At 36.8% G+C, this 53,686-nt stretch overlaps 2 protein-coding genes across 3 annotated transcripts; one reads left to right on the top strand and one right to left on the bottom strand.

Moving 5' to 3' along the window:
* The first annotated feature begins 7,495 nt into the window (after nt 1–7,495).
* Nucleotides 7,496–20,524, top strand: LOC107556679 (macrophage mannose receptor 1-like). Of its 2 annotated transcripts, XM_016239852.1 has the most exons (32): nt 7,496–7,566; nt 8,175–8,443; nt 8,615–8,998; nt 10,051–10,227; nt 10,398–10,550; nt 10,674–10,787; nt 11,068–11,205; nt 11,433–11,612; nt 11,722–11,879; nt 12,004–12,120; nt 12,226–12,341; nt 12,542–12,690; nt 12,794–12,993; nt 13,112–13,233; nt 13,629–13,701; nt 13,939–14,092; nt 14,206–14,241; nt 14,334–14,500; nt 14,650–14,711; nt 14,795–14,895; nt 15,064–15,206; nt 15,551–15,653; nt 15,866–16,005; nt 16,145–16,189; nt 16,277–16,379; nt 16,487–16,716; nt 17,085–17,250; nt 17,908–18,063; nt 18,159–18,272; nt 18,424–18,612; nt 19,144–19,176; nt 19,368–20,524. In XM_016239852.1, the coding sequence occupies exons 2-32, from the start codon at nt 8,284–8,286 to the stop codon at nt 19,580–19,582; spliced, it is 4,398 nt and encodes a 1,465-aa protein (XP_016095338.1). In that variant the 5' UTR covers nt 7,496–7,566; nt 8,175–8,283; the 3' UTR covers nt 19,583–20,524. The 2 variants fall into 2 exon arrangements, with proteins under 2 accessions (XP_016095338.1, XP_016095344.1); XM_016239858.1 differs by lacking the exon at nt 7,496–7,566 and having other exon boundaries at nt 8,019–8,443.
* Nucleotides 20,525–23,374: 2,850 nt separating this feature from the next.
* On the bottom strand, nt 23,375–43,262 carry LOC107558158 (voltage-dependent L-type calcium channel subunit beta-2-like). Its single transcript, XM_016241783.1, has 7 exons — nt 43,185–43,262; nt 33,257–33,382; nt 31,294–31,369; nt 30,186–30,337; nt 28,983–29,078; nt 26,292–26,465; nt 23,375–24,600 (listed from the first exon to the last, which is right to left on the bottom strand). The coding sequence occupies exons 1-7, from the start codon at nt 43,200–43,202 to the stop codon at nt 23,914–23,916; spliced, it is 1,329 nt and encodes a 442-aa protein (XP_016097269.1). The 5' UTR covers nt 43,203–43,262; the 3' UTR covers nt 23,375–23,913.
* Nucleotides 43,263–53,686: the final 10,424 nt, after the last annotated feature.

Here is a 53,686-nt window from a genome sequence, read left to right as displayed (position 1 = left end):
GGTATTGACAGTGACTCTCATACAGTATATCATACTGTGCTTTATGGCTCTACTTTAAAAGAGACTATTAACAGGATGGTTGTATGAGTGTATGCACAGACACTCTTCACATTTATATTGAATGTGCTATTTAAAGCAAGCAAAGAACATAATCAGAAGCTCTGCCATCTGCAATGGGCCAAAAACCTACCAGTAATATAATTTAAATCCCATGTTAGCATTTTAGAAAGGAAGAGTTCTTAAACAAGTATTACAAAATAAATATTTAAATAAAATAATAAAAAAATGTTTAAAATTATATAGGTAGCCTAAAATGTTTTTTTTTTTACATTTAAAATCACATGACCAGCCAAATAGTAGCCTACTCTTTTCATTGAAACCACTCTATAGACAATTTCACTCCTACAATAAATTAAGCATGTCTGGCTACTAGTAATGCGTTTCTACAATGGAATCAGTAACTGAAAAATGTTGTATTACATTCACGCCGCACCTTACATGGGCTGTGATGACCGTTGCTCTGCCGTGTCTCCAGTGTTCTCCTTGATCTCCACTTGCACTCCACACTGGCATTTGAGATCTGGCACCTTGCAGCTCTTGGACATAGATGTTTAGAGAACCCACGTTTCTTCCATTCATGTGGTACCAGAACATCAAACACTCGGCTGAGGTCGGTTGATTGACATCCGTCAGTATGCTGCCTCTACTGCCTTTGGGGTACTTCCACAGCTGTGCACTCAGGTAAAGGCCTATGGATATAATAATATTAACAATTTGAATTATTATCACATTGCCGCACATTACTATGCTGTAGCTAAGGTGGATATTCAGACACTTATCGGTTTCTAGAGTATGTAATACTGTACAGCAGTACTACAGTCAGTACTAATGGCATTCGAACAGCTGTTGAAAATGGGTCCTTATTGTTTCTTTTGTGTACTCACCTGGTGAGAATAATCTTTAATTAATCTTTAAGCTACTTATATGCTGAAGTTATATCTAAAATTTCAGAAAGTAAGATAAATCCTGCAAAGCAAACGTGTTTCATTTGTTAAAATGGTAATACAAACAGCCTCTCTAAGACTTGCATAACTTTGAATACTTCCGTACTCCATGACATTATGGTTTACTGCACTAGCCGCAAAATCTGAGTGAACTTTTCTCTAGCTACTTATATGCTGAAGTTATATCTAAAATTTCAGAAAGTAAGATAAATCCTGCAAAGCAAACGTGTTTCATTTGTTAAAATGGTAATACAAACAGCCTCTCTAAGACTTGCATAACTTTGAATACTTCCGTACTCCATGACATTATGGTTTACTGCACTAGCCGCAAAATCTGAGTGAACTTTTCTCTAGTGCTTTTATAATTACATCAATAGCCTTCACTGGAAAATAAATGAATGGATAATCATGTGCTAAAAGTTTAAAGGGTTTTAAGTCATGCAAGATTAAGTAGCACTAAATAAACTAGATACAAGTAAAAAAGCTCAAAACAGGTGCAAAAAGACACCCTGGTTTGGGTACTTGTAAAGCACAACCATGATTTCAACAGAAACACTACAGGGGTATTGAGCAAGCAGCACTAGATACTTGGATATCTTACTTCAATAATGTGTCTGGAGGGAAACTAGTTCCAAGAAACAATAAATTAAAGGAATTTTTGAACATAACTATTTGCAACCTTTGACCATTCTTAAGCTCCTTGGCATGTTAAAGGACACAGTTTATGCGACTCCAATAGATAGTGTTCTTCTGGTGTATACAAAGCACAAAGGGTAAAAGAGGAAACCCACGACCACTAGTGTAGACTTGAGGTTGACCGATTGATTGGCCAGCCGATTAATCGGCCGATTTTTGGCATTTTTTAATTAATCGGCATCGGCCGATTGTGCTGCATATTAGGCCAATTTATAGGCAGGCTCATCTGCGGGCAGCTTTACCGGAGAATTTCTCTCTCCCTCTGGCTGCGTGAGAGACGGAGTAACTCACACTCTGCATCCGCTTCTTGTTCACACACAACTTCAGCTAACGATGGCAGGGCAAAACAAAGTGTTTCGAAAGCGTAATTACGGTTTACCCTACTAGAATTGATGCCGGAAAGTTATCATATTGCAACAAGTCATTTGCATGTGAAACGAGAAACATGTGGCTAGGAACTATACTCTCATTCCGGCGTAATAATCAAGGAACTTGAAATAGTCCCCAGCACGCTCCCTGTGCAGGCAGGTGGTCACGTTGGTTATGTTGACAGAAGTTAGCCTATTTTCAGGCGCTGCGTAATATCAATGCGCCTGCTGCACCCATGGTACGGCAGCAAAGTTCCTTGATTATTACGCAGGAATGAGAGTATAGTTCCTAGCCATATCGGCCTAGAAAATCGCAACTTTTCATTTTCCGTCGGTCTTAGTACACGATGTAACTACAGAAGAGTCAAGTTTTAAATAGGAAAAATATAGAAACTCTTTGGTCATTTTTGAGCGAGATGCTAATGGTCTAATCAGATTAAATGATCTATGCTAAGCTACAGCTAAAAGTGCTACCACCAGACCCGGAGATCGGCTAAATGGATTCAAAAACTCAACTGTTTAAAAATCTCAAGGCTGTTTGGAGTTCTGGTACCACATGTATATGTGGGGCAGTGGTGACCATCTTCGTAGAGAGTTTTAAGTTTCATTTTCTGTCGGTCTTAGTACACGATGTAACTACAGAAGAGTCAAGTTTTAAATAGGAAAAATATAGAAACTCTTTGGTCATTTTTGAGCGAGATGCTAATGGTCTAATCAGATTAAATGATCTATGCTAAGCTACAGCTAAAAGTGCTACCACCAGACCCGGAGATCGGCTAAATGGATTCGAAAACGGTAAAACTCAACTGTTTAAAAATCTCAAGGCTGTTTGGAGTTCTGGTACCACATGTATATGTGGGGCAGTGGTGACAATCTTCGTAGAGAGTTTTAAGTGGGTTTTAGACATACAAGGGTTTTAGGACTTTAATCAACAGCTGCTGATGGAATGACAACAGTGTTCTGCAAAAAAAAAAAAAAAAAGCTACTTTATGCTACTTTAACTGCTACTAGGTGGCATTGTAACTGTCTACTATGTTTGAATAGCTAATTTAGGTAACAGATTATGAATTGGAAAATTAGCCTTTTTTTTAAATAGTTGAGTGTTCCTTTAAGCAGTTATGAGCAGCAGGCTGTGTAATATGTGTGATCTTGTATTTTTGTTAGCACTATGGCCATTTGACTTATAGCAGTGTCCAGTGTTTCCCATACAGAGAGATATTTGTTGTGGCTCGTCACAATATCAAAACTGAATGATTTTTCAAAAGGCTTATACTTTGTTGAATAAACTGAACACTGCACGTTTCAAAATTAAAATGCAGCGCGGGTGTTTTTATATGAATGTATCTTTGAAAAGAACCGACCGTCTTCAGAAAAGCTTCGATGTCATTTTAATTTTGTCTTTCCTGTAATGCCTGATAAAGTAGCGTTTGTGAGCTACTAGAGCTCAGCGCTTATTTGATTACAGTCGTTACAGGGGAAACTGGCTCCAACAGCGCCTCCTGCTGGCAGAGAATCAATGTGCATTTCCAAGTCTGTGGGAAACACTGGTGTCTTCAAACATCAACAAAAAGCATGCTTCAGAACTGTTTTGAGAAGGTGCTTAAATTTTGAGCCATGTATTATCACTATGAATTTGGCTACTACTACTATTACTATCTTGTACCCTACAATATGTGGGGCAGTGGTGACAATCTTCGTAGAGAGTTTTAAGTGGGTTTTAGACATACAAGGGTTTTAGGACTTTAATCAACAGCTGCTGATGGAATGACAACAGTGTTTTGAAAAAAAAAAAAAAAAAAGCTACTTTATGCTACTTTAACTGCTACTAGGTGGCATTGTAACTGTCTACTATGTTTGAATAGCTAATTTAGGTAACAGATTATGAATTGGAAAATTAGCCTTTTTTTTTAATAGTTGAGTGTTCCTTTAAGCAGTTATGAGCAGCAGGCTGTGTAATATGTGTGATCTTGTATTTTTGTTATCACCATGGCCATTTGACTTATAGCAGTGTCCAGTGTTTCCCATACAGAGAGATATTTGCTCAAGTGCCATAACAGATCAGATTGCTTATCTTCAGAGTGAGGTGCTGGAGCCTGAATCTCAAGGTTGTTTGGAGTTCTGGTACCACATGTATATGTGGGGCAGTGGTGACCATCTTCGTAGAGAGTTTTAAGTGGGTTTTAGACATACAAGGGTTTTAGGACTTTAATCAACAGCTGCTGATGGAATGACAACAGTGTTCTGCAAAAAAAAAAAAAAAAAGCTACTTTATGCTACTTTAACTGCTACTAGGTGGCATTGTAACTGTCTACTATGTTTGAATAGCTAATTTAGGTAACAGATTATGAATTGGAAAATTAGCCTTTTTTTTAAATAGTTGAGTGTTCCTTTAAGCAGTTATGAGCAGCAGGCTGTGTAATATGTGTGATCTTGTATTTTTGTTAGCACTATGGCCATTTGACTTATAGCAGTGTCCAGTGTTTCCCATACAGAGAGATATTTGTTGTGGCTCGTCACAATATCAAAACTGAATGATTTTCCAAAAGGCTTATACTTTGTTGAATAAACTGAACACTGCACGTTTCAAAATTAAAATGCAGCGCGGGTGTTTTTATATGAATGTATCTTTGAAAAGAACCGACCGTCTTCAGAAAAGCTTCGATGTCATTTTAATTTTGTCTTTCCTGTAATGCCTGATAAAGTAGCGTTTGTGAGCTACTAGAGCTCAGCGCTTATTTGATTACAGTCGTTACAGGGGAAACTGGCTCCAACAGCGCCTCCTGCTGGCAGAGAATCAATGTGCATTTCCAAGTCTGTGGGAAACACTGGTGTCTTCAAACATCAACAAAAAGCATGCTTCAGAACTGTTTTGAGAAGGTGCTTAAATTTTGAGCCATGTATTATCACTATGAATTTGGCTACTACTACTATTACTATCTTGTACCCTACAATAATCATTTACTCAAACTCTCTTTTATGAGATGAAGGGGGGAAAAAAAGATATATATATATTGGCCATCGGCTGCTAGCGCCTCCTGCTGGCAGAGAATCAATGTGCATTTCCAAGTCTGTGGGAAACACTGGTGTCTTCAAACATCAACAAAAAGCATGCTTCAGAACTGTTTTGAGAAGGTGCTTAAATTTTGAGCCATGTATTATCACTATGAATTTGGCTACTACTACTATTACTATCTTGTACCCTACAATAATCATTTACTCAAACTCTCTTTTATGAGATGAAGGGGGGAAAAAAGATATATATATATTGGCCATCGGCTGCTCTGATTTCTAAATATCGGCATCGGCATCGGCATCGGCCAGAGAAAAACCCATATCGGTCGACCTCTAGTGTAGACCACTAAAATTCCCAAATTGTTAGAACAGCGCCAACCTCATCACTGCTAAATTCAATGGCTGCTTTGCCAAAAATAAATAAATAAAATAAAAACCGGTTATTTTCTATAAGGGAATGTAAAGGCAGTTTATAAACTATGAAAGGTAAATATTGTATTGGGTAAGTTGATGTCCTGCTGTGGGACATTATTCTCATTAAAAAATATATTTTTTTATAATTATTATTATACATTTAATTTTATGACTATATTAATGAAGAGAAAATATGGAATATTTAAACTTTTAAAAAATTGAACACAAAATTCAATTTGAACAAAAAAGGTGATAGAAAATACGTAAAAAAAATGTACACGTAATATTCTTCCTTAATCATGCATAACTTACTCAGATTCTGGAATCCAATTAAATTGCTATTCAGAATTTTTATTTATCTTTTCAAGTGTATTTTTGAAATGTTCATAATAAATTGAGCAACCATGAGGTTACACTATCTGTACACACTATCCAGTTAACATTGTGCAATGCACTTAACCATCACACACAAGACCATCAATGCCAGTAGTCAGGCAGGTTCCCCACTTCTCTTACTCACTGTCCTCTAAGTGTCCCTCCCCACCCTGCAAACTCAGCACAGAGGACATAAAAACAGATGTGTTTGGAATCACTGTGGAAAGCGAGAGACGGAAATGAATGATTATGAAACACCAGACAAAAAAGGAAGTGAAACTTGCTTTCCTCCATCAACCTTCCATATAATTCATGAGTCAATTCCACACATCCAAACACATGGAACCACAAAGGCTGACTATTAGTTTGACCAGTGAGGTGACTAGAAAAAACTGCAAAAATGGCAAAAAAAAGTTGATGAAGAGTTGATGAAGTAGAACTCCAGCCCCCGCTCCAACACCACCTGCTCTCAAGAATGTATGTACACCACTTGCATCCAGGAACTTTTGTGTCAAGGTAGAATTATGGCAATGACCATGATGATATTCGTTATGATCTTCATTATATATTAATTCGTTATCAAAGCACATTTGAACTGCGATTATTTAGGCAATAACACTTGCGGGGCAATCCACGAGGCCCCAGATAATCACAACCATGATAATAGTATAGTCTGTACAATAACAAGATTGTAAGTGCGATTTGAGCAATTTACGTATCAGACCAAATCCGACCAGCTGTGCATTTCGAGAATCCACGTCATCATGGAGCGAGAGAGAACAACAAAAAAAAGCTTTTGAAACTCGCTCAATTGTTGCAGACAAAATGCGCTTCCGTTAGCGAAAAAGAAATCCCAAGTTTTGAATGTGAGGTTACAGTCTAATAATAAATAAATAAATACACGTAAAATACTGATAAACAAAAACACATGGCGGTAAGTGCCATCCGATCACGACCAAATGACTCTTATGAGTTGGCTCATTTAATGAATCGTTCAAAAAGATTACTTTTTTGTTACAGAAGTTACTGTTTTGAATCAGACGATACTTCATTCAGTCCGTTATAGGGTAGTCATACTTTCATCAGAAATGCCAGTAAGAGTCCAGGATGCATACTGTAAATGGTATTACTGCATATGATACTTTACTATCAGTTCTTGTTACACATTTCCTGCGGTTCTACTCTCAGAATTGACGGCAATCATATTTTGGTTTGCATTGAGACACACAGTTCTCAAGTTCACACAGGCGATACACTGATGAGCATCATGAGTAAACAGAATTATAATGTTCTCTGTCAGAGACGAAAAACCCATGTAGTCAGGAGACATGAGAAAAAAATCTAAATTTGGAAAGTGTGTTTGTGCCATATTTCTTTAAAAAATACCATGTGATTTAATATTTTGCAAAAAAATCTTAACACATTTTAAGTATAGCTTAAGTGTCCATATTTCTCACAATGTTTTCTTCTGTAAATGAATATCTTTGTGTCTGAGATCTGTCTGTGTATGTAGCAGATGTGGGCCTGTTGAGGGAACTGTTTTTTCGGCCAGTTTATAAAGCATGGGATTTGGGAGGCACCATTTCAGGAGGGCGTGTGGCTCTCTGATGGGCCAGCAGTTAATAAGTGATGTGTTCCTATAGGCTTCTGGCAACTGGTTCTCATGAGGCAGAAAGATAGTGACGTCATAACAATGGGTAAGTATAAATGTATGCCAAATTAACTAAAATACAACAGGGTGATTGAAGGCAAATCTGTGAAAAATTATTTGTAATTATTTAATTATTTATTATTTAATTATTGAATAAACGTATTTATATAATTTTATATTTCTAAATAGAATTATTATTTATAAAGTAACAGGTGCGGGTCACAGACAGTACAGTAACAGTTCTAACAGTATCTAACAGTATTAGGGCTGGCATGACCTTAACATATTTTCTTATGTGGTAAATTGCTGTCACCACAAGTTTTTACACAGGATGTCCAGGAACATGAGTACAAGGCATAACAGGAAATTGCATTCAGATCATAAATTTGAAGTGTAATTCAGTTTAGTTGTACAGCTATTGTTGTGTTTGCTGACAGGGCAGAACCATTGCTGGGAAGAGGGAATGTCTCAGTGATTTAGGAGGTGACAGTGACTATAGGACAGGTCTGGCATGAATAAACATCGTGTAGTACCAAAATGATCTGTGTTACTCGAATACCCAAACCAAAACACTTATTCACACCAAAATTCACAAAACAAGCTGACTAAGACCATATTTTCGATAATTGAGAAGACACCTCATTCTTTTCAAAGAAGCCGTGTGACGTGTGACGTTAGTGTTTCAACAGTTTTGAAGAAAAAGACATGTGACAGGATGTGCTTCTGATTGGAACAATCGAACCAGTTTAAAGTGCAGGTCTGCATGAGCAAATGTGAGACTGCAGAATCTCAGCCAAAGACAGGGGATGACACTGGAATGAACCTAGGAGCAGCGCAAAATATATTTTGGATCAAGATGAAAATAATAGTAACAGTAGTTATATTACTCGTATTACATCTATCAAACTGCTTTGCACAGTCAGGTATGTCTTTTTTTTTCTTTAATCAAACTGAAAAATGAATGACAATAATAATCATACATTTTGTTGTAGCAAATAGTATTATTTATTGTGAAAAAAAGAATTATGATATAGTACATTGTATCTGTGTGTAAATAACTGAATGCTGCATCATCTCATCACATTTTTGTGCAGGAGGAAACTTTCTAATATATAATGTGAATTATAACAAATGCATGACCAGCTCCCTGGAACGGCTTGCCAACTGTGACCCATACAGTAACTCACAACAGTTTCGCTGGACTTCAAAGAATAGCATTTTGAACACGTTCACAAAGAAATGCCTTGGAGTAGGAAGTAGAACAGTGGGCAAAAAACTGCAGTGGCTGATTTGTGAAGATGACAATGTTCTGCAGAAGTGGGAATGCCACAATGATGCATTGCTTGGCCTAAAGAACGAGTCTCTGTATCTGGCTGTTAATGATAATGGTGTGCCAGTGATCTCAAAAGACACTGGAACGAAGAGCAAATGGACAATTCAAGGAAAATTAAACAGCATTTGCTCCAAGCCTTATGAAGGTATGTGTCTATTGAACTTATTGTCAAAGTGACAATGCAGGTTTTTTTTCTCATTCTATGAAAATGTCTGTTATTCAATCAGGAAGTAAAAAACAACAGTTATTTCACTGCTTAATTGTGAAACAAAACATTGATTCTTAACCTTTTTTTGTCCTCATTAGTAAGTCTCTAGAATATGCTTACCCTAACTAATATTATGCTCATTAATTTTATTCAAATACCCATTATAATGAATTTTAAACAATTATAAATCCAAACTCTGGGTGAAGTCTCAAGTTGCTTCTCCCTTTAATGAGACGGCTAAGCTTGTTTGTCTTTCACAAGTTTTTCAACAGATCAGTGGCCATTGCATAAACAGCTTAGACTATAGTCTTACAAGTTAGTCATCTGTTTTTTTTTTTCTTCAAGACTGGTCATACATTTTTTTCCAAGTCAGTTGCATAAAAACAGATTTGAATCTGAATAGTTAGACCGATTATTCCTTGGCTTGGGAAGTCTGAATAGTGGTTATGTTTATGTGTAACTGGCCCCTGGATGCAATCACAAAAAAAAGACCTAACACTGATTTAATTGATTAAAAATCAGTTCATCAGTTCTGTTTTACAGGCTTTAAAAAACAAAATCAAATCATTCCCAAGCACCCTTGAAACCTGTGTACAGTAGCTGCAGGGGTACTGCTACACGTCTATTTATAATAGTTTATTCTGGTTAATCAATTGCTGCATCCATATTTGGATATTTCCTAATATTTGCAAATCCCTTTCTCACAGTGTCAGGTAGCCAGGAACTGGTTTGTTGGTATATACTACCCATGAAACCAACACAACTGATTTATTATATCAATTTTTGAGTAGAAAGGGATTTCCAACACCTGTACTATTTAATATTTAACTGGATGATTAAATTAATATTTTATCATTTTATTGCAAATGTAAATGTGTATTTAATTTGATTACAAATTTAATGTTTTTGTGCATAATCTGATCATTTCACAAGCACTATAAATGATGGTTCAAATAACTGATCTACAAACTCTACAACTTAATTTACAGAATTGTATACCATTGATGGAAATGCATTTGGGCGCCCATGTCAGTTTCCTTTTCTTTATGAGAAAAAATGGTATGCAGATTGTACCAAAACTGATGAACACAATCAACGTCTATGGTGTTCTGTTGAGACAGACTACAGTGTTAATCAGCTGTGGGGCTACTGCCCAACACGTGACAGTAGGTTTTTTTCTCATTCACTTTATATTTCAAATGTTGCCTGCATGATAAATATTAAATCTTTGAGACTACAATTGTTACTTGTCCATCAATGAAGGCTAAACTAATAACATATATTCCAACAATGAAACATTGGCTTGTACATATTGATGAGTAGTGATGATTTGCAGATGCATTCTGGGCCAAACATCCTCTGACAAACATCTATTACCAAGTGAATAGTAGGTCAGCCCTGACATGGTACCAGGCTAGAAAGAGCTGCCAGCAGCAAGGTGGAGAGCTGCTGAGTGTCTCTGAACCTCACGAACACACCTTTGTAGCAGGTATAGTCCCATCAAAGAGATTCTCTGAATGAAACTGTTCATCATTACATGCACTAATGTAATATTGATAGATGTCTAGAAATATCCAAAGAATAAAAACATTAAGAAAACTGTCTTATCTAGGAATTGTTCAGACGACTCAAAGTGCACTATGGACAGGACTGAATAAATTAGATGTAACCAGTGGATGGCAATGGAGCAATGGACAGCCATTACGTTATCTGAAATGGCTCAGTGGTAAGACCATCTTTCAGTCAAAGGATTCAGTCTCATTGAATTAATGTAGCTCAACTGGAAGAGCACAATACACCAACACTAGTTTGATTCCCAGGGAGCAAACAAACAGATAAAAAGAAATATGTACTTCAATAAATGTAAATGCAGCATGAATTGAGAGACCTTCATTTTGTCTTTATTCACCATATCCTAGATGCTGTGGCCTGTATTGAATAGCTAAATGAACAAACAAAATCAACATTCACTACTTGACTGAAATTATAATTTCTCTTTGCTGAAGGATACCCAACCACACAACCAGGCTACAGTTGTGGAGTCCTGAAAAATGCTTTTGGTTCTGAATGGTCAAATGAACCTTGTTCTGAAAAACATGGATATATCTGCCAAAGAGGCCATTCTGTTCCTACTCTTCCACCAGGTAGGCTTCCCAGTCACTCTTTCTTTCTTATAGCAGCTGTTCTCAAACTGTAGGACTGGAATTAGTGAGCCAAGCAGTGTCCGAAAAAAAAGAAAGAAAGACATATAGCGTTATTTGAGTCAGATCTTTTAATGATTCAGTCTTGGGTACCAGCATCAAAAAGTTTAGGAACCTCTACCACACTGTATATGGTGTTGGTAATGTGTTATCTTTGTCTTTTTGGACAGTGGTGGACACTGGCTTTTGCCATAGCCCCTGGATTCCATATTCAAGCAACTGTTATCTCCTTCATCGCACCAAGCAAACATGGCTGGAGGCGCGAGACTCCTGTCTGCGGGAAGGAGGAGACCTGCTGAGTATTCTCAGCAAAGAAGAGCAAAGCTTTGTCATCACACAGCTTGGATACTGTACGTTTTGATGATCAGAATAAATTTTTAACAGTGCTGTTGCAAGAAAAGGTATGGAATTCACCCCTATATGAGGTTGTTAGTCGATCATCTACATCTCTGTTTTCAGTGAAAACAGACGAGCTGTGGATTGGTTTCAATGACCGTAAAACGCAGATGCTGTTTGAGTGGAGTGACCAATCTAGCGTTCCCTTTGCCTCATGGGAGGTGAGTGAGCCGAGTCACAGTGCTGTCCATGCAGAGGACTGCGTGTTAATGAGAGGAGAGGTAAGAACTTTATATGTAAGAAGTAAGAAGCGTTTACTAAAAATGTTTTGCACATTATTTGAGAAGTAATCTTAAATTCTAGTTGTCTTTCTCGTAGCATTATTAATGACTGTTTCACATTTAGGAGGGAAAGTGGGCTGATGATATTTGTGAAAATAAGTATGGATTCATCTGTAAGAAGGCAGCCAGCTCTAAAGCCTCGAATAATGATACAGTTGTCACAAGCCCGGGATGCAAAACAGTACGTATTTGTGTGATTAGAAAAGGACCTAATGTCTTGTACTTATGTTCTTGGTCATCAGGTGGTAAAATGTATTTACTGACAGCTCTCTTCTTTTTTGAAAAGGGTTGGACCAGGTATGGGTACTACTGCTACAGGGCAGGATCTGAGACTAAGACCTTTGAAGAAGCAAAACAGATGTGTGAAAAAGCTGATTCTCAACTGGTAGATATTTCATCCAGGTCAGATCACTTCTTCAGTTACATGCTTTCTGTCCTTTCTAGCCAACATCTGACACTGAACTCCTACTAAACTTAAAGCAATTGAAAAATTAATAAAAAAAATGTATATGTAAAATATTTTATATTTAAAAGCTATGAACAGCTTTCAGTGTTATTTTCTGCCTTTCAAAAGGCTTAATCTGTTTGTTTTCCCCCATTAGAGTAGAAAATGCATTCCTTGTTAGTGTAGTTGGAGCGCGACCAGAGAAGTACTTCTGGATTGGGTTGTCTAATCAGAAGGATCGGCACACTTTTGAATGGACCAACACTAAGAAAGTCTCATTTACTCATTTCAACGCTGGGATGCCAGGTACTGTACTCAATGTCAATTAAATTATTATGTTTCTGACTTTTCATAATTACAGTACTACATTTTAGAGTGTCTTTTTCTTTAAAAAAAAACAAAAAATCAGGAAGAAAACAAGGCTGTGTTGCCATGACGACTGGAATTGTTGCTGGGCTTTGGGATGTGATCAGCTGCTCAAATAAGGAAAAATACATCTGCAAGCAGAAAGCTGATGGACTAGTTACAACTTCAGCCCCACCAACCACACCTGCTTTAAGCTGTCCCGAAGACTGGATGCAACTTGTGTCTAAAGAGTTTTGTGTCAAGGTAAAATGGGCTTTTAAAGCTATTTTCATGTTGAGTTTTGGGTAAATTTGTTATTTAAAACAAAATAAAAGAGATTGTAGAACGTTTCCTAACACATTACACTGTCTCGTTCTGGCAGTATTTTAATGTACCTCTGAGCCAAATGAAGACTTGGGATGCAGCTCTTGACTTCTGCCGAGAGCTTGGCGGTGATCTCCTGAGCATCCATCATGAAGCTGATATTCCTTGGAAACAAGGAGGGTAATATCTATCATTCCTTTTGCATAATGACAGCTGATGAATGTCCAGCTAATGGACAAACATGTTTCACTGGTATGACAATACCACATGATCAATAACAGACTCTATTCATGTGTTTCAGTCACATTACTCTTCAGCCATCTGACCATCATAATCCACAATAATTACCCACAATTAAGCCACAATCCATATCCATACATTTGCGTATACATGTCAATGAATGCTATATCTGGCTGAGTCTCAGTGTTCTTGTGTTTTTGTATTCCTTGATAAACTGTGATAAATATGGTGGATGAGCAAAAAAGTCACATGACTGAAAAAAGATGAATGCATAAATTAATTATTAAAAAAGAAAGAAAGAAAGATAGAAATAAACTATGTGGTTTTGCTTGTAGAATGTATCCAGCATGGATTGGTTACAGAATGTATGATCCCTCTGTGGGTTTTGTTTGGAGTGATGGTTCTTCGGTGAGTTCACAAAGAATTTGTTAAAAGAAAATAAATACTAAATAGAATTCACATTGGATGTAGCTTGTAGAATGTATCCAGCATGGATTGGTTACAGAATGTATGATCCCTCTGTGGGTTTTGCTTGGAGTGATGGTTCTTCGGTGAGTTCACAAAGAATTTGTTAAAAGAAAATAAATACTAAATAGAATTCACATTGGATGTCATTTAGGTTTTTCAAAATCTACTCTATTTTAGTCATCCTATCAAAGCTGGGCTAGTGATGAACCAAACAATTTGAACAACATTGAAAATTGCGTTGAAATGAGAATTTCATTTTGGGACGATGATGGAGGGTGGAATGACGTAAACTGTCAAGACAGAAAGGACTGGTACTGTCAAATCCAAAAAGGTACATTTCAATCTGGCAAAAGTCTAATTCTACCTTCACTGGATCAAAAGGAAAGTACTATTTTTCATTTATAATTGAATACATGACAGCTAACTGCTTTGCTTTGTCTTTAGGAAAGATACCAAAGGAATTAAATATTACAGATCCAGGTAAGTCTTATAATTGCACAAACACATTTTTTTTGTCACTAATGGGGTAAAAGAGGAACTCGAATTAAAACATTTATTTCTTTTTATTTAAGTTTATAATGAAACAGAGGATGGCTGGATTCAATTCCAAGGTAGCCAGTACTATGTGTCTCAGTACTCATCACTTTCTATGCACGACGCTCGGACATTCTGTAAGAAATCACATGGCGATCTTGTGGTTATCAGTGATGAGGATGAGCGGGTGTTCATTTGGCATCAGGTACGAGGGCTGAGTTACATTTTCTAGCAGCATATTTGTGGTCCATATATCACACAAAATGCATCTTTGCATCATTTGTTATTTTTTATTTGCTTTATATTGCATTTAATTTGCTGACTCAGTGTAGTGCTTTTTTCTGTGTGTTGCAGGCTAAACATTCGCACAATGATTTTATCATTGGTTTGACAGTTGATCTGGATGGGACTTACCAGTAAGTTTAAAGAATGCAAGCAGTATTCTATGTTCCCTTACAAAAGGACAAATAAACAAATAAATTTTTTTTAATCTATAAAGGTGGATGGATGGGTCCCCTGTAGTATTTCAAGCTTGGGAAGCAAATCAGCCTGCTTTTAAAAACAGTGAGGAAAGATGTGTGAAGATAACCACATCTCAAGGTACATCATATCTTCTGATCTGTGAATATGGTGGATACTGTATAATTAGTGGAATGTGTTATTGACCACTGATAAATTTGGTGCAGAAAATGTTTCTAATGTGTGATCAAATCACTGTTGATACATTTGATTAATTACATTAAACAAAAAGCATTTTGATTGTTACAGGACTCTGGGAAACTATTAACTGTGGTGATGAATATAATTTTGTTTGTAAGCGAAGTCAGTCACCTCCAGTGAACACCACAGTGGCCCCTACACAACAGCCAAAAGGAGGCTGTGCTCCTGAGTGGAAAAGCTTCAAAGGAAAAGTAATCATATTCTAAAATTATTTAAAAAATAATAATAATATAATAAATATTATAATTATAATAATGTGTTATAATTATACCTTCAATTTTTAGTGTTTATATAGTTTTTGTCATTGTGATTAAACAGTTCTGCATCAGATTGTTCTATAGCTCAATGAAATTAACATGTTTCACAGCAAAATCAGATCTCACTGAATAAAGCTGCGCTTATTACAAAAAATGTTTTTGCATTGCTGTAATAGATTTTCCAATGCAACATTTGTGAAATTGTGTCATGATCTATATTTATGACAATTCGTTTTTAGAAGAAAATAGATAATGGTCATTTATATAACACATTATAGTGCTACAACATGAAGGAAGACATGAAAACATGGACAGAAGCGAGAGGATACTGCAGAGAGCTTGGTGGAGATCTGGCATCTATTATAAGTAGACAACAACAAGGTAAAAGCGTTGTGGTAGTTCAATTAATGAATTAGACAAGCGATTTCAGCACCGCTCAAAATTAAAATAGATTAAAATGTGACATTATTCTAGAACTGCTGTATCTTGATTAGAAAGATTTTTAATGTATTATTATTATTTTTAGCTATGCACTTTGACTTGATCATTATCAGACACTGTATGTTTTATTTATTACATCACATTTGCTGCAGCCTTTTTAAGCACAATGATTAGAGAGAAAACCACAGACTTATGGATTGGATTCAGCAATTTGGCAAGCATGAGATTCAAGTGGACAGATGGGAGTAAAGTTACATTCACCGAGTGGGCCAAAGGAGAACCTCAAACCTATGTATGGGCATTTATAAGTGTTTAAAACATTTAAAAACGTTTGCAGCTTAATAAATTCCACATTTAACCTGAAGATGTTTTGGTATGACTATGGATTGTTTATATATTATATAAATTTCTTTAAATTTTTTTCCACTCAGTGGCATTCATACTATTGGACAAAATATCACTATTCGGATGAACAGGTATACCCTAATAAGTTGAGATTATAACGGAATAGTATTGTTTTTAGTGATAAAAGTAGTGGCTTTAATAGATGTTTTTTTTTCAAGCAGGAATGTGTTTTTATGGGCAAGGGTTCAAGCTCTGACTTTGGCAAGTGGGTGGCAACTGACTGTAATTCTACTCACGGTTTTATCTGCAGTCGCGATGTTGGTGAGTTTAGCTGAACACAGTAGACTTGCAGAGAAATTGTTGATATTTTGCAGGCTTTTACCATTCTTCATATTTCGCTTCCATTGTGTCACTTTTCACATGTTCAGATCCCGGTATTGCCCCAGTGCTAACTGAAGTTCCTAAAACCTTTGTCAAGCTTGGAAATTCATCTTTCAAAGTGATTCAAGAGAACCTAATGTGGAGTGACGCAAACCGTCGCTGTGAGGCAGAGGGGGCTCATCTGGCCAGCATTCGGGATTTGATAACACAAGCTTACCTTGAGTTGCAGGTCTATAGGGCCAAACAGCCCATGTGGATTGGTCTCAGCAGTACACAGGTACTGCACCGGAGTGAGAAACGGAAAGTCATGGCATTGCAATTAATGGGAATATTCAGTCATCCTTTTGAGTTTCTTTGTTCTGTGGAACACAAAAGGAGATGTTTGGGAGAATGTACAGGCTGCTCATTGCCATAAAATGAAAGTGAATGATTACTAGGGCAGTCAAATTCCAAAAAAGGACAAATCTTAAAAGTGCCATAGACATGCTCAAGAAAGTCATTTTATGTTGAGCATTATGTGGAAACAAATGTAATGGCATGTTTTTCTAAATTAGTCTTTTGAAAACGAACTCTATAAATCCTACTTTTCTGTGTGTTTGATGATGACTCCACATAATCTACAAATTGTATATTTGCATTCAACAGACAAAAGGATATTTTCTATGGGCAAATAACTGGCCCATGAATATGGAGAAATGGGCACCTTCTGAACCACGGCCCAACCGTCCTTGTGCATACATGGACATAGATGGAGAATGGAAAACAACTCTCTGCAATCAAACCTACTACAGTGTCTGTGAGCAAACAACAGGTGAGATACAAGTGTGTGTGTGTGTGTGTGTATATATCTCAAAATACAGCAAATAATTATGGATACCTTATCGAATTGTTCAGATTTTTAGAATGCATTAGAAAGGTTATTTTCCATCAACTCCTGTATACAAAGCTTTCCGTATGCATGACACCCACCAGGAAGTCAAAACAGTATTTAAGTATTTTCAAATAGCAATATTTAAATATTTTCAAATATTCAATTTGTTTTAATGTTGCCAGTAAGTTTTTTTTCCTCCACCAAATAAAATAGTTCCAAACAAAGCCATAGTCTTACCGTCGGTCATGCGTCTCAGTGTTATGAACAAATTGTTTGAGTGAATGATTCTGTTACTCACCCTTGAAGCCGGTCACTTGTATTGTTTCTAAATGAATAAGTGTTTTTGATTGAACTGGTGTTTTTGATCCAAATCTTAATTATAAAGACTTTTTGCCACCTACTGGCATATAAATGTAATCTACAGAAAGAGTCAGTAAAAAATGCAGTCTATCTTTTACATGCAAACAGTGTTGTGATACAAACAGGTAAAAGCCTCAGTTCTTGATGCAACACACATCCAATCATATTCCACACTGAATGGATAATACTTCTTGTATCAGCTTGGTAAACACTATTTCCATGCGACGTTCTCCACAGACATTCCCCCGCCCATTCCAGCACAGCATCCTGGGCACTGCCCACAAGAAAATGATGACAGTCCAGTGAGGTGGATACCTTTCAAAGACAGCTGCTATGCTTTTGTGATGGACCTGAAATCATGGAGCAGAGCAGCTAGACTCTGTATGACATGGGGTAAGGATCTAAAATTGATTTAAAAAGCTTTTTACTTAATTACACGACAGGTGCAAAGAACAAAAGAGTAACAACGTTTGCATTTTGGTTTTCAGGAGCATCTCTTGCCAGCATTAGGGATAAAGAGGAACAGAAGTTTATAGAGAACAACCTCATGCTCATTGAAAGTTACAAAGACTTTTGGATTGGACTTTTCCACACCCAGAAAGGTAATGCGCCAAATATACGTTCACATACAGGAACCTCTTCTGTTCAACACTTTTCCAGTGTCCCAGAGTTTTCACATTATTAGTGGTTGAACTCATGGGCCTTAAGGGGTTGGGTACATATGATCTCACCCTGGGTTATCTAACTACACAGGACACTGGTTATGGTCAGACGATACCGTGGTGGATTACACTAACTGGGCAACTGTGAATGATTATGAAGATGACGATCAAGAGCATTCTTGGAATCCTGACTGTGCATTAATCTCTTCCAAAACTAAAAAATGGAAAAAACAACATTGTGATTACTCTGCCTTATCATTTATCTGCAAAACCGCCAAAGGTACGTATTGTTGTCAGAGAAACACAGGATTATGTCTTATTAACTAATATGCTGGTTCCAAACACCTAATTCAAACCTGTCTTGTGAATTCAGTCCTGTTAGGTGTAAAACCAGTTTGTTTCAGTATTTTACGGTTTAAATCTTTCTGAAAATTAATTTTATATCCTATGCATTTTTAAATACAAGTATGTTGTGGAAGATGTCATTTTTCCTTTTACTTTAGACATTTATATTTCATAAAAATATTTTCTTCTCAAAAGACGGTAGGTCCACATATTGTGAGAATTTACCCTATATTTAGAAATGGATTTTGGGAAGGGAAAAAAATTTAAAAATTATATATATATAGAGAGAGAGCGAGAGAGAGATTTGTGACATGATCGATAAGATATGCTTAATATGAATGTTTAAAGAAAAGGGGAAATAAAACACCAACATTTAACATTTATCAATCTATTTATCTATAACATTTTATAGACAGACGTTACATTCTTTGTTTTAAAAAATACCTGATTTTCTTTTTTCGTGCAGTAATAAGTCCAACCACTAAGGCCCCACAAGAAGGTAATATTATGTCTTATCCTTAATGCCTTTAGTTTTTTTTTGTCAAGAAATATTCAAAAATATAATTTTATGTAAAGAAAACAGCAACCGCTGTACTTTCAAATGGACTTATACAGTTTGATTTAATGTGTATATCACAGTTTGACACTAAATAGTTTCTCTTATTATTTGTACCTCTTATTTCTTCACAGGTCCCGAGCCTCACAAGGTCAATACGGGTTTGGCTGTGTTCTTGAGTATTGCAGTGATCAGCATATTGGGAGCTCTAGCTTTCATGTACTACAGAAGTTCAAAAAGACAGTTATTGCCTACATTTGAAAATCCCATGTATAATAACAGAGATGCTGCTTATTCAGATAGTAAAGATAACAAAACATTGATTGGCAACATTGAGATCGCTGAATAGAACTGTGTTTTATAATGTCCCATTACTTCTATGTAAGAGACGGTCAGTCGATTATTATCATGAAATAAAAAACAATGACAGGGCTCATCAGGTTTATTTTGCGATAATGGCTGTACGTTATTCTGTTTACTACATGGCTACTCACCAAATAACTATTAATTTGGGTAGAAAATATTTTATGTTAGAAGAAATGCAGCTATGTTGAAACCAGTTGTCAATACACAGTTCAGCACTCATTATGCCAAAAATGTGCGCCAGCTTCAGAATGCTGCAAATGACCAGTCAGAATCAAATATTCCAAAGAGTCATCTGGAATCAGTGGGTTTAATATGGCATTGCCACTTTTTTTGGAAGGGTTTTTCAGACTGTCTTCGAGTTTTTAAAAAGTTTTTGAATAAGCCGAATAAGAATTGTAAACTGTAAGGTTGCTGTTTAGAACTCTAAATAAATAGTTACACTTTGATATAACTTTTTGAGCAAACCACCAATTACACGCCAACTGTGCAGTGCAGTTTAAGCATGGAAAAATGGTCATCTTTTGGAGTGCAGTGCCAAAAAACAGGATAAGATGACGTGTAAAGGTTAGCTGACATAGCAGCATTTGGAGTATTAGGACAGTGTTGGAACGCAATTTAGCTTTTCCATTTTTAGTTTCAGAAAATGTTATGCTCTCTTTGAATTCAGTGGCAATTTCAACCATTAGGAAATTGTAATTTTTCCTGAAACACATTCAAATATAGAAGTGTTAAATTCACTTTTTTTTCACTTATTTTATATTTATACTGAATCTGTGCTCAAAAAAGTCCTTCATAATATTGGTAACACTTTACAGTATGGTTCGTATTAGTCAACATTAATGCAGTAACTAACAGTAAGCAATACATTTCTTTCAGTATTTATTATTAATATTCATTCATTTTAGGTAATAAAAATACAATTGTTAATTGTTAGTTCATGTGAGCTCAGCCATTAAATAATATTAACTGATACAACTTTTACATTAATAAAATTAAAAGTTGAAATGAACATGCTTTAGAATAATTTTTCATTGTTAATGTTAACTAATGTTAACAAATTGAACCTTACTGTAAAGTGTTACTATAATACACAATGAGGTGAATGAACAACGAGAGCCACATCTGGGAAAACAATGCATGAAAACATCAAAAGGTCAATCTGACGTGTGCATTATTTGTTTAGGAGAACATTTAAAAGACAATATACAGTCAGACCAATTGATTACAGAAGGACATCTCTATTACAGTGCAGCAGTATCTGTACTCAGTTTTATCAATCCAGTATCTACAAAGGCATTTATGAGGTATATACAAATGCATAGAAACAATTTTCAAGCTATAGTGTTGTCACAAACTAATGCATAGAGTACTCATGAAACATCAAGTGTAAATAAACGTCGTGGTTCCAGATGCATTAAGAATATGAACAGATTTGAGTGCTTTTAATTTCAATGCCATCTTCCTCTTTTCATTTGAAACAAAACTGGAAACAAATCTTTTACCATGCTGTTGTAATAAAATAGGTATTTTCTGAATCATTGTACTTATTTCTCTCAGGACATTTCTGTGTGCCTTTTTACTTTATGAAGATGAAAGTAACGATTAAGGAAAAAAATGATCCCTTCGATATACATACTGTATATATTTTAAACAAACCTTTTAAAAATCATAATTACATGCAGCTGGTTGGCTACAAATGATCACATTGTATATATTATAAATATGGAACAGAATGAAACTGTTCATAAACATTAAAAATTGTTCATTTTAAATAATTTTGCAAGCAAACAACACATAGTATGGCAGTTGATTTTACATGACTATGTTATCAAGCTAAGCTCTTTGTATTGAATCAAATGATCCTTGTATGAAATTCACTGAATAAAATTTGAAATGATTTTTGTGACTACAAAACCAGGCCAAACTAAATACTGAACGATGTATACATTAAAGCTAACATGAAATTGATGTAAATAAAAATTCTGTTTTTCATCTCACTGAATATTCTGTCCCTCTGAAATGTGTCAAATTATAGAAAATAGGTTGCAAACATTAATTCACGCTGACTTAAAACCGAAGTTTGTAATTGCTCTTAGTAGTGTGGAATTATAAAACAATGACTTTTCAGACAGGTGTCTTAAACACTCCCCCCATCTGCCATTGGCCAGACAAATATATAGTCATGCCTCCAAACCTATGTCATTGGTTGAGCCACGGTTGCTGTCAGGCTGGTTGAGATGGTCAAACAAATCTTTTTGTGTGTGTGTGTGTGTGTTGTGCCACAGAGCTACAATGTTTATACTTTTCAGTTAAATCAACCAACACACTTCTTGTCCCTGTGTTTTAAACTAGCATAAGAGAAAATATTTTACATCCAAAATATGCACCTTATTTTTTAACATTTTCCTGTGAATGTGCGAGACTTTCGATTCATCAGGCAAGATAGGTAAGTAACTAAAACTAAAAAAGTGTAGCAAAATTATTTAAAACTAAAATTTCCTTGTGCTACAAATCAGTGCATTTATGATTATGATAATTAAAATAATATAACAAATACTAATTTGCAATATCAAGCAGCATAACAAATTGTTTTTGTACAGCTAAAATAACGGGAAGCAAATGACAACGGGAAGCCTTGCACATTTCAATTGCAAATAGAAGCAACATTCCTGTGTTAAAAATAAAGTGGACAAATTTTGTATTAAAAAGTGACTAGACTAGACTGTCATTGTTTGGATGTTTGTAAAAAAAGACCTTCCAATCCTTTAGGTGAAAAGCCCAAGACAACCACCAAAGGGTTCTTTAGTGTGCCTAAATTTCATGCAGTCAATAGCAGCACAGTGTGAATGCACAATTAAAGGTGACATTTCATGAAAATCTGACTTTTTCCGGTTTTAAGTGCATCACCGGTGCATCTACCAATCCAGGAAACGTGAAAAAGATTAACCCAGTAACTTTGTGTTGGTAAGCCTTTTTCTGCAAGCGTCTGAAAAAACGAGCACGTCAGATTTCTCTCCCTTTGTGATGTGACAAAGGGATCTTATTATAATATCACCGCCCCTTTATCTGCACGTTTCCACTCACGGGCCGCCATTCTTGTTTTTCGCAAGCGACAACGGTGTACCAGTTCTAGCACCATGGCAAAAGTTAGAGCAAAGCATGTTAACTGTTCTATCGTTAGCTGCACAGACGAGCACAGAACACTATTTAGAGTTCCAGCCTCAGAGGAGACAAGAGAGCAGTGGATTTATTTATTTACTCTATATTATGCTGCTGCCACACAGATCTAATATAAACATGCAATTTCTTTCCCAGCTGTTTACCTTCACAGACATAACAGACTGATTTTGTAACTCGTGTGTTTTAACATAAGCTTTTGTGTATTTGACCGTTAAAGCGCAATAAGACATGAAAGAGAACTTAGTTTAGTACTTACGTGCCGTGTGACAGACGCTTTCTGTGCACGTGCTTCGGATGTGTGTGCTCAGAAAACACTATAACAGAGATTTAAACTAATAAGGCTTTAAAACGCATGATTTCAGCGATCGACATGATAATCATAACCAAACTGATGTTTTTTATCAGAGTATCTGACCTACCAGCTGTAAAGGCACAGCCCTACTCTGGAAAAGGGGGCGGGGAGTAGCAGCTCACTTGCATTTAAAGACACATGCACGAAAACAGCGTGTTTCTGCTTCCTCTCAGAATAGGCATTTTCAAAATGATATAATAAATGATCCTGTGGGGTATTTTGAGCTGAAACTTCACAGACACATTCTGGGGACACCTGAGACTTATATTACATATTGTAGAAAGGGGCATAATATGTCTCCTTTAATATATCTGAAGTGGCTAGTCCCTTATTATATTCTTAATATTTTCATATCTAACACTAGTGTAGCAGCATGTTCCACAGAAGACCAATGAAAAAAAAAAAAGTTGTTATCTTTGTCAAGGGTTACAAATAAAGATGGGTAAGACTAAGTGCATAGCAGTACAAGACTTAACCAGTTTGCATATGTACATATCATGAAACAGGGACAGTAACAAGCAGAGATGTAACCACATACTCAGGATTGGAAGGACCAATGTGCTGAAATCATTTAAAAATGCAGTAGTCATGGCCCTGATAGCAAGACGAATATAAAGCCCGAGGAACACAGAATTATATGAATGAAAACTCAAAATCAAGGAAATTAGATGTCGACCAGAGAAAGCAATGACGCAGCAGAATGGATAAAGAAAGAGAAACCATGTTGTCCTGAGTACACGGTATCCAGCATTTCACATAGCGGCATTAAAACAATGTCCATCTCAGCGATGAATGTACATGTCTTCAGTCCACTCCTCTGTCTCTACACACCTGTCCCTCTCCCTGTCCCGCTCCCGTCCCTGGTAGTGATAGTGATTGTGGTGCGGTTGTTTGTGCGAGCGCAGCTGGCTCGACTGTCTCTGTTGCCTGTTGTGTTCATTGTGCTCCAGTTCGTAGTCCTGCTGCCCGAGATGGGAATAATCCGGTTGAACGTCCGTGGTCCCGCGGCGGTGGTGGTGATGTCGGTGGTGATGGTGGTGGTTATGGTCCTTTTGAGTGGTAGTCCTATTGTGGTAGACCTCGGTTTGGTCCGCGTCGCCCTCGACCAGGAGCGTGCGCCTGCTCCGGGACTCTGTATATGAAGTGTCTTTAGCAGGAAGCAGCTCCATGTCGGCGGGCTGCTGGTGGCGCACGTGGTGCTGGTGTTTGTTGTAGGGCTCTGTTGGTCGGCTGGTGCTGGAGCGGTGGTGGTGATGATGATGGTGGTGATGATGATGGCTGTGTCTCTTTGGCTCACTACGAAGGAGCCTCTCCTCCTCCTCGACCTCCTCCTGCACTTCCTCTTCTTCCTCCTCCTCCTCCTCCTCCTCCTCCTCTCTCGTCTCCTGAGCCTGGGACAGATGTTCCTGCTGGTGCTCTTGAGATCCTTTTCTCTTGGTTGCGGTCGATTTCTTGCTTTTCTGTTCATCCTGTATACGAGATATATGACATGAAAATTAGAGTTTTGTGGCTTCTTGTCCATGTCTGTTAGCTTTGGAGTCATTTGAAATAGAAACAAACCAAAAATAGTGTGCAGCATCTGGGCTCCAGAAGTAAAAATCCCATTCATTTTCTCCATGGGGGGAACTGTTCTATGATAACTTTTAAACCTTTAAAGGCAGACCTACTGTGAACTTTGAGTTTGTTCATTAATGGAATATGCTTTTCTTGAAGTCATCATAAGCCCTCATTATTTATTTTAATTTTTTTAAATAATCATGATTAACTGCAAAAATCCTGATGAAAAACCACATTACCCATGATTCTGCAGAGATATCTCCACCAATCAGAGAACGAAACAAGCAACCCACACTATAATTATTCAGATATCACCACTGACTAGTTGATTATTGAAATATGTAGTTTAGCAAATCCCTAAGTAAGAGCTCATGTAGAACCTAATAATAATTTTAAAAAAATACAAGAAAGCAATTGCTTGTTTAGCCTTGGGCTAAATTACAAAAGTGGCACTTCTGCCCTATTATAAAGTTTACTTACAACACCTAAAATAGGCTATTACTAATACTATGGATACTAGGAAGTACAAACTAGTAGGTGTTGGCACTATAGGCATTTTACCTGAGAGACCACCGTCTCACTCAGCAAAGGTCCTTAAAGCTCAAGTCTTCTTTAAATGTCCAAGAAAGTTTAGTAAGAGGTGGGGAGGAAATTGAAAATGTCACAGAATGACACAGCACTAAGCAAAATGTCTGACTTTATGGAGCCTGCAGATGTTTCAAAGCAGTCATAATTTAAGACTTTTACAAAAGTACGCATGAGTAAACAAAAACTAATTAGAATGTGGATTAAACTGAAGGTATAAGAGACAATGAGAAGATAATACTGAAAATGTAGTGTACTTGGTTACTAATAAAACAAAAGTGTCAGTGAAGCATACTTGAGATGAAATATGTTATGTGAATAATGTGAGATGTGGTGAAAATAACACTGTTTATGAACTTTTTATGATTTTATGAATATATGTATATCACCGATCAAAGATTTGAGGTCAGTAATACTTAAAAAAAATTAAATAAATAAAAAATAAAAAAAAATCACTACTTTTATTTTATTACATTTACAGTATATAAAGTGACATTAAATACATTAACAAAAGATTTCTATTTCAAATAAATTCTGTTCTTTTGATCTTTCATTTCTTTAAAGAATTTTGAGGGAAAAAATTTATCAAGAATTACGTCAGTGACTGACGAAGCATCGCTTCCTGGACTCCCCGATCTCCCAGGCCGGCCTATTCGGCGAAGCGGTGGAGGGCTTTGCCCAACAGTTCTCCGCCTTGCAGAAGCAGACGGAGGCGTTTCGACACATCTGCACGCCAACTGTCATTGGCTTGTTTAGTTAACACTCGAAGGTGATTGGGCTCTCGGGCGAGATCCCAATTCGTCAGTCACTGACGTAACGTCTCCGTTCCCTCCTTCAGGGAACGAGGGTTACACAAGTAACCTAGACGTTATGCATCCAACTAGAAAACACATGACTAAAGAGCATTTCTTTAGTCATGTGAGTTGTTGTTTTTTTCACTCCAAGAAATCCACAGGCCGTCTGCACATGTTCAGTCTTAGTAATTCATCTCCTGTTTTTCTCAGAGTGTGTCCAGTACCTTAGCAGGTGTGGGGCTGGTGGGGAGTGTGTTTTCTGCCAGTTTCTCCAGCATGGGGTTGGGAGGCTCCATTTCAGGAGGGTGTGTGGCTCTCCAGTAGGCGTCCAGGTAATCAGCGATGTGTTCACAGGCATCTGACAGCTGGTTCTCATCTAAGATGACATCGAACAGCTCCTGTGAGAGAGACCAATAGTGACGTCACAACAAAGGGTAAGTATAAGTGACAGTGAAATTAAGCACATAACACAGGATAATGCTGGGAGACTAATCTATGTCAACTACTGCCTTGGGTGTCTTGCAACATGATGCACCATAAAAATAACAGTCCAGCTAGGCTTGGATTAGAAATAAGGGTAGTGTTAAAGGGGTCATATGATGTTGCTAAAACTAACATTATTTGGTGTATTTGGTGTAATGAAATGTGTTTATGCGGTTTAAGGTAAAAAAAACACATTATTTTCCACATACTGTACATTGTTTCTCCGCTATGCCCCGCCTTTCTGAAACGCGTTGATTTTTACAAAGCTCATCGGTCTGAAAAGCAAGTTGTGCTGTGATTGGCCAGCTATCCAGTGCGTTATGATTGACCGAATACCTCAAGCGTGTGACGGAAATGTTACGCCCCTACCATACTGTGATGATGCCCTGTCAGGCCGGAGCGATGATTCAAAAATATAAAAACCCATTATAAACGAGGCATTCGTTGCATCCAGTGGGGACATAATTATGGATTATAATGACTTATACTTATGCGTTGCATCGCGCTGCGTAAACATAAAACCATGTCTGCATTTGTGATCGGAGAAATGACAAACAACAAGCCCTACTCTACACTGCCCAAAAAACTCGCTTTAAATATAAAAAATATAAAATATAAAAACTCTTTAAATATAAAAAACGTACTTACAGTCTTTGAGTCCAAACAGCCGGCATTGTAGTCTACTCTACCAAGATCAGGAAACGGTCCTCCATTAAATGTGCTGCACACATCTGAATATTTGGGTTGAAGTGTTCTGGAACAGTGTCGTAAATACAACTTAACCACTGATTTCTAGTCGTGTCCATTTTTGGAAGGCCAAACAAAGTAGTTTCGCTTTCACAACGAAACACAGCGTCACACACGGTGGCCTAGAGTGAGCGGCGGCGGCGGCCTAGAGTGAGCAGAGGCCAGGGGCTAGAGTGAGCAAAGGCGGCGAGCTTGAGAACGGTGCGGCCGGCGGATTCGACGAAGGAGCGTCCGGAGGGCTTGCGGCAACCACATGTGACGACCCCGGGCTGGACTCTGCTTCGTCCACGGTGAAAGCCGATCCGGTGATCCACAATGCAAAGTTGTTGTATTTCCTCAGCAACCAGCACGGAGAAGCTCCAGGAAGCGGATATCATCCTCTTTTGGAAGGCCAAACAAAGTAGTTTCGCTTTCCCAAACGAAACACACAGCGCCTTCACGACATAGTGGAGGCGGCAACAATACTACAGCGAGAATAAAAGTTACGCCTTCTTTCTTTGCGTGAACATTTGTGTGGCGTTATGCAAATCTTCCCACATAGTGACGTAGATATGTGGGGGCGTGTTAGAATGAGCCATTTTATGTAGGCGTGGCTGAATCTTAACTTTTATAAAGAATATCTCTTTGGATTTTAGACTTTAGTCTTTGCAACTTTACAGATCTTCTTTATGCACCAAGAGCTTGTAACACTCCAAAGAGAAAGGAAAAATTGAAATCACATCATATGACCCCTTTAAAAGGAGGCCAAGAGGTTCAAAATGTGGGTGTTCATATTGATTTTCTAAAGAAACAGACTTTGTTTTTTTTCTTAGTTTATCAGAGGTAATGTATCAAGTGCATAACAAGGTAAATTTTTTTTATCATGATTAATTGACCATTACGCCTTAAAACTTTATTAACCAATCCACATGAAAATAGAGCTTATCATGAAAATTCCCAATTCATTCCAATGGGACAGTCTGGAAAGTTATAGGAATAGTTCAACAGTTTGTTTCTTCATCAGAATAGATTTTGTGAAATTTAGCATTACATCGCCAGTGAATCGATACGTGACCTCTATCTATAATATCACTTTCTCGAGTGAAAAAATCCATCCCTTGTTTTCCTCTCACATCAAAATCCACTGACATATGTGTTTAGAACTGTTTTAGACTGTTTTTGCATGTAAACTCTGCTTGATCTGTGCATATTTATCTTCTTATTCAGGCAAGATGACTTTTTTGTGTACTGGAAAAAAAGCAATATTATAGATTATAGGGGGCCCATATTTTAGCCAGAAGCAGCGGTTTGAAGTTAAAAACGTCTTGATGTATTTATTTATTACAAATAGGCAGCTTTTCGCTTCATAAGATGTTAATTGAAGGACTGAAGTTGGGTGGCTTACTTGTGGATTTTTGTGATGCTTTTATCAGCTGTTTGGACTCTCATTCTGATGGCACCCATTCACTGCAGAGGATCCATTGGTGAGTGATATAGGCTAAGGCTAAATTTCTCCAAATCTGTTCCGATGAATGAACAAACTCATCTATATCGTGGATGGTCTGAGTAAATTTTCTGTACATTTTTGGGTGAACTATTTCTTTAAAAGAGGTGGATTTTTAGCAAAGGGTCATCTGCAATCATACAGAAAACATTTTAATATCTTTAGTATTTAGTATTTAAGTACATACAGAGGGCACACTTACATTAGGACACTGGGCCAGTTTGTCTGCGGCCACCATCTGAACATTCAAATGTTTAGTCTGAGATTTGCCCCGGGTCTTTATCAATCTTGTTAGAACCTGAACAGCAGATGAAAAGAGGAAGGAAAAAGGGACAGGAAGGATGTGTGGGAGGCATAGGTGGTGAAAGAACAGTGGATGTTAGGTCACGCTGGGTCACAAGAGAAAGGTTAGTGTTTTTGTGCAACCAGTCTTCTCTCAAACTAGCGTTTCCTATGTAAATGTAATGGCTGCACATTCAAAAGCTTCTCGGCAGTGAATGAAACTATGCTTTGTGTAGCCCAGTGACAGACAGATAGATCTTATTCATATGACAGATATGTATCATTTTGAAAGGTGTAGTGCACTTTAAAAGATATTTGTAGCTATCAGAAAAATGACAAGTTTATCAAACAAGTTGATATAGTACCACATCAGATATCGCTGTACTGAAAAAATAATCTTGTTTCTGCCTCCTAGTGGCAATTTTTATACCATCTATTAGCTTACACCATAAAACTAATGGAATACTTGAACATACCAGCAAATAATACTTTTAATTTTTGCAGAAAGTAGTTTATAAGATTATAAATGAAAAGCTATGGTAACAATACAACCATTCATACAAATTAAATGAACAACATGCATTATTAAAAACATCATTTAAATGAAAAAACAAAACACAGATCATACTAATTGATCAAAAGTCACAGTAAAGACATTTAAAATGCATCTTCTGAACATTGTATTCATCAAAAAAATCCATAAAAATGTATCAAGGTTTCCACAAAAACATTAAGTATCATAACTGTTTTCAACATTGATAATAATAATAAATGTTTCTTGAGCAGCAAATCAGCATATTAGAATAACTTCTGAAGGATCATGTGACTGACTGGAGTAATGGCTGCTGAAAATCCAGCTTTGCCATCACAGGAATATTCCTTTTTACAATTACCTTTTAAAATATATTAAAATAGAAAGCAATTTAAACCAAAATCCTTTTTTCATAATATTGTATTTTTAGTCAAATACACAGCTTCGTTGAGCTTAAGAATTTTTTATTTTTTTTAAACAATAAAAAATCTTACTAACCCCAAACTTTTGAACGGTTATGTTTAATGTTTGTTTCATCAGTAAACAAGTGACTATTGAAAGAATGTTTGCAAGTTGAACAGAGTTTCTGACCTTGGGTGATGAAATCTTGACATACACCAGGATCGGGGCCAAGGAGGTCTTGTTTAGTTGGAGAGGGTGGTTAATGGTGTCGGCATCCAGAACCACAAGCTGTAGACTGCGTGCTAACTCAAAAATCCTCTCAACCTCTCCTTGGATTTGGGCTGTAGGGGCAGATTAAGAAATAAATTAGACTAGTCAACCAAAAATCCTTACAAATGACATCTTCAAAAATATTATGCTGTCAAAGTACAAATCTGCTGAAGTGTAGCCAAAAGCACTTAAAATGTAATGGGCAGCTTTTTATGTCCAACTCCTCTAATATACATAGGAAGATTATCAAAAAAGATCCAGATGAAAAGCTTCTTGCACTTTCATGAAGTATATATAAAAGGTTGTATACAAGTGAAAGTCCCATCTTCAAAACTAAATGCATTCCATACACAGGTCATGCAATATGTCAAGGAAAATAGAGATGATCAAAATATGCTGACAGAACAGTTCCTTGTCCACAGGATGCAACAGAACAATGAAGGTTTAAAACTTCAGTGAGCAAAACTTTAATGGTAAAAACAGGACAAGTTCCAAATCATCTCACATGGTGTTTAACATTATCTTTCACAACACACTGTTAAAAAAAGAATTTTTAATTGGTTGTTTTATATTGTTTTCAAGTAAAAATATCAAAACATTCTTTTGTTCTTACTCCATTGGGAAAGTTTTCTTTTGTCAAGCATAAATCAGAGTTATCTTATATCTTACATAAATCCTATTATCTTACATAATTACATATCTTGTTTCAAGGATGTTTACATATTTTTTTCTGAAAAACAAGAGAAAATTACTGATTAAGCAGCACAAAACTCACTCTTACATGCACACTAAATACTTTGGCTTGCATTTGTTTGACCAATAAAATTACGCACAAATTATGAAGGTCAATGGAGATTCTGTGGTTATGGTGTCTAACACAAGCCGAAGCTTTTAGAAAGCAGTGACCTTCACTAAAAGTAGCAGGGGACTTTGACACTTATAGTGTCCTCTAAGAGGTAAAGCAGTTCTGATGACACCTACAGGAATGAGTTGGGGAACAGAGACAGGTTACTGCTGAAATACATACCTGCGGCATCTGAGGTAAGAGAGCAATGTGAGGGACAGAGTGGAGAAAACCAATCAGATCCCCTTAACAAAGCTAGCTACACACCTCAGATCCACACTTTGTGAGAAGACACACCCACTAATGTTGAACAGCCATTTAATAATTACAATGAAAAGATACAACTTTGAGTGTTGTGAGAAATACAATTTAAAAGCAGTGTGAGTTTCTCTGTAAGTGGGATCATTTTTTTTTTCTGAACACACTGCAAAAATAGTTTTATTAATCAGTATTTTTGTCTTGTTTTCAAACAATTATGAAGAAATCTATCAAACCAAATAAATTAACTTGTTTACTTATGTATGCAGTTTACCTTCTTAAATGAATGTATTAAATAAAATTGAGACAAAAGTACTGATTAAGAATTAATTTTTGCAGTGCATGATCAAGCTCTATTATCCCAATGTTAAATAGTTAATTATCAATTTGCTTTATTAATACATAAGTAATGTATATTTATATGTTTGTGTTCAATGACCAATACATTCTTTCTAGACTCTCTCTGATTCTGCATTAAATTGATTATTTAATATTTCAAGCCAATACATTTATAATATATTGTGTACTTTGTATGGAATGACATACAGACAGAAAAACATTAAAGCGGTCATATGATGTTGCTAAAAATAACATTATGTTGTGTATTTGGTGTAATGAAATGTGTTTATGTGGTTTAAGGTTAAAAACACATTATTTTCCACATACTGTACATTATTGTTTCTCCTCTATGCCCCACCTTTCTGAAACGAGTCGATTTTTACAAAGCTCATTGGTCTGAAAAGCAAGGTGTGCTGTGATTGGCCAGCTATCCAGTGCATTGTGATTGGCCGAATACCTCAAGCATGTGAAGGAAATGTTACGCCCCTTACCATACTGTGACGCTCCTGTCAGAAGTCAAAAGTCAAATGTCAGCAAAATGGAAGTCTAGCATAACACTCCCTATAATTTTTCAACACTAATCAATGGCAAAGTCCCTACCATAAAACAAAAATGGCATTTATAAAATAATTCCGTAAAATAATGTCTATAATGTTTTTAACCCAGTCATATGAAAAGCGTTATGATATTAAATCTTCTATATGACCTGCTGAAGGATTTGATATTTAATATTACATTTACAATTAAAAAGAAACAAAATAATCACATTCTCATGCTTTTTAGTTAGTGAATTTTTCAGAAAATCTGGTATACTTTTTTTTTTTTTAATTGCCATTAAAGGATTGCCTGAGCCTTAAAAAAGTTTGAGAACATTAGCTTACTCTATTTCACAATGTATAACCTGTTTCTAACTTTAAAAAAAAAACAATAATCCAGTTTTCCATATTCAAAAATACTGCCTAGTAACACAATAATAAATAAATCACTTTGTTCTATTAATTTATTGTATTATAATTTGGTATTTAACTAAAAGATAGTAAAATGTCAACACAATAGCAGTCTAGCTGCTTATAGCCTGGTTTTTAAAGGTGATGCTCTGTGGGAGATGGTGGACTGAAGCAGGACATGATGCTGTCTGCTCAGTACCTTAATTAAAAAGGACCTCAGGGAGCTCACTGACACAGTTAGGGGGGTTTCATTCAGTTTTTAAAAGCCGAGCAAAACTGGACTGTAAAGTGCCGATGATAAAACACCAAGTGTTTGTTGTTTGTTGCTCATTCATGGTTTGCCATGGTGCTTCTTATCTGTTTTTGGAGTGTGCAAAGGAACAGAAGAAAAGGTAATTGTAGCTATTGTTTGTCAGTTGCATGTAGAGCATTGCTTTTGTAGAGTACAAGATTTAACACTGATGTGCTGTTTCAACCAAGGCATTTGGTGATTAGCTTTTTGACACGGCTACCTTGTTACTTTGACAGAGGAAAAAGAGCCATGCAAAATTTATGAGTACATCTAAAGCTGTGATATATTTCGGTCCTTGTGGCCAACGTCACTGGTAGCAGGAATGGGCAGCTGAGAGAATTATGGAGTTGCAATCTACCTTGGCCTTCTCCAGCTGGACTTGGGCATTCTTCTCCTTCTCCTCAGTGGCCCCTGAGTCCTGACGGTCCGCCGAACCCTACCACAGTACAAGAGTAAGAACCAGCATTATTATAACATCCAGACTCATTCTCTTTCCCAAGACATTTCTGTCCATTCTGACTCATTCTGACTCACAGTAGCAACAAGCACTTGACTGTGCACATAGCGTTACATATAACGCTGAGATGCAAATGTTGAGATGATTAAGCTGAAACTATGCTGTCTTTGATTCAATTAAAATAAATAAATAAATAATAAAAAAATAAAACCAGATAATTTATCCTAACCAGGTACAAAGATCTTCTTATGATATGATAAAATCATTAAATGAGGTATATGCATTGATGTGTTGTTTTCAGTAGAGATCACTCCACTATGTAATGACAGTGTCATCAAAGTCACAAATGACCCCACGCATTCTCCTGCAGGGCTCCTTCATCAAATTTTATTACCAACTCCTCTCAAAGGACAGTGTTCAAAGTCATGCAGAGAATTTCTCAGTAATGTCAGGCAATAAGAACTTAAAGTAAAACTATTTAGCTCTGTCAAATTGAGCTTGTAAATTGATACGAGCATAACACTCCCTATCATTTTTCAACACTAATCTATGGCAAAGTGCTACTAGAAAAAAAAGTTTGCGTTTATAAAATTCCGTAACACAATGTCCATAATGTTTTCAACCCAGTGATGTGAAAAGCAGTTATGATATTAAATCTTCTATATGACCTGCTGAAGGATTTGATATTAGATATTCCATGGTATCTTACATGGCACCTTCACAATCTTTTGATGAGATATCAAAGCTGCAGAATGTAAGCTTTCGCATAGAAAAAAACTGAAAACAAATCTTCTAAGCCTTCCTCTGGCCACAGGGACTTTTTTTTTTGGACAAAAATGCCCCTGCACAATTAAACTAAATCTATTACATCTGTTGCGAATAAAGTGAAAATGAATTAAAAGTGTAGACTGCGGCATTAAATTAAGCTCAGGTTGCACCATATTTATTTTTGTGTGTTTTTCAGCATTGAGTATTATAACCAATCACACATAATGCAATGACCAATCAGAGGCGTTCAGATGAGTCATCGCTGAAATGCCGAAGCCCACCTAAAAAGTGTCTACCACCCCTGAATTACACTAACATTAGTCTACTTAGCCTTACCCTGAAGTTGGTTCACCCTCCACCTATGCTTAATATATCACCCAATTATGCTTCTCAAGTAAATGTATCTTATTAGATGGAAATATATATATTTTACTAGAAAACTGGAAAAAAATACCCCCCCAAAAAACTTTATTCCAGAAAATCAACTCTACTGGTATGTTTAGTGCGGGTTTTTTTTTTTTCAATACTCTAGCAGCCTAATTAACCTCACTTCATATGCATTTTAGTCATCAAATCACAATTTAGTTACTCTCATTTCAAATATTCCGTCCATTTCAAGTTTAAGATTCCAAATTTTCAATTTAAAGCAGTTTCACAATGTCACAGCAAAAGTCATGATGACTGAAATACACCCTCACACACATGCTCACATGCACACTAACAAGCTGACAGGAAAGGCACAGTGACAAGCCCCTCGAGAGACACTGGTGGTACGCAGTCTGACACCATCATATTGACCTTAATATAAGGCTGATAACCTTGCTATGAAGACAATCACTACTGGTCTTGTGCATATGTTAAGTTTTGGATACTGGAGTGCTGGTTACCCCACAATTTTTTGCTGGTAAGCAGCACTTCACCATCTAGACCTGCACCAAACCAGCAAGAACCTGCCTGAACATCATCAGGGAAAAAGGACCAAATTAGATTGCACATGAAATCATCACATCAAAGCAAAATTGTAATTAAAGTTGTAAATGGTATAAATGTTTCACAAAATCTGTCATGTGAGCTTGAATGTTATTATTAATAAATATTGTGCTCACAAGTGTTTAAAATAAACAGGCTTAACGCAGTACCCATTGGATAAACTGACTCAAGGCCATGCAGCAAACATAACATAGTACGTGTTGAAAGAAATGAGGCTAATTAGCAGAGAAGGTGGTGAAACGAGATTGAGAAAAGGAAAGAATAAAATTAGGAAATAGAGGAGGCCAGGATAATTGGAGGGTGGGGAGTGGAGGGGGCTTTTCCCATAGGCACAGTCATGTAGAGGTGCTCACTTTTGTTTACTCATGTCTGCCATAGACATCTGTTCACTCAGTGCTGCCTCTCCTGCAAGTCAATGTCACGGAGAGAGCAGTACAAAATGCTCCTGAATTAGTAACCAATGCCATGCTCACCAAAATGCTCTGGATCATTTATATTATCATTCTTAGGTGTATTGAAGAGTGAAGTCTCTCCCTTGTACTCATAGTACTTCAGTGTTCCTTCATATTCATAGGTACATTACCACTGGGATTGACTTACTAGTGCAAACCCATTTAACAAACCACAAAGTGAGTGACATCAGATTTGACCTACAGTGGTGTGAAAAAGTATTTCATGATATTCCTCTTTGGAGAACTAAATGGTTGCAAATAAATCAAAACAAGATGTAATATTGCACAAAGGGAACCTGAGTAAACACACTGCATTATTTTGATGTGTCATTGTAACGCATTATTTAATTTTGCTATTGGAGTGAAAAAATAATTACCTAAACCTGAATTATAAAAAAAGGTGATTGAGACCTTTTCTCTCCTAATTCAGAGTCTTTTCTTGCAGTTCTGAGTTTACAGCTCACAATTTAGACATTTTTCCTCAGAAGTCTTAGTTATCAGCTCACAACTCTCAGAAGAAAACTTGGAATTGAGATTTGTATTTGCAATTGTGAGAAAAACAAGTCTGACTTATGAGTTAAAAAGCAGCAATTATCTTTATTTTTAAAATTGTTAGATGTAAACTCAGAATTCAGTGAAAAAAGTCTCAATTGTGAGAAGTAAACTAGGAAGGAATTGCGAGAAAAAGGTATGAATTGTCCATATAAACTGAATATGAATTAAGCAATATCTTTGCACAAACTGCTCTGCAAAACTGAACTGTACTCAACAGGTCCTTCCACGTCATCTCTATTGGATTCAAGTCAGGACTTTCACTAGGCTGCTCCAAAATGTTCACTTTGATTCTTCTGAGCGGTTCAGATATGGACCTGATTCTGTTTTGGATCATTGTCCAGCTCCATCACCCAATTAGGCTTCAGCTCATGCACAGATGGTCGGACAATCTCTTTAAGAAGTGTCTGGAATGTCGCAAGTTGTCCAGGTCCTACAGTAGCAAAACATACATATATCATCGTCCCTCTGCTGCAGTAGGATATTGTTACAGTGGAATCATGTACTCACTTGACACCAGGAAGACCTGGATATTCAAAACATTCCATAATTAGTTTATCACAGGGCCAATATGGGTAATTCAAAAAAATTATAATCATGATTTAGAAACTTTGTTCTTTGTATTTTCTCAGGTGCCCAGTGTTTAATATCAAATTTTATTACTATGAGGGTAATTCAGATTGATGACATTACGAAATACAAGTGAGGGAAAATTATTTTATCAGTTGTTATCAATACAATAGAGAACTGTGTGTGTGTCTGCATTAAAAGCTGTAAGGAATTGAGGCAAGAACAGACGTTGCTATGGAAACCTCAAGAAAAGAAAATGTGCTGGCTATGCAGTAAATTTCTCATGAGGTGTATGACTTAAAATCTAGATTTCCCATTAAACTACAATATAGTGTATTAATACTTAAAATTGATTTTTAAAAAATGCTTTTAAAAGAAACAATAACTCAGTGTAATGTGTACTTTTTGAAATGATTAATAGACACAAGTAAGTCACAGTATTACACTAGTGGAAATTTTAGTCCAGTGCTATTATGGTTCGAGTCCTGGGCTTTACTCCAACATCCACCTACTGCAACCTGTGTGACTCCTGCTACCGCACCACAGAACATGTCATGAGATTTGGGTCAGATCCATTTAGTGAGTCAGCACCTTTTACTTCAACACTAAGTACAGCAGGAGCCGGAAATGTAGGGATTTTTTTTCCTTCTGGACAATGACATCAGACAGTAACACTACATGCTTAAAAATAAAGTTCAATACAAAATGTGAGACTTTATATATTAAGCAGACTGAAGGCTATGTTCAGTTTGGTCTCAGGTGAAGACAGAGAATACTAATTTTCTGAGATGCCAGGACATTTTCCTGAGCTCTGAGTGGACAAAACAGAGGACAGATTGTGGATAGTGGAGCAGCACACTTTATTTGCAACTGCCTCCTAATCTAATTAAGACTAAGATTAAGATTTCCTGACTGATGCTAAATGAGCTCTGGCAGGTCGCCCAGGTATTCAACCACTCTGTATTCAAGGCTATGCCAAATGTTACTGTATGAGCTCTGGCAGGTCGCCCAGGTATTCAACCACTCTGTATTCAAGGCTATGCCAAATGCTACTGTTTGTACACTATAAAGTAATGACTGTATATAATTTTTTTTTTTACAATTTATGCTTGTAATTTGTAAGTAAGGCTATCATCTTGAAGCAGATAGATAAACATGCAATATAGTACACTGAACAATTTTATATCAGTTTTATAATTCTGTAATACTATGTAGAAGTGGCACATCTCCACTTTATATCAGAATACAATAAATGCTCTGCCAGATTAACTATGTGGCTACTATGGTTAAATGATAAGGAGTGTTTATAACATTGATCAGTTTTTAGAGATGATTTTAGTGTTTCCCCATAAAAATACACTGCATAGCACCAACACCAACCTGTATTTTTATATCAACCAAACATTGTGCCAGTTGTCTGGCGTAAAAGTAACACTGCATTTCAGAAAAAGAACATCATACCAACAGTAAAATATGGTGGTGGTAGTGTGATGGTCTGGGGCTGTTTTGCTGCTTCAGGACCTGGAAGACTTGCTGTGATAAATGGAACCATGAATTCTGCTGTTTACCAAAAAATCCTGAAGGAGAATGTCCGGCCATCTGTTCGTGACCTCAAGCTGAAGCGAACTTGGGTTCTGCAGCAGGACAATGATCCAAAACACACCAGCAAGTCCACCTCTGAATGGCTGAAGAAAAACAAAATGAAGACTTTGGAGTGGCCTAGTCAAAGTCCTGACCTGAATCCTATTGAGATGCTGTGGCATGACCTTAAAAAAGGCGGTTCATGCTCGAAAACCCTCCAATGTGGCTGAATTACAACAATTCTGCATAGATGAGTGGACCAAAATTCCTCCACAGCACTGTAACAGACTCACTGCAAGTTATCGCAAACGCTTGATTGCAGTTGTTGCTGCTAAGGGTGGCCCAACCAGTTATTAGGTTTAGGGGGCAAACACTTTTTCACACAGGGCCATGTAGTTTTGGATTTTGTTTTCCCTTAATAATAAAAACCTTCATTTAAAAACTGCATGTTGTGTTTACTTGTGCTATCTTTTACTAATATTTTAATTTGTTTGATGATCTGAAACATTAAAGTGTGACAAACATGCAAAAAAAAAAGAAATCAGGAAGGGGGCCAACACTTTTTCACACCACTGTATATATATATATATATTTCTTATATAAAGAAAAGTCAGAATTCTGAGTTTAAAGGTTGCAATTGTCTTTATATTTATACTGAGGCAGAAAAAAAATGTGAGATGAAAACTAGGAATTGACAGAAAAAAGTATGAATTGTGTGATAAAAAGTTGCAACAGGTTTACAATAGGAAGGCCTGTATCTTCCAAAAAGTTCCATAATTAGTTTTTCACAGGGCCAATCTGGGTAATTCTAATTATTATAATGATTTAGAAACTTTGTTCTTTGTATTTTCTGAGATGCCCATTGTTTAATATAACATGTTATTACTATAAGGGTAATTCAGATTGATGACATTATGAAATACAAGTGAGGAAAAAAAGATTTTATCATTTGTTATCAATACAATAGAGAACTGTGCATGTGTGTCTGCATTAAAAGCTGTAAGGAATTGAGGCAAGAACAGACGTTGCTATGGAAACCTCAAGAAAAGAAAATGTGCTGGCTATGCAGTAAATTTCTCATGAGGTGTATGACTTAAAATCTAGATTTCCCATTAAACTACAATATAGTGTATTAATACTTAAAATTGATTTTTAAAAAATGCTTTTAAAAGAAACAATAACTCAGTGTAATGTGTACTTTTTGAAATGATTAATAGACACAAGTAAGTCACAGTATTACACTAGTGGAAATTTTAGTCCAGTGCTATTATGGTTCGAGTCCTGGGCTTTACTCCAACATCCACCTACTGCAACCTGTGTGACTCCTGCTACCGCACCACAGAACATGTCATGAGATTTGGGTCAGATCCATTTAGTGAGTCAGCACCTTTTACTTCAACACTAAGTACAGCAGGAGCCGGAAATGTAGGGATTTTTTTCCTTCTGGACAATGACATCAGACAGTAACACTACATGCTTAAAAATCAAGTTCAATACAAAATGTGAGACTTTATATATTAAGCAGACTGAAGGCTATGTTCAGTTTGGTCTCAGGTGAAGACAGAGAATACTAATTTTCTGAGATGCCAGGACATTTCCCTGAGCTCTGAGTGGACAAAACAGAGGACAGATTGTGGATTGTGGAGCAGCACACTTTATTTGCAACTGCCTCCTAATCTAATTAAGACTAAGATTAAGATTTCCTGACTGATGCTAAATGAGCTCTGGCAGGTCGCCCAGGTATTCAACCACTCTGTATTCAAGGCTATGCCAAATGCTACTGTTTGTACACTATAAAGTAATGACTGTATATAATTTTTTTTTTTACAATTTATGCTTGTAATTTGTAAGTAAGGCTATCATCTTGAAGCAGATAGATAAACATGCAATATAGTACACTGAACAATTTTATATCAGTTTTATAATTCTGTAATACTATGTAGAAGTGGCACATCTCCACTTTATATCAGAATACAATAAATGCTCTGCCAGATTAACTATGTGGCTACTATGGTTAAATGATAAGGAGTGTTTATAACATTGATCAGTTTTTAGAGATGATTTTAGTGTTTCCCCATAAAAATACACTGCATAGCACCAACACCAACCTGTATTTTTATATCAACCAAACATTGTGCCAGTTAAGGCAATGTATAGAAAAGGTACAGATCCGGCCCATTCTGTACTGAAACAAAACACACTATGAGACCTATGGGAGATATATTTCTTATATAAAGAAAAGTCAGAATTCTGAGTTTAAAGGTTGCAATTGTCTTTATATTTATACTGAGGCAGAAAAAAAATGTGAGATGAAAACTAGGAATTGACAGAAAAAAGTATGAATTGTGTGATAAAAAGTTGCAACAGGTTTACAATAGGAAGGCCTGTATCTTCCAAAAAGTTCCATAATTAGTTTTTCACAGGGCCAATCTGGGTAATTCTAATTATTATAATGATTTAGAAACTTTGTTCTTTGTATTTTCTGAGATGCCCATTGTTTAATATAACATGTTATTACTATAAGGGTAATTCAGATTGATGACATTATGAAATACAAGTGAGGAAAAAAAGATTTTATCATTTGTTATCAATACAATAGAGAACTGTGCATGTGTGTCTGCATTAAAAGCTGTAAGGAATTGAGGCAAGAACAGACGTTGCTATGGAAACCTCAAGAAAAGAAAATGTGCTGGCTATGCAGTAAATTTCTCATGAGGTGTATGACTTAAAATCTAGATTTCCCATTAAACTACAATATAGTGTATTAATACTTAAAATTGATTTTTAAAAAATGCTTTTAAAAGAAACAATAACTCAGTGTAATGTGTACTTTTTGAAATGATTAATAGACACAAGTAAGTCACAGTATTACACTAGTGGAAATTTTAGTCCAGTGCTATTATGGTTCGAGTCCTGGGCTTTACTCCAACATCCACCTACTGCAACCTGTGTGACTCCTGCTACCGCACCACAGAACATGTCATGAGATTTGGGTCAGATCCATTTAGTGAGTCAGCACCTTTTACTTCAACACTAAGTACAGCAGGAGCCGGAAATGTAGGGATTTTTTTTCCTTCTGGACAATGACATCAGACAGTAACACTACATGCTTAAAAATCAAGTTCAATACAAAATGTGAGACTTTATATATTAAGCAGACTGAAGGCTATGTTCAGTTTGGTCTCAGGTGAAGACAGAGAATACTAATTTTCTGAGATGCCAGGACATTTTCCTGAGCTCTGAGTGGACAAAACAGAGGACAGATTGTGGATAGTGGAGCAGCACACTTTATTTGCAACTGCCTCCTAATCTAATTAAGACTAAGATTAAGATTTCCTGACTGATGCTAAATGAGCTCTGGCAGGTCGCCCAGGTATTCAACCACTCTGTATTCAAGGCTATGCCAAATGTTACTGTTTGTACACTATAAAGTAATGACTGTATAGATTTTTTTTTTTTTTTACAACTTATGCTTGTAATTTGTAAGTAAGGCTATCATCTTGAAGCAGATAGATAAACATGCAATATAGTACACTGAACAATTTTATATCAGTTTTATAATTCTGTAATACTATGTAGAAGTGGCACATCTCCACTTTATATCAGAATACAATAAATGCTCTGCCAGATTAACTATGTGGCTACTATGGTTAAATGATAAGGAGTGTTTATAACATTGATCAGTTTTTAGAGATGATTTTAGTGTTTCCCCATAAAAATACACTGCATAGCACCAACACCAACCTGTATTTTTATATCAACCAAACATTGTGCCAGTTAAGGCAATGTATAGAAAAGGTACAGATCCGGCCCATTCTGTACTGAAACAAAACACACTATGAGACGTATGGGAGAGACACTCATGCACATTACGTCTCTCTTTCTCGCTGTTGCCTCCTGGTCATGATTGCTTCTCTGTAAAGAGATTAAGATGGCATGCGTCAATCCAGGATTTGGAGAGAAAGAGACAAATGCAAACTCGTCCTGTCCAATGGACAACACTGCAGATAGAGACTAGAATTTCACACGTCCTCAACGCCCCGCAGCTACAAAACAAGGACGTTGAAACTAAATGTTTTGTTTTTCCAGCAGACAAAAGTTACTGTTTTTCAATTTTTCTAATCGATTTTGTTTTCTAGTTAAAATATCTAAACATGCATAAAACAAGATGTCAAGCAAAATTAAATGAAACATTAGGAACTGGGTTCTGAAAAAAAAAACTTTATAAGTTTATTTTTCTCATGCCCCCTTGAGTTTTTTTGTTTGTTTTTTGCTAATTGTGGTATGGAAAATAATTGAATTTAACATGAACTTGCCAACTAGGGTATGAAAAATAAACTATATTTAACATGAACTCTGAAAACAATTATTTTTATTTTATACAATTTTAATTTAAAAATTGTATTTAATGATGTTTAGATATTTCTACTGGAAACCACAGTAAAAAAAAAAAAAAATACTCACACAAAATACAAACCCCACACCTGTTCTATATTTAGAGATCATTTGAGAAACAGCTGAGTTTTGTAATCCTGACAATTGGAAAAGGATTATGTTCATAACACTGCTCAGCACAATTCCATCACTTTCAGCATCGCATTGATTGTGCAACCTGTCACGTGGAGGTTAAATTTCAGGATAACTTTACTTTTGACATAGAAAACATCCAGCATAGGCAGAGCACTCTTTACCCCAGTACTGGTGCACACACATTGTATTGTCTATGGCATATAAAAGCAATGATGCATAGCAGCTCAAGCTCACATGGATTACAGCTGAAAGCAACAGATGGCACTCTCCTCGAATGGCACTCTCATGTCTACCTCATCATCACTCCCTCACACTCGCAAACACACAACACATTTTACCTTTTTCTTGGGTGGCATGCCCACTTGCTCGCTTTTCTTTTCGTTTCTCCACGATTAACAGTTTAAGTAGAGGTCAATTTTATGCTGGGGGGTATTTTAGTATGTGGATTTCTCTTCAAAGTTGCTTTGGAAGTAGAAGACTAAGTAAAAACTCTTCTAAAATACTTAAGTAAAACCATAAGATTCTTAAAATCCAGTACCTATATATGCAGTGAGTTGGGTAATACACTGACAACAGGTTAGAGGTTACATAAGGGTAGAGTTTGCTTTGAATTTCAGTACACTTTTAAATTACATATTTTGAGCTCAGAATACTTATATGGTGTGTGCTTGATTTCAAGTAAACCATTTATTGACATAGTTGCTGCATAGAAAATTTGCTATATAGAAAAATATAATTTGATTTTATACATACAGTATAAGGCCTTGTAAATTTACATTTCACACTCTCTCAACCAGTGTAATAATTCTTAATTCAGTCTCTTATTTCAGTATGTGACAGATGCTATAAAGTTGTCAAATGCAAAAAGAATGGGAATGAACTAACACAGACCTTGCAGGCAAAAAGTGAGAAAGTAGAAACATAAATACAAGATACCAAATACTGTGCTTTCAATTATTGTTCTTTTGGCATAGACAATATATTTGGATCATTCTGAATAGTTTTGGATACTATCTTTATATTTATTTGTCTTCTGTTTAGAAGCATATTTTTCAAATAGATTAGGCATTAAATACTTATAAATATCTCAATATAATAACCCATAAATAATGCCGTCTGTCAAAAGAATAGTCTTTGATTATAATTTGGTTAATAAAAATGAATGTTAAATGCTACTCAGTGGAAATTAGTAAATCATATTTCCTTTAATTTCTTTAGACTTAAATTTTTATGTACTAGTAAAAATACAAAAATCCCAATTATGTAATTTTCTGAGTAGCCAAGAGTATGAACAATATAATTAATATTTAAAAAAAATATATATATATATTTTTCACTTTTAAATGTCACCAACCCACATTAACACAAGCAGTCATGATCATTCCATGAGTACACCGATGCACTTACTAAATTACTAGGTGACAAATCAGCGTGAGACACTTTACGTCAGCCACATTTCCGTGGAGCATACGTTGACCATAAAAATGTCTGCTACATTGTCTAAGTATAGATTGCATTAGCATAGACATAATACATTCCACATCACGACACAGCTCTTCGTCTGTTTATATAATTATTTTATAGAACTGCACATTTAAAAATACATAAATATTACACACAAACATATATTCATGCTCATGAGAATGAACATGCACTAATATGCATGTGAAAGCACATGCAGTTGGATTTCGCTTCTCACACACACACAGTGAATCTATAAGCTTCTTATAGAGGGGTGTGTGCAGTGTAAAGCCATGCTCAGTAATACACTACTCAGAAGGACACAACGAGGCAGACACACACTGCTGGAGTTCCGGCCTCAGCACCTCTCTCCATTCAGCCACCCACACACACACACACACACACACACACATCCAGCTGGAAGACAAACATCTGTCTGACCTTACAATCACACCAGAAATGATCAGCCTTTCAGTGGGAGATTGCAAATTTAAATTCCAATGCTCTTTCTGAACTTTCTGAGGGATTCAATTTGGTTATTGCTAACTTTAAAGGGGTCATAGGATGCTACATGCACTTTTACAAGTTGTTTGAACTGAAATGTGTGTTGGCAGTTTGTGTACACAACCACCCTATAATGATAAAGATCCACCCAGTTTTTTTATTTTTATCTCGTTAAATCATTTCTCCTTTCTCAAATCGAGCCGATCTCAGATGCCAGTCTGTGTGACGTCCCTCCCACCATAGTTTGATTGACAGTAGCGTTTCAGCACAGACTGGACTGGTATCTTACCTTAGACCCACCTTGAGTGAGCTGTCATCAGTCCGCCATTGTTTCACCGCTGGAGCAGATGTAGACAAGAATGACTCCTAAGCGATTGAGGTGTTCTGTTGTTGGATGTAATAATGAACATAGCAGTCGTCATTTACTCCCGACATCTGAGCCGCTGAACTCGCAGTGGATTACATTGTTTCTGAAGGGAATGCGCCCCCCGATCTACATAAATGCGTCTATGTTCGCGTGAATCATGCATAATCCAGCTTCACCTACAGAAGAAGTATAATGTTTTGTAATAAATCTTTGCAAATCGCCTCTCCTAATAATGTGATAATTAGCAAGTTTCACGATGAATGCGGCTAAAGTAAACAGTCTCTCTGAGAGCAGCTGGAAGGGAGGGGCGGGGGCAGCAGAGCTCATTAACATTTAAAGGAAAATGCTACAAAAACAGCTTGATCTGAAAAGAGCTGTTTTTGACAGGGTAAAAAAGGTGTTTTTTACACTAGCATTGAGAAATTTTAACCAAACTATGTTACAGACTTTTCATTAAGACCCTAAAGAATCATATCAACTTGTGGAAAATGGGCATCCTATGACCCCTTTAATGAATTTCTGAATTCTTAACCAATATGAATATTTGCCTTTTTTGTACCTTAAATGTTGTATAGCTGATTGTCTGCTAACATTACTCCAGAAGAGCTGAATTTGTGTTTCTGGGAGAGTTTTTTTTTCTCAGTAATCCTTGTTCTTAACAGCATTCAGGTCACTCATTATGCCTGTTTGAAATGCGTCCGGGCATGAAAGCATCTTTCCCTGCACATCTGTTTGAATATGGCATTATAAACCAAACTTATATGGTCTTCAGGGACTATGGAGCAATTTTAGTCTAGCTGAGCTGCATTTTGTGCTGTTTCAAACCTCAAACCACTTTTGCAAGACCACTGTGCTAATAATGTCAAGCTAAATTATATCACACATAACGGCTAATGTTGTAGCATATGATATTCTGCCATCTTTATATGCTAATGATGACCTTTTTAAACAAGTCATATCATTCTAATCAAAATCTGGCCCTCACAAACTACAACTGTCAATAGAGAGCTTTGTGCAACCTAAAGTTCATCTAAAGCCAAACGTCCAAATGAAATCCATGTGCTTTGAATGACAAATCAGATAGACACACACATATAATGTACCTCAGGGTTTACAGTTTTAGACAGTACTCACCCAAGAGACGTTTTTACTCTTAAGAGTTCTGGGCATTTCTGCAAAGAGGACAAGGAGAATCGGCAAGTTCCATGTTCACCTCTGAGATCTGTGGCCCATTAACGCTGATGTCTGGTCCCACTGAAGTTAGGATTTGATATGATACACAGTGGCCATCAGTCACCACCTACATGATGATTACAGAACCTGGGATGACCAGAACATGACGAAAAACACAAAGTTTGGTCTTCTTGTCTCTATCATTTTCTTCCTTCTCAGCCCCTCTGACTGGCAATGCATTAAAATACTGCATGAATATGCAACGTAACATCTGGATGATGCTCCGCCCCATAATGCTGGAGGCAGAAACTCAAGAGCGGCCAATCCTGCCCACCCAACAGCTGGGAAAGGAGATTTAAAAGGGTATATATAAAGAATAAGGTGGAGCACAGGGCATGTCCTGCCCAGTGTTGTTAGACAGATTGTATGTCTCTCTAAAACAGGATGAGCAATACTCATAATCTCCCAGCACTGTTCAAACACTCTCTGTTCTGCCTCTGGAATAGGTCAAAGCACTGAATACTGCAAAACAGCATACTTTCCATTAGGGCTGGACCAGAATATTCGATTATTCGAATATTCGTTCGGTGGGTTGGCATTCGATTTTGAGATTCAAATATTCTTTTTTTTCCCCCCCCGAACACCTGGCATCCCCTGTGAAACGGTTCTCATTCATGCTTGAATATGAATCACCCATTAGTGAACATCATGAACATCATGATTCAGTTCATCTGGAAGAGAAGACAAAAATGCAGAAGACCTCAGCTGTGTGGGAGCACTTTAAATTGAGTGAGGACAAGACAAAGGCAGTGTGCCAAATATGCGATTTGAAACTGGCCTACCACAACAGCACATCAAGTTTGAAAAATCTGTAAAAGTTCTGCAAGTAGTACGCCTATAGTATATTGTTGGTTTAAAAAACGAGTTGCTTTTATCCGCCATGTTAATCAGTAATTTTACACATGATAAAAACGTGCACTTAATTTGCTTGGCAAATACTTGAGAATAGGCAGTCATAAAAAAAATCTACAGTAGCCCAGCCACCGTCATTTTGATTTTTTATAGTAATAAAAATAAAACAGAACAACAGACACTACAATTAAAAACGGAACGCGGATGCTCAATGCAGCGTGCCGAATGACAGTCGCATCACAGATCAGATTTAATTTATCCAGTGAAGAGAGTGAGTCGAGCTGACTGACAAGAAGAGTGGGATGAGACAGATGGTGGCGGATGATTTAGTTTCGAAACGAAATGCAAAAGCGCTGATTTTGGAAGTTTTTTTTAAACATTCTTTTCTTATTTAATTGGTTCCACAGTGTTTGCTGATATTTACTTTATTTAAACTTTGTGTAATTTATTTATTTTATTTGACATCAAGGTGTATGCCGTGCCTCCAAGCTTTCTTATTCGTTTTGCTAATAAACGTTCAATGTTTCTTATTTATTTGGGTATATATTATAGGCTACATGTTTACTTATTTCCAGTTTTGTATACTTATTTAAACTTTATGTAAGTTATTTGTTATTTTATATTAGGCATAGCCTGCCCTAGCATGGTGTTTTTATTTGTTTTGTTAATAAAAGTTCTATGTTTTATATATAGGTTAAAGTGAGTTTGACGTTGTATTTTGTTGTTGCATTCAAGCAATTGAAGGCGAATTGCCGCTAATTCGAAAGTGAAAGTAAAATGCGCACAGGGCTTTTAAGATATTTAAGAGCGAAGGAAAGCGAGGAAAAGCGGGAAAATTCAAACGAACTAAAAACGAACAATTGCTTTACACCGAATTGCCACTATTTGAAAGTTGTGTTATCAACCAACTTTAACTGTGTGGATGATAGGTAAACCACCACAAAAGAACATTTTGTAAATCAATCAATCAATCAATCAAATGAGGAAGCTAAAAAGGTTAACTCTTCAACATCCCCAGTGTCCAAATCAAATCAACACCCCTACTGAAGCTTAAAACTTCTGTGCCTACATTAAAAGGATTATTCACACAAAAATAAAAATTCTTTCATCATTTAGTAACCCTCAAGTTGTTCCAAACCTGTATGAATTTCTTTCTTCTGCTGAACACATACTATGGAAGTCAATGAGGACCAGCAATTGTTTGGTTACCCACATTCGTCAAAATAACTTCTTTATCAGTTTTGCCATTCATGTGACACATGATTCCTCACATAAAACAATAAAATGCTCACTGCTCCAAAGGGTTATGAAATACATGGGCCTGTTGTTAAGGTGTCATGTGTGCACATAAATCAAAACTGTTAGTCGGGCACAAACTCTAAAAGCTGTTCAGAGAGAGGAAACCTGGCTTATCAAACAAAATAGAATGGGTTTGCTCAACCTTTTCATCTATATAATGTGGTTTACTTGAATGCCAGAAATTGGCATTAACAGAGGCATGTCCTTCATCTGCTGCCATCCTGTCTCCAGTATACTGGCAGGATCATGACAGAGAGGGGTGATCTGCCATTAGCCACTGCCAATAGCCAGACAAACACTTAATATAATTCAAGTTCACTCAAGTTCAATATCTGCCAAAGAAAAACAAGAGTTGAACATTGAATTGGAAGAACATTAAAGTCGAAGCTAAACTAGGCTCCAACCCTTCCACTTATATGAAATCCTTAATACTTCATCTTGTCAGGTTAAGCTGCTAAGTGATACATTTCCATTTAATGATTGCTTCATGAAACATTTACTGATTAAATATGTTTTTTCCTCACAATATCATACATATCTAAAAAAAATCACATATAAAAACAAACAAATGTATATCTCAGTAGGTATAACCTTTGATCAAGTTCACAGGCTCTGAAGTGCCACCACTGAGTCAGAAAGTCTTTGACAAGTGAAGTGATAAATTTGTCCGCAAGAAATGTCATGTAAGCCTGTATGAACTCTAAATTGTGTCTTTTACACAAATACTCCAGTATAATCCATGTTAGGGGATTAGATACACAACAGAAACCAAGAACACATGGCAGGGAATTGGAACAGGCCGCACCTCCCAAGTGCACTTCAGAGGCTTAACATGAAAGTTCAATCCATCCAACACATCAGTATCACACAAAACTCCCACATTGCCTTGTTCTGTACTGCAGACAAAAATAGATTTTGGAGTTTGTGGAAAAAAGCAACTCACATAATCCCTTTTGTATTCTTTTCTAATAAAAATATAAAATCATTCTTAAAGTAAACACGAAATCGTGTAACTTGTTTGCAATACATGTGATGTATGTCTGAGTGGAACAGGACATTCAATGCTAATTTAAACAGCACTACAATAATACTTTTATTGCTGCAGTATACAGTAGCTACACAATATGCTAATTTTTTTGTATGTAAATACTGCATCTGACAATGCAATGAACCTGACTTCACTTTTCAGTATGATCAGTGTGTCCAGAGTTTTTACACAAAACTGGATTTAAATGCAATAGGCTGTATAAAGTCTGTATACAGTGCGCATACTCAGAGCTGTCGCAAGGGCTGTGCCTACTTGGAGAACAGGGCCTCGCGCTTCCATATGCCTTGCGGTAAAATAAAGTGACAGCTGACTTGATGCCATTGCCAATAAATATAGTTTTAAAGTTTTTGTCTTTCGAAAAACTATAATAGCTAAAAGTCTAGTGAGACTGTGTATCATGATGATGTATTATTCTGCTTGTTAAAATGTGTTATGTAGTAGTACTTACAATCGCTGCGGAAATCGGGTGGAAACATCAGCATGTTCAAAAACGCTGCTTTTCAGGAAATGGAAAAAGCATTAAAAAAAATTTATAATTCAACACTGTGTTGTCAAAGTTGATATTGTGACTTTATATATGGTCAGACACTTGCATGTGTCATAATACTATTATTAACATTTGACCAAAATCAAGCTCAAATGTTATTACGAGATTTTAACCAGCGAATGTCGGACATCTGTGTTTTGTGTCATTAGAACGGTTGCATCTGAGGCAGTAAGCGCATCGCATTACAATTTCATCAATTTAGCCTACATGTTATGCAGTTTATTGGAGATATGTGGGTGCTCCACTTTTTTTTTTTTTTTAATTTTGCCAAAATGTCATGATTTTAATGATGAAGTGTTATGCACAGTGTATTTAAAGGGGTCCTATTATGCTCTTTTACAAAGTCTTGATTGTACTAGAACATTGTACTAGGGGTGTACTAGAACATGCTCTCATGCTTGGTGGTTCGAAAAACGCATTATTTTTCACATAATTTACATCATTACAATACCTTTCTCCCCAGGCTGGCACAAACGGCTCGATTAGTTCCGGCTTTGATGAAGGTCCAGTCCACCTTCCGAAAAACAAAATGTGATTGGTTAGCTGTCCCAGTGTGTTGTGATTGGCGAACAGTTTAGACGGTGTTTCAGTACTGCCACGCCCCCTTGCTCCGTCTTTAAACAAAAGCTTTTGGGAATCCGGCACTTCTCACTCGTGTTGTGGAAGCTGTCCTCAGTAAAATGCGCAGCACACAATAGCAAATTGGGGTTATAATGCTCGGGAACAGAGTTAAAAAGTAAATTGCAACCACTGTTTCCTGACATCATCCGCTTTCGGAAGTGAAAAAAAAACTGCGTTTCAGGCAGTCGCACACCGGACGAGAAGCGCAGCGTTGCGTTGCGCCACATCTTTAAAATTCAAATACATTATTTTCTATGAGTGTACTTGTAAGAATTATTCTAGACCAGCGGTTCTCAATCCCAGTCCTCGCGTACCCCCCAAAATGTGCAGAGTGGGGGTGCGCAAGGACTGGAAATGAGAACCGCTGTTCTAGACATGCCAAAAATTTGAGGCTACAGCACAGCAGCTCTTCTTCTTGGTTTTCTCTGACGCACTAACTCTGCAACAGCTCTTCTTCTTCGTCGTCTCGTCTGATGCGCTCACTCAACCAAGCGTTCTAACCACGACCTCGCCCCTCCCCACCCCCCAACCATTCGAATTTCTGTAGGCGGGAATTCTTTGTAATGAAATTCTAATGAGCCGCTTTGTGAAACCAAAAGCTGTAGTCCAAACGAGTCGTTTGTTGTAGTTCTTGAAAAGGGATTTTTTTTAAACGAAATATCTCCCTTTTGAGTGGACTTTGAGATTTGTAACTTTCTAGATCTTTTTTATGCCCAAACATACACACTACACACTGACTAAAATTAAAAAAGTGAAAAAGCATAATAGGACCCCTTTAAGACTCATTAGTAGTGGCTATGACCGACGACAAAGACTAAGACACTCTGTTCCGCAAATTGCACTGCAAACAAGCAGACAACAGGAGTTGTGCCGAATTCTGCACACCTGCCAGTTTATGCACCCCTAGTACTGGTAGGTTTAGGGTTTGGGTGGGGGAGGGGTTAGGATTAGAAAATCAGATAGCGACTTCAACGAAGGGGTGCATAATCTGGCAGGGGTCCAGAATTCGGCACAACATTGGTACTTCATTCAAGATTGAGTTAGGTTTAGTTACAAGCTCTTAAATACATTTCATTGGTTAAATATTTACTTAACCCAAGGACGTAAAGAGTGACCAACAGTAATGAATTATGAAAATACATAATAAGCGTGTGTGCGTGTGATCCGTCTTTCTTACGCATGTCACACACGGCATCGCACGTCAAATTCGTAGAGAGTTTTACTCATTGCATTTTAAATTGTAATTTTGGGTCAAACGATATTACCCGAGAAGTTCAAGAAAATACGCTAGAAATCCGCGCTCTTTCAGGGTATGCCGAAATGGATTGTGCACCGTTTGGTTTATCTGTCCAAGATGCGCGTGAAAGTTGCGTTCGTTACTATAGCAACCCCCCTCCCCCCATGGTTTTTCACAGTAAATACGAAACTCCCATTAAGAAACGAAATAGATTTTATTTTAACTTAACGTACATTCCAAAACAAGGTATACTCCAAAACAAGGTATTTGAAGAAATTGTAAATTTAACAATTTCCAATAATATCTTAGTACTGGATATCTTTTCATTGCAATAGTCACATGATGCAAGTTAGCTAGCACTCAGTTTGACTACTCTTAGCATAAGACATTGAACTTGACTCCTAACTGTGCCGAAAATACCGACAGCACATTTCTGAGGATACAGTAAGAGATGGCGCTTTCATTTTTAGAATTCCTTTCTTTGTACTTTGAGTTCTGCTGCCTGACAGAGCATACGGTCTGAGGCACGATAAGCCTATTTACTACCTGTTTGCTTTGACAGCTTTGGAGCTCAGTGTGCTTCGGTGTGACTGTGATCCCCTTCCGCCTGCTCTGGGGGGATTTAGGTAAAGCGTTCATCATGACACACACAGTGACTCACGCGTATCTCATTCTCTTCTTTACACACACACTCTCATTCACTTTCTCTCCATGCGGCAGCCCAGGTGGCGGTAAAAACGTGGCTTATAATAGCAGCCAGTGTGTTTTCAGACCTTCTACCTTTGAGTCGACTTCACGCTGAAAATACGTTCACGTACGTCAAAAGTTATGAATGATGACGTACTCGAAGAGATACTGTGGTGGTGGCGATTGTAGTAGTAGGTGGATTGTGGGATATTTTCAGTTCTGACCTCTTCACTAAATGCTACTGCGGGAACAGGTTGCCATTTTGAAATCATAAAAGTCCAGAAGGCAAAAAACAGTTTGGACGTTTGGACATTATTAATTACATATATTTCTTCCCTGTTTTTAGTATTACGAAAGGTAACATACACAAAAACACTCAATGAAAACTTTAAGGAGGCCTAGAATGACAACACGTACCATTATTTCACACTTTCAAGTTCCACTCAGAGTGTATTTTGCAACCTTTATTCAAAATGGTATGTTTTTATGCAGTGGTTTTCTACCAAGAGCATACTGACAGTGGGAAATCACATTAAGCATGCTGCGGTTACTCACATAGGTGGACTGTTCTCTCCGCCAGTGTCCCAGACCACAGCAATACATCAAGAGAACATCCAAGGGGGTCGTGATGATGGTGCAGTCAAGAAGAGAGTCTAAATCAGTCTTTCTGTGACACACAGCCTATGGATCCCTGGATCCATCACATCAGTCTGATGATAGACACAACAGCATCAGCAGCAGATAAGAGTCTCCATTCCACGCAGCCTCAGGTCCAGCCCATAGGTTTACAGAGCGTATAAAGAGCTGACATTCCTCCACAAACGGTAAAGAATGGGATGCAGTCAGTCAAAGTGAGTGATTCACATCCTCCTGCTGTCCTACTGATGCTCGAGACCAACAGGCTCACAGTCCACTGGCTCCAGGTGTGTGTGGGAATTATTTGTTCGGATCTTCACTCGTTGAGTTCATCTCCTTATTTATTTA

The sequence above is a fragment of the Sinocyclocheilus grahami genome, unplaced genomic scaffold (genome assembly GCF_001515645.1).
Source record: "Sinocyclocheilus grahami isolate Dianchi unplaced genomic scaffold, SAMN03320097.WGS_v1.1 scaffold21.1, whole genome shotgun sequence".
Lineage (NCBI taxonomy): Eukaryota > Metazoa > Chordata > Actinopteri > Cypriniformes > Cyprinidae > Sinocyclocheilus > Sinocyclocheilus grahami.
The sequence above is the reverse complement of the archived record's forward strand: the minus strand, read 5'-3'. Positions and strand labels throughout refer to the sequence as shown.

What these genes read in the sequence shown, in the direction of transcription:
- LOC107558158 (XM_016241783.1), bottom strand. An exon ending in CTGCCCATTCCTGCTACCAG is followed by an intron (nt 31,370 to 33,256) that starts TGACGTTGGCCA and finishes TGAGGTGTGTAG; the next exon opens with CTAGCTTTGTTAAGGGGATC. An exon ending in TCAAGATTTCATCACCCAAG is followed by an intron (nt 29,079 to 30,185) that starts GTCAGAAACTCT and finishes TCTGCTGTTCAG; the next exon opens with GTTCTAACAAGATTGATAAA.
- LOC107556679 (XM_016239852.1), top strand. Translation starts at nt 8,284, where the DNA reads ATGAGCAAATGTGAGACTGCAGAATCTCAGCCAAAGACAGGGGATGAC. An exon ending in TTTGGAGTGATGGTTCTTCG is followed by an intron (nt 13,702 to 13,938) that starts GTGAGTTCACAA and finishes ACTCTATTTTAG; the next exon opens with TCATCCTATCAAAGCTGGGC. An exon ending in TTGGTCTCAGCAGTACACAG is followed by an intron (nt 16,717 to 17,084) that starts GTACTGCACCGG and finishes TGCATTCAACAG; the next exon opens with ACAAAAGGATATTTTCTATG.